Raw genomic sequence first — 60,948 nt, 5'->3', positions numbered from 1 at the left:
GCATTTTAATGTGAAACGTCTCGTTGGAAAGAGCATAGGGACAGCTAGAAGGAGAGATCTTTGGTTTGGCGCTAAGCGAAAGGGGACTTTTCCAAGACAGTTTTATGAGTATAAGGCTCTCATAATCATGGTTGCAATCTTCTTGTAAATGATTGAGACAGGCCAATATTATAAACACAATGTTAGTATGTAAATTGGACATATTTAATAAAGCAAATAGGAAATATTAAGTAGAAAGTTAAGGCGGGCAAGATTCATTGTCAATACCATTGAAAAGTTTCAGAGAGAGACGCATACTATGTAAATTCAGAATCAGTTCACACACTCTTAAAATAGAAACTGGTAGATACACCAACACGGCACGTAAAAACTTCGTGCTACATGTAACGAAATTGAAAAGGATGTTCATTTTATTTATAGCTGCATGACATTCGGGAAATTTTTGTTATCAAATATTTAAAAGCTTTGTACCATTATACACGCATGAATTGTTTTTCATTGGATTATGACACAAGAAAATGTTTACATTTCAGGAGATCTTTAGGAAAACTCTACATCAATACTTGTTCGTATTTCTAGCAAATCAGTTTCTTACAATCACAAGGGCCTTTTCAAGTATTAACAACGGACTGCTCTTTTATGATTATTATTTTTGTTATTATAATTAACTTTGACATACAGTAGCATAGCAAAATTTAGTTTTCACTCATACAAAACCCGAGTAACGTATGCCGTGAAGGTTCTCAATATATCCTTTACAAATGCTTCCATTTCCAACTCTAAGAGTGACATGTTTTAGACTACATCTGAAATGAAGTTATTCCAAGTGAGAGTAAAATTAAGAACATCGTATACATTTTTTTTTTTGGGGGGGGGGGGTTATTCAGATGATTCCGCACAGAAATTGACAAGTATAAACTTAGTAATCTTGATTTTGAGTTGTCCTTTGTTTTATTGCTATACGAGCGTAGCCATATATATGGTATATGGAAAGTCTACGTAACGTCATTTAGCATTTCAGTCTATGGAGAAAAAAAATAAAAATGAAATTATTTCTTTCAAACAAACTTTATTGAACAAAGGAACAAAGGTCTAGAGATATTGATGTATGGAATATAGAAAAGCTTTGTTTTTGTAATAGATGGGACAGACTTTATTTCGTGGGTAACAGGAAATTTTCCAAGCATCTGTTAAAGCTGAACAACTTTAGTCCAACGTTTCGTCTTTTAATGATGGCAGTTAGTGACACGTAGCTTTTAAATGATTGGTTACTGTTATCAGAAATCAGTTTTGCATCAGTTGCAGCCGAAAAAATCCAGATCCGCACTTTATATTCCAAACATGACAACTCCCTTACTATAGTAAAATGGCAGTGAGCAGAGAATCAATTTCTGATTTCTGGGTCGTTCATGTCGATACATAACAAATTCTCTACGTACTATACGGAACCAAAGAGCTAAACCGCAATTTTCTAGTTTGCAAATAGTTAGAAAATACTGAAAATACATTTCTTAAAAAGGGGGACAGTTGAATCGGTCTATCAATATAAACATCAAAATTTCAATTGACGCAAAAATATAATTTTATTCATTTTACGTGTACTATCAAAACCCGTTTTTTTTAAAAAGTCACAAAAAATCACATGAAAGATGCGTTTTTAGAAAATAGATATATAAAATTTATAGGAAAAGGGGATGTAGATTTTGATTTTTTACTTGGAAAGTTTTAAATTTCACACACATATTTAATGATTTTGTTTTTGTTGTCATTTTCTTCCTCATAACGTTCTTCGTTGTTTGTAAACTTTTTAAAGATGGATTGAAATCGTAAAATGAGTAAATCTTTATTAATGGCATAATTTGATATTTTTGGAATTGTGAAAACTTTTTACAACATTTTGTTCTAAGCGTAAACTAAATTTCAAAAATTTACTTTCAGTAATTTGTTAATTACTGGCAAAGAACTAATCGCGGATTAGCTGTTTTGTTCAGTATAGTATAGATACAACAGTTTCAGAAAAACATTAAGGGACACAAAATATGTGATTTTGATGTCCCATTTCTGTCAGTTTAGGTGTGTTCATTCAAATGTTTTTAGGGCTTTGTCATCAAGGAACCGACTCCATAGTCTAGTGGTAGAGCACCCGCTTCGAGTCCTGGAGGTCATGTGTTTGCTCACTTGCCATGTTATACCAAAGGCGTGAAAAATGGTACTGGTAGCTTCCTCGTTTTGCTTTAATTGTATAAAAATGGTACTGGGACTGGTCAGCCCGGCGTCAGTATAATGTGACTGGATGGGGTATCATGTCACATGTCTATTGCGTGATATTACAGTAAGGCAGCACTTTAAAGTTTTGCTTTGCGCTCACTGCAAGAATTATACACCGTCGTTCAAAATGCTCAACAGGAACACAATGCATGCATGCATACATGCATAAATACATACATACTGTCGTTAGGTACCATATAGATCAGTAGCAGCCGAACGATCCAGATTAAAAATTCCTCCTTAAAATATTTATATAGCAATTCATCTTGTACCCGTAGATAAAATACGCTTTTTAAGGCTCCGTTCTGCCATTCTATGTTATAATATCACATTGGTCATATGTGATATTTTAGTTTAAGTTTTATACAAAACATGTGGCTCATAATTCCAGTTTGAAAATGGCTACTCACATACCCCCTCGTAATGAGAAATTAAATCTATTATACTTTCAGTTCCATGCAATTTCGCCGGTAATAATGCAGTCGTTGCAGATAAAACCGGGTCTAAATTTTCCTTCTTACGTGTAATTCACCAAGAGTAATTTCCTTTTGGATGTTCTGTGTGGTTGTATCATCTACTTTTAAATTTTGTTTGATAATGGCTTTTACTATTTTTAGCAGACCAAACTTTACATTTTAGGTAGCAAATTCTATTAATGCAGTTATAAGCAATCATCTTAAGTATCAGTTTCGGATATAATTCCGGGTCCAAAAAGTCGTCAGATAAGGTTCATTCATCACGTAAAAACTCAAAGTGACACTTTTTAGAAATCCCCCTCCAGACCTTTTAGCGATTTAAAGTGACTAGTCGACGTTCTGTCTTCCGCGTTCACTAGTTCAGACTTTCTTTTCATATTACAATAGAACGTCCCTTGCTATAGCCTGGTTGATTGTTCCAAAAGTAGAGAAATAAATAACGTGTTAATTGTCCAGAGGTAATGAAACTTACTTTGTTAGTAAATGTGATCATTTTTTTATTTGCAACTGTGTTTCTGCTACTCATCTTCATTAAAGTTTTCTGGATTGCGTACCAGTACTGACTTGCTCTTCACAACTTGACAAACTTGTGTTAGGGGACTAATAACTTCAGAAACAAAACTTACCTCAGATACAGAAGTCGAGACCTCTCCTTCCAGAGTCATTTGATCTATCTTATGAGTTACCTGGTTAGCTGTTAATTGTTTGAGAACCAGGACTTATTTTCCCAGTGAAATATTGAAACCATAAGAAATCCGATTTTATGGAAGGAAAGGCTACATTTTTTCCACATACAATATACAAGTATATCGTAACATTATAATGAAATGAAATGTTGGTGTATATGATAAATTTTATAAGGCAGTGATGCTGTGTTTTAGTGGCGAAATGTACTAACATGATTTCTGAGTGGACATTTGCTTGCATATCTGGACAAACTCCCCGTCAAATTATTTAGTTTAGACTCTTTTCTTAAATTTTCATTTTATTGTCGTTTAAAGTAACTATCAATGCGATCTTAAAACAGGTAAGCCATTGCTTGTCTTAGATAAGAATACTGACCCTTTTGTGAATGACGGCAGGAATTTCTATGTGTACTTATGTTCTACTATGTATACTTGGCCCTCGAAGCTGTACAAATGTGCTTTGCCAACCTTTATTTATCTGAACTACCATCATATGCGCAAACTGGTGGAAAGAACAAAAGCAACCCCTATCATTTTCTGCTCGTGTATATCTAAAATGTAAGCAAAAGTTAGTAAAGCCTTAAACAAATGTAGGAAATTTTCGTCCGAACTTCTACTAAGAATTATAATATCTAAATTAAAGTTAACAAAATATGGATGGTTTATGGTCATTTGTATAATTTTACTATAATATCAGAAGAAATGGACACTCATAATAATCATATAATGCAAAGTTTTTAGATTTATCAAGGATGGTATTTTTTATTTTTAAAAAATCAATAGTTTGAATTAAACAACTAGGGAAGAGTTTCTGTCAAGGAGAGCAAGGAGAGAGTTTCAAATAAGCTTAGCTTTCTACTTAATTTTTCATGCATTAATAATCTAACGTTTCATGTTGTAAATGTATATATATATATATATATATATGAACAAAATATTGCTTAAATCAATTAAATAACTACAAACGAATAAAAAGCATAAAAGGTATATGTTCTTTTTAAGATCTAATTTTACAGTGACTTTCATTATAATAACTTAAAGATAAAAAGAAATCATTTTAAATTTATGTAGGTATTCATGCAACTATTATCACCCGTGATATTTCCAATATTTGTTTACAAATGGCTTGAATTGCATGTCGAATGCATTCATGAACTGTACTGATGGAAACAGCTAATTCGTATTTTATCACTTTTCCATTACCATAAAAAGTGCAAACATTTTGGATACTTGTAGTCAGTATGTTGATAATAGCTTGTCAAAAGTTCAGAAATATCGAACACGCAATGAAATTGTTGCATCCATTTTATTTCCTCACATCACTTTATAAAAAATGTCGCAAATATACTGTACACATAAAAGTTATATTATCATCGAAAGCGTGAATAGCATTTATAATGATGGTCTTTTAGATAGTGCCTCGCAAAAACGTTATTTTGATTTTGTTATCATTTTCTTTTCTAGTAACTTTTTTTTGTATGTTTGTATACATATCTAGATATTTATCGAGTATTTTGTCACATTACAGAGTAAGTTACTTGTGGCACGGTTACATTTTGTTAAAAGTGTGATATGTCATTAACTTTATATTGTTTATATCGTATTTAGTTTATTTTTAAAAATATTTTTTATTGTAAGGTATTAGCAAACTAACAAAATGCGATTAAGCTGTTTTGATCAGTATAGTATATAAATAGCATCAATGGTCATCTTAGTGCAGTCTATACAAAAAGGCAATCTTCAATTTGTATCTCACATACAAGATAGTAGTCAAAAGCAAATTCAATGGGAACAGCCTTATCTGTCACCAGGAGGTACGATGTCCTTAACAGAATCCTGCAGTACCATGTCCTTTGTTTCCTTCAGTCTTAAGATACCTCCGGTTGAAAGGATCATTAACACTCCGCATATAAAATACATTGACCCAGGGTAAAGTCCATCCTAGGAAAATAGAAATGACATGCAATTTTCTGCAACATAAATGTATTCATAGAAACATACAAAGTTAGAGTACAATGAAAAGGCGGAGGCAACCAACCGCTTTCCATAAAAATATTGAAAATCTAAAGGAAATCGCATATTTGATAGGTATAGCAGATAATTTACTTGGAAAAGACATAGATAAGACATTAACCACGGACTTACAAGATGAATTAACAATGGAGAGGCAATCGCACCAAGTCTTCCAACTGCTGCCTGAAATCCGTAACCTGTTGTCCTGAAATATATAGATTTATGTTGCGGAAGTAAAGCAAAGCCATGTCATAAATTCGGTAAACACTTGTGTCATGAAAGTTTGACGTTGCCGTCGTTTCTAGTATAGAAGATGTTCGATGAATTGACTTGGTCTTGTAATATGGTTAAGTAAGGAAGAATTTGGATGTTTCAGCAGAAAAAAAATGCGATAAAAATGGCTTTCGAATACCAGTTTTATTAAGCGCATTGTATAATATAATAAAATGTAAGATTCATGTAATATCCTGTATTTATCAATAACGTTTGGTATTTTTAAACAACTTTTGTTATTGACAAAGTTTAAACAAAGATAAAATGTGCTCCATGCTTGTCATTTAAATCTGGTAAATGTTTAGTTACGTTTTAGTCCATCTTGCCTGTAGCAATTCACAAACTCTTGTGTTTTGTTCAGGGTTTCATATATTGAAGTAGTTCTTACTTGCTGAAAAAGTTCTTCAAATATTTTAAACTAGCTCTATATAACTAAAATCTTTAACCAAATAGTCATTGTGTCCAAAAGATAGTTCATGAAAAAAAGCGTGCTGTTATTTGTTATATCTTGTCACACGAGAATCATGAGTTAACTCAACTGTATTACTGAATATTTGATATGCTCATCTCGTAACTTTCGAAGCAAGCAAATGAGCGTTGATGTGTACTAAACTAATCGCCCAGTATTGGCGTGTAAAAGTAAGGAATAGCATGACCCATTTCGTATAAACTTTTATGGAGTTTTGATAGGAAAACAGTTTGATACAAATTACTTAAAACTCGATATGATACTTGATTTTTACCTCTATTAACTGACCTTTGGCTGTATTTATTAAGGAAGTGTTTCATCTCATAGTTATTAGAAAATCAGGTATAGATTTTTTCTTTTTAAATATTTTTACAGTAAACACATTGCCGGCCTTTTAAGTATTAACCCTTTGACATACCTTATTTCTGTAGGATACAATTCCGTTGTATAAACAATTACAGCAGTGAATGCCGTTGAACAAGTCATTTTTGCTAGCAATGAAGTAACCAATGCTTCCATTGTGAGAGACGCAGAATTATGTGAAATTCTATCTGTAATAGCAACACAAAAACAATTTTTAAAATGTTTTGGTAACTGATAAAATACGGTGCATTGAATCGAAGCTGGCTATATGTTTGTAAATAGGATTTAGCCGTGGATAAGTTGTGTATATCTCATACCATTAAAACGGAACGTATTCGAGTGCTTAAACAGACTGTCTGGGTAGTTCGATTCTCCGTAACTGTTTAATTACACTTATTTATGTTGTGTTGTCCATAACGCGTATGCTCTTTTTCTTTTAATATGAGGTCTTTACTGACAGGCTATGATATGATAAGATATGATATGTTATCCCGAAATAACAGCCTGTGGAAACCCGATTTAAAGAAATTGTAAAAGTAAATCTAGGGATCTAAGTTCAATATTTCTATATACTTTAATAATATCTTATTTTCAATGAGTATCTAATATCCTTGTAATATACGTGCCGTATAAAATCTCATATAAATAAATTTAGAACGGCAACTAAACAAAGCAAGTTGTTAGATTATATTCCATCAAATAACATTTAAACATATAATTTTAACATGAGCTGACTTCTAATCTTCTAAACAAAAATAAACAAATTGAAGTTTATGTTTGGACCACTCCAAATCCCATTTTTAAGAATGTCGAGCCTTTTACTGCCATTAACCTTAAACAGTATTATAATCTTGAGAAAAAAAGCATTTTCACTATTTATAGGAGTACAGACAGACTCACAACCTGAACGAACTACAGACAGACTCACCAACTGATTTACTGATGACATGTTAAATGTTGTATATTCTGATTTATCGTATGACTTTTCTTTGCTAGATTGTTTGATTTCTAATATTTGACAATTTACTATAACGTAGTTAGATATGTCTAAATGACACCGGCTCTAGAGTTTTTCTTTATTTAATAACTTTTGTTAACATTCATTTCCTAAAATGTCATTCGGACCTTCATTTTCAACATGGGTATGCTGACCCTGTAGTGTGATAACTATAATATCTAAGTGAACTGTACTGACTCTCTTTTGATAAGATTGGTAAGATAATAAGTATTTTAATACGCGTAAAAAAAACATACCATTTTAGATGCGCGTTTTTGAAAATATTATTTTCCTAGAAAAATCACATTTCATTGCAAGAACTATTTAGATGAATACGTCGAACAAAAACGTTTGCTCTCTGAGAAATAAGGATCAAGCTGGGTTAACCTATGTTTCATATCAAAATGTTGTAATATGCCAGAAAAACAACTAAGTATACCGGTCAAACCAAAGACGACAAAACAAATCTTCCTTCTTCCAAATCTGAAAAGAAGAAACACTTGATAATTATTTAGATGGGCAGAATAACAGCCCCGTCTTAGACGATACCAGTATATATGAAGTGTTTTCGGCTGTATAATGATGATAACCATGAGTTACTGTAAACAATAAGGGTCGCTGTTGAATGAATTCATCTGACATCAAAAATATTCATAATTTCAATAGCAGAAAGTGGAAAGTAGAAATTTGACAAAAACAAGCTAAGGTGTTCACAATAAATTAAAGTTAGTTGAAATAAAAGCTGTTCTGAAAGTACTTAGCATCTAAAGTCATGTGCCAAAAACAACAAACATACAAGAAACAGAAGAAACGGTCTAGATATTAAATCTGGTTTTAAAGGGAGACCTCCTAGTAACGTTTAGCTACCTTGGTAAATGTGGGATTGAAGTGCAAACCAATATTACTCTTACAAGAGGCTGCCCGGGCAGTGCAAAGAAAAAAAATCCTCTTAAATTAGTTACGGGTTACACTGCTGATAAAATGAATAGTACAAATACGATTTATCTGATGTTAAAGTACACTGAAGTAAGAACATCGATAGTCTTACTTTAATGTTAAAACTGGACATAATGTAACCATTCCATCTGTTATGTGTGGGACTTATTTGCATACCATTCCGGAGTCGTATATACTCAAGAAGTTATCTCATCATCTTATAGAAAAATAGGCTTATGACTAACTAAGCATATCTCTTGAAAATAATTTGAGCCGCGCCATGGGAAAACCAACATAGTGGCTTTGCGACCAGCATGGATCCAGACCAGCCTGCGAATCCGCACAGTCTGGTCAGGATCCATGCTGTTCGCTAACGGTTTCTCTAATTGCAATAGGCATTGATAGCGAACAGCATGGATCCTGACCAGACTGCGCGGATGCGCAGGCTGGTCTGGATCCATGCTGGTCGCAAAGCCACTATGTTGGTTTTCTCATGGCGCGGCTCATTTCTTATTTTTACTTGTTCACTAATGGGCCAGTCGCAGAATATGCAGGAACATCCACTACGTTGATGAGGAATATGGTCATGTAAATGTCAACAGAAATGCTCTCCATTCCAAGGGCCATACAATACCAAGTTGTAGCTACAGCAAACCTGGAAAAGGAAGTTACCAGTGTGTGTCTTAGTATAAATATATTCTGCTTAATTATAGTACATATGTATCGACTTTTTGTTTTATTTTTTGTTGAAGACAACAGTGGAAACGAATGTTTAACGAAGCAAATACTCCTTTACATACCTGGATGACTTTGTTGCTTAATTTTGTTTTTTTCTGACGTTGATTAGGTTAGAATGTTACCTAAAATTCCTTCGCAGACCTGTCTATATTGTTACCAAAAACAAGCCAAGGAAAGTAGATAAAAATGCTCAATCTTATATTACTTGATTTGCCACACGTTTCAATGAAGTAATATTTAAGCAGTATAATGAATGTAACTGCAATTTTTTGTTCGACTTTAATTATTAATATGGCTGGCATCTCTTGTATTAACAGTCCTTTAAATAAAGTTTAAATAAAGTCTATAGTTTTAACAACAGTATCAGTGTATTGTTTTACTAACCACAGCATAAGGTTTAATGACATTTTTCATTGAACAATTGAAATGTGACAGTAAAATTAACTATTTTTGACTTCATGACCAAACAGATTAAAATTTGATGAAAACCATTGAGAAACATGAAATGTAGAAAATATTTTGGTTTTACATGTAACATCAAAATATTTATACTTGCAAATCCTATAGATCTGAAATTTTCACTCGGAAAATATCACCGTAAAAATATCGAGTTTTGTATTTCAGCGAACGGCATTTCAATTGTAAGTTGAAAAATATCAAATATTCTCTAAAATACTACTTACCAAAGTAAAAGCAATGACAAGGTTATATTTCGCAACTCTTTCGATAAACATAATAAGGCGATAGTATTAGAAGTAGGGGAGTTTGATATTTTATTTGTTTCTTTCACTGCTGTGTTGAATATTTTATTCAGATCCGGTTTATGTACTCTGTTAATTTTGGTTACAAAGTGGATTGACTTCTCCGCACGTTCATACTTCCGCTTCGAAACTAACCACCTAAAACTTTCTGGAACAAAACTGCAATGCATATTCAGTAAAAGTTACATTATAAAGAAACCAAGCATCTAAAACTATGTACTGAAACTTCAGTTTTGCAACCAACAATCTAAAACTGGCAAGACACATAAAGAAGATATGTTCATTATGTAAATTATTAAAAGAAATAACGATTTAATATGGAATAATTACAAAATACATGACATTGATCTACGTTAATAAATTGAATGTAGTAAATAAACTGGTGCTGAGTTACCAACGGATCGTTTACAAGAATATAACGATTGATAACGTTAAAAGAAGGAATTTCTTAAGTAAACTGAAGTTAACGTACCAAAGTATGATAAGAAAGAATAAACCAATGAATGATTTAAACAAATGTATTCTTTTCCAGTCATGTAACCACCAGGACAGTAGCGCATAAAGCATAGAAATGAGAGGTTCCGAAGGGAAACACACCGCTAACGGTCGCCATTGCGAAGGTACAAACTCTATCATTAGAGTAAATTGTACTGTATAGGCAAGTCCAAATCCTATACCAATGATGAAACGAATAACCGAATAGGCCTTCCATGACTGTGCAAAGAATCCAGCGAAATTAAAAAGAACCGTTGTTGTTACACCTGCTATCATAGTTGGTTTGCGGCCAGTCGAGTCGGAGATCTGACCCGAAATGATTGATCCTATAACAACACCTACCATCTGAATGGATGTAATGAACGCCACAATCCATCGTTTTTCGCATACAAGGTTCCACTGTAAATTAAAAAAGAAAAAAAAGCGAGTATCTAAATTAGTTAGAAAAGGATTAAGTAATACACTGCTGAAGTTTCTAATGGAAGTGCATAACTTGTTATTCGTAAATGTTTACTCTTATATGTACTTTACATCTGTTATCGTTAATCTATAAAACTCAAAATTAACAGTAGAAGAGTAGTCTCACCTGCCAAAAACTCTGAACGTTTGCCAAAAGCCACCATTTTGTGACGGGGGCAAACTTAATGAGGATATGAATTCATTCAGAAGTAAGTAAAGACTTATAAAAAGTAGATCCCTCAGAAGCACCGAGAACAATGCAAACAGTGAAAATTGCAGAGTCTGTTCATATGCAGTAATGGAAAATGCAACACCGCCCACGCCCCGTTGCACTGGCTTAAGCAGTGTTCAAGCTTCAAATCTAAATGAGTTAAAATCAATGTTCCCGAAGGACCAGAAAATATAACAACACTGACAGCACTTTACACCCGCTGTTGCGAAGTATTTAAAAAGTAGATCCCTCGGAAAAATTGAGAACAAGGCAAACAGTGAAAATTACAGACTCGATTTGATTGAGTCTGTTCATGAGTAGCAATGGAAATGCAACACTGTCGATGCCCCCTAGCACCGGCTTAAGCAGTATTCAAGTTTAAAATCTAATTGAGGTAAAATCTAAGACATCGAATGACCAGAAAATATAACAACACTGAAATAAAGTCGGGGCGACTTTTTAGGGCCGCCACACAGCACTTAACACCCGCTGTTTGAATTAAATACAATCTTGAAAGTATATCCTTCGGAAGCCACGAGAACAAGGCAAACAGTGAAAATTGCAGACTTGGTTTGATTCAGTCTGTTCATGAGCAGCAATGGAAAATGCAATACTGCCCACGCCCCTAGCACCGCGGCTTAAGCATCTTAAATCTTAAAATCTAAATGAGTTGAATTGAAATCAATGATCCCGAAGGACTAAAAAGTATAACGTAAGTCTCAGTTTTATAAACCGGAACCCCTTATGATAGTATAAATGCTGATATCTCTTAGTTTGTGACAGTTATTGGTCAAACGTATGAGCTGCCGTGGCAGTTTGGAAGTGCTCTAAAGCTTGAATTGTTGATATTTGGAATTATAAAGGTTTTTTATGTGTCTGGGCTGGAGTCTTCCTATGTATCTGTGAGGCTACTGAGGTGAGGAATATATGTGTTTCTATTTCAGACTGACAAATGTCCTGCTATCATAGACTGGGTCAGGCTTCTGGCATTGGAACTGTAGTCTACAGACTTATCCGGTACTGTATTGTTTTGAGGTTTTAATAAGTTTGCCCCTGTCACTAGATGGTGGCTGAAGAAAGTCGTTCAGATCTTTAGACAGAAGTGACCATTTGTTTATTATCAATGGTTTGTTTAATGGTTTTACAACAATGTTAGTAAATAAAGGATCGGCGTACATAATCATAACTTTTCAAAATATCTTTTACGGAACAGCATCCATTATCTACAGCATGAAAAAACACTATACTTATATCACTAGATGAAAATAAAAATACCTCTGATACGACAGTATTCAAACTATTCCGAAATATGTACGAACTGCATGTTGCTGTAGATCCAACAGAGCATAGGCGATCAGTGGAAAGGTAACTTATATTTAATGTTGAAAGTGAGGACAATTTAACATCCAGCGTGTGACAGGTGAAACCTGGGTCGTAGCCGATGAACGCCATTGCGAGTATGCTCCAGAATGTAATAATACACGAGCAGTGTATAGTAATACAGAGAAGTTTTTGCATGAGTCCGCATCCTCCAAGTTCTTCTATCAGATCCTCAAGTTGAGAACTGTAAGACATCATTTCTGAAATAATGTAAGAAGCTCGTGAGCAAGACATGTACGTAGATAATGACGAAAATGTAGTATAACTGTTTTGCGAATGGATCAAATCCAATGTATGGAGGCGGTAACACAAATACTACCATACATATCCATCCAACGTTGTGTATGCATGCAATCTGAACTATTATCCATGAAATCTAAAATGATAAAAATGTAGCGACATAAAGAATTTTATAGTTAAGTTGTTGCAGACATTACCCAAACGTAACGTCAAAACTTCTAAAATAAGGCTCCTGTGTACGTATGTAAACAGCCATTACATATTTTATTGAAAATAGTGATAAAAAAGTAAAAGAGGCATGTTATGTATTGCTCTTAGATCAAACTGTTGTTATGAGTAATATGTAAATTGTAAATTCGTCATTCAAACGTCAACGGGACGATAACGTCATGATAACGTCATGATAACGTCATGACCATTGCCGTACTAAGACGATACATACAAGAACTAGCTGCTGCAACTTGAAAACACACCGTGCAGTTTTAAAAATCGTTTTCAATTATTTTAATAAAATTACATTCACAGTATATCAGATGTGTTTGAACTTCCTTGCATCATTCGTATCATTGGACTCTCACAAACTAGCTTATGGTATTTTTAGAACAAAAAAAATCAATGAAGATTTTGCCCATAAACCATGAAGATAAACGTTAAATCAGGATATCAACTAATTAAATAATCCACCTTTATTTGTCACAATAATAGGATTATCTTTCTCTTGCTATGAACAATTCTTCGCTAGCGTTGTAGAAAAGTCTTATTGTATGATTACGGTGCTGTTAGGTACAAAAATGTACAAAAAACAAAGACAAATATCAAACAGGGAATGCCACGTACCAAAATCGCAGCCTCCCCAAAACGAAACCTACAGCACGCAGACGTGCACACCACAAACACACACACATACACGCGCACACACACAAAGTCAACATACGAGGACAAAACGAACAAACAAAGGAACACAGTGGGGCACCGCCTTGGAACGGTCAGTGGCAAAAACACCACTGGGGAGCTTAAACCGGTTTATGGTGCGCACCCAACCTCACTCTTACCCCCATCATGTTCCAAAGACACGGGACAGTGTAAATAAAAGTAATTCCTTCCAGGTGAATCTCTAACACACGTAATGGAAACAAAAAGGCATGGCATGTAAAACACAAAAATGCTCGTGTATAAATATATAAGAAGCAAACCTTTACAACCAAAAACGTATGTACTCAATGCCTTTTCAGAAGACAGAGCAACAAGATAATATGGCAAGGAAATTTTTCAGATCTTTTTAAGAAAAAAAATATAAACCCATTAAAATACCCATATGTCCTAAAAAATATAAGCACCTTTTACTCATTTAAGTATCTGCTAGATTCACCCAGCTCTTAAAATTTGTGGATAAGAATATATTATATTCTGTTACTATGCTTACGGTGGTAGAATGTATTATTTCAATGTCACGATCTAACAAATATATTGCACGTTTCCTATTTTTCTAAATTATAATTTCTTTAAATTTACTTTACTAAATCCCGGACTTTGAAACATCTATAAAGTTTAAAGGGACGGGTTTCACACACGTGTTTAGATTGTTTCTTTTCTATAGTTACAATTTAATCCACTCTTTGACTCATCAGTGATGATCAATTATGTTGAATAAAACATAACAACGGTAACACTTAGAGTCGAAACAGTCGCAATAAAGTAAGTTATAAAATAAATTCAACTTAGTGCTGACTTCTATGTGTAATGTAATGCCAAATGCGAGGGCCAACAATACTCCCAGCAAGGACTTGAAGACACCTATATCTGGACATTGGATTCTGCTCTATAAATTTGCTTTTGTAGATCATCAGATCTTTATCACGAAATATGCAGGAGTTGTATTGGGGAGAGTTTGCGTGGCTTTAGTGGTGTACTATTAATCCGCGAAAATATACGACATCCAGTGATGTGATTTCATTAGTGACGTCACATACCTGATATGAAATTTACACAATGATTCTGAAAATACTGATGAATGTTCTTAGTAGAGATAAATAATAAGAAGATCTGTATCACAATTTGAATTCCGTCAATTCAAGTATATTGCAATCTTTTCGGAATTAATGATTTTGTGACTTTTGATTTTAGGTTAACTTTACTGTTAGAAACAAATGAATTGACGTCCGCTTGTCATGGCTAAAGTAGTGTATTCGAATACATTGTAATCGTCGTCGGGTCTTATTTCAGGTTCATATTATTATATTTGCTATTTCCCAGGCTGAAGTTACAAGATGGTTACAGGATGGCAGGGTTATTTGGTATAGAGATGGTACGATAGTGATTTTTAAATAGGCCGAATACGGAACTAACTAAATTCACATAAAGACTGATGTCTATTTCTGTACTTTTAATATTGTATTAGATTCTAACTAAGTAGAATACAACAATGCTTTAATTTAATGAGACTTATTATATAATGTCACCTTTGGTATGAGCTTCCATAATGTTCCACAATGTTACTATGTTTAATCTAGGGGGAATACGTACGTCTATTAAGGAAATGTGAGCTTTTAGCGGATTTCGAGTTTTTAGCGGCGATCTCGTTTTGGCTGATTTAATAACCAGAGTTTAAACATACGTAATGTAAATAAATTTGCTGGCGGAATCACTGTATGTACAAATATGAAGAGCCTTTGGCGGATGACGGACTTTTAACCTACAACACGTGACCTAGTGTCCGTGTCTGGCCGATGGAAAGCTGATGACTGACGTCCGCGCTCGTATTTATAAGCATTTGTAATATATTTATCGAAATTGTCCCGCTGTCAAACTTTCAAATGCACCCTCATCAAATCAGCAACGATAGCGGAAACGATTGAACAATAAAAACTTTATGTTAAACTTAGAACTCTTATGGCTCTTACGCCGCCAGAAAAGATAGACTGGCTAAGGATTCCGCTAAAATAGGTTTGTTCTGCATTTATACAATTAATGCAAAAATGAATTACAGTCTGATATTGAGCAGACGTACAGTATCTGAACATACTTTAATAGGGTAATTTTGTTGCATTACGGTAGTTTTTAGTCGTTTGCCTGAAAATGGCACTTGTTTCCGCTAAATTTTATCCGATAAATGTAAACATTAGTGAATTATGTATTTTCTATTAGTTGTGATAAAAGTATTGATATAGATTTACATCCTGTCTGTTTATTATAGTAAATGTTTCATCCATTTATTATTTATTCGTAATTGTACTGCAATGTCGCGACCCGAATGGGTTTGACAGTTGTACTGCACAAAGGTCTAAACAATCTAGATGTACTGCTATCTGAAATCATGGAGAGCTAGTACCTTTTGTAAATGAATTAAAATGTGTATTATCTCTATGATGCAGATTTCATGTCACGAAAGTTTCGTGTATCACGAAAGTTTAGTGTACACAAGCTTGGAAGCCCAGTGATTCTATAAGAATATCAATAATTTCACATTGTTCCAAATTTTCAATTAAATCTGTCATTAAAAAGACTAAGATTACTACATTATTAACAACAATATTAAACAAAAATAAAGTTCACATAAAATCTTAAAAGAAAAGAAAATAACCAAAACATTCATACCTGTGTGGTTTTGTTTCTTCATGCAAGGAATTATCTGCACTGAGTGGAATCGAACAAGTTATACATAACAAGAGCTCTATCTCATATTTTATACATAACTGGATATTGTAAAAGTCATTATAATGTTTATCTATGTACTGTACACACTAATTAGATATTTTATTAGTGGCAGTTTGCATGTTTTATGCATTAATGGCACAGATCCATGTGCTAATTTAAGAGCTGAAACGGAGCTGGGTGTAACCTTGCATTTTTTACTGTCCAGTCACAAAGTGCATAGATAAGTTATGTTATACCTGCATAGATATGAACGGAAGGAAATGTATGATTGAGAAATAATAAATCCTAAACAGTGAGTTTCTTCGTTGAATCAAATTACTGTTTACAGTTCAGATACAAAGGAATGATATAACGAGGGCAGCCCTCGTAACATATTTATACACATGTGAACGACAAACAATGATTTTATTCAACAGAAAATCAATGTTTCAGATATAATATTTCGATTCTAACTCTATATCAAGGATAGTTATCTGTATGCTTGACGACATTCTCTAAATTTTACCTGTTTTGTGTTGGGTTTTTTTAATCGCACGCCATTATGACGTCATAATTGTGACGAACATACAATGATTTAATTGCATAATATCACATATGTGTTTTCAGTCTTCTTGTTTTAAATAAATCGGATCGTGTTACAAAATGTAGAATGTGTTGTTTCATACCAAATTATGACGGACAGATACTAAACGTTGTTTAATTTTATGTGAAAATCAAAAGTAAAGCTTCCTACAGTTTCTTAGCGAAAGGTAAAGAAACTTGGTACGTATATTTGAGCCGCGCCATGAGAAAACCAACATAGTGGATTTGCGACCAGCATGGATCCAGACCAGCCTGCGCATCCGCGCAGTCTGGTCAGGATCCATGCTGTTCGCTAACAGTTTCTCCAATTCCAATAGGCTTTAAAAGTGAACAGCATGGATCCTGACCAGACTGCGCGGATGCGCAGGCTTGTCTTGATCCATGCTGGTCGCAAACCCACTATGTTGGTTTTCACATGGCACGGCTCATTTACTTGTTTCATCTTTTGTTGTTTCCGTACAGTCTGTTATAGTTATATTCAATATAATGAGAACGTTACGTATTATCGACTTTTATTAATGAACAAAATAAAAGTTGCTACAGTAAACTAATAGTCGAAGTCATGTGAGAATAATGTCGGCAGTATTTCGCTTCATCTGAGCCAGCATTTTCTGGGCCAGTATCAGATTCCTTTTATATGATTATACCGACGAAGATAGTATAAACTGTGACTGCTTAAACAAACTCAGTCACTAATAGGCTATGTCCTTTGCAGAAAATCGAACGGTGCATCAGGTTCATAGTAAGCTTAATGATATAATTTGATTGCGCATATAGATCTAGATAATAAATCATGTGTTATATTGTAACATTGTTATCACCACAACATTTGAGCCGTGTCATGAGAAAACCAACATAGTGGCTTTGCGACCAGCATGGGTCGAAACCAGCCTGCGCATCCGCGCAGTCTGGTCAGGAACCATGCTGTTCGCTAAAGGTGTCTCTCTCTATAGGATTTAAAAGCGAACAGCATGGATCCTGACCAGACTGCGCGGATGCGCAGGCTGGTCTGGTTCCATGCTGGTCGCAAAGCCCCAATGTTGTTTTTTTCATGGCACGGCTCATTTTATTTACGGAAGACGGGGGTGTACAATTTAGCGCTGTTCGAAAGATTGCATCAAGTAATTTCATTTCATTGAAAGAGTTGGATTTAGAAAGAATTATCAATGAGTCTATAATCGTCTTGGATTTATGAAGGGTATCTACGGAGTCAAATGCCGCTTGACCCAGTAAAAATGAACCATACTTTGCATTTACCTGGTTGTGTACGAGTGCCAGATTTGCAGCTTGACTTTACCTGCGTTGCATTCGATGTTTGTCATAACACAGAAGAACGGTTTAACATTTAGATTAGTCTTGTCGAGTTTGTTTTCCTTCTTTTAAAGTTATCTTGATCACACCCGTTAACCGGTTCCGAGCAAAACAGTTCGTGGCGGACAAAACAGTTCACCGATATTTTTGCCGGTATCTGCATTGGGGTAAGTATTCTCCATCCTAGAATTGGTTGGTGCAAAATTTATTAAAGATTTTTATTTCAGTAAAAAGTAGCATGAACGTAGTACATGCCATGTGCTTCCCGTTTAAAAGTAACTTATATTTAGTAAGTTATGACGAGTTAAAAGTGTGATTTTGTTGAAATAATGAGAAAAAGAAAGTTTATCACGGTATATTTAATTCACTTTTCAATTTAGGTCTATTGTAATAACGTCAACCTTTAAAATAATGTTTGCCCTGAATATTGTCCAATTTTTAAGCGACAAAACGCAATATTCAACGAGTTATAGACATTCAAACATGACATGTTCTAAAAAAAGTGTGGCGGCATTGCACAGCTCAAAATTATTTGTGTGGCGAGCAAGAGCAGTCCTGTGTATTTTCTTATTTTACCTAATAAATGGTCTAAATAGTGATATCAAGCTTGTTAATATGATTGTTTCATATTCTTCATTTCTTAAATCTTTCATAAGTTCTGTCGGTACATGTTATTCTTCAATCTCTTGAACACGTGCATATATATTGTACGTTAAGCAAACTCCTTATAGAATCGGGATTTTCTGTCAGTCAGTGTTAGAGCAAGCTCGAACCCCCCAGCAATCTATATCTTCCATTGTTTTGCCTTTACCCTTTGCAATTTTCTATCCATCTATGCCAATTTTGATAGGTTTTCCCCTACATAGTTTGCAAACATCTTTATAGTGTCTACAAAAACACCTTGTAGTATTGGTTCCAATGCGTCCTTGGCTGATTGGTTTAGATGGCACTGCAATGTTGAGTTTTGTGTAGAACAATCACTGAGAACTTGTTGCCCACTTACAATTTGACCTGTATTTCGGGGACCAGCCAAGAAACGCAAAAATATCCTATAGAACAGCTTGTAACCAACTTTTCAAAAATTAAACGTTGTTTCGTGCATCTGAGATAAAGAGGATTTCGAAAACCATTCTACAACATCAAGGAACAACAAATAACATATGTTTTCCATCGGGAACTGTTTACTAGCGACTAGAGATAGCCATTTTTATATAATTTTAACTGACCATGTTCCAAATGTTTCCATTACCTCCGATGTATTGTCATTAATATCACTGACAGTTAAATTTACTTCAGGTGGGTCTGTTTCTTCTGAAAAAAAAACAGGGAGAGGATTCTAATTTGAATGTTGAAGTGTTTCCAAATTCCTTGTTTTCGTTAACGTTTAGTGAAAAATTGTCCTTTGCTACTTCAGATAAAAAGAATTTTCAGTGTTGTTTTCTTCAAGTAGAGATATGTGTAACCGATTGCTTTCAACAACGGATAAGATATGTGACACAGGTTTAATACATTCAAGTATTTTTGTTCGATATCCTGTTTTTCATGTACGACAGCCAAGCTCAAGTTGTTTGTACTTTAACGTGTCAAACTTATGGCTATTACAGAGGTGCTGAATTAACTGGCTATAAACGTCAGTTGTTGCATTGCAGTAGTAGCACAGGTACATATGCATTGTGATCCTGATAGAAATATCACAAATGATATAATAAAGTAAGTGGAACGTTCCTAAATGGGAAGGCATCACATCAAACTACCGTACCACTGCAAACATAATTTGAAAATGTAGGAAGACGTGTTGATGATATATTACTTTGTTAGGCGGTTGTATGATTAATATATGCTTTGATTTCCATCTGTTTGTTAATAAAAAAAATAGTGTAAATTGCTGTTGTCTGATTAAAAACGTTAAGACTTACGAGCTTGATATCACTATTTAGACCATTTATTAAATTAAAATAAAAAAGACACAGGACTGCTCTTGCTCGCCACACAAATAATTCTGAGCTGTGCAATGCCGCCACACTTTTTTCGACCATGTCATGTTTGAATGTCTATAACTCGTTGAATATTGCGCTTAGCCACTTAAAATTTGGACAATATTCAGGGCAAACATTATTTTAAAGGTTGACGTTAAAACAATAGACCCAAATTGAAAAGTGAATTAAATATACCGTGATGAACTGTCATTTTCACATTCAACAAAATCACACTTTTAACTCGTCATAACTTACTAAATATAGGTTACTTTTAAATGGGAAACACATGACATGTACTTCGTTGGATGCTACTTTTTACTGAAATAAAAATCTTTAATATATTTTGCACCAACCGACTCTTGGATGAAAAATACTTACCCCAATGCAGATACCGGCAAAAATATCGGTGAACTGTTTTGTCCGCCACGAACTGTTTTGCTCGGAACCGGTTAACGGGTGTGTTGATATAACTCTGGAAGAAGGTTACCTTAGGAATCATCAAAAAGAGAAAAAAGGTATTTCTTTTGCCTTTGTTGTTCATAATACCATTAGATAATGAAAGACGATATTTTTTCAATAAGAATTATCAAGTTTATAAATGAAACTGTCATTAATAAGGTGATTTCATATTTGTAACAGTATTTGGCCCTAGGCCGTCGTATTAGCCTCAGCCTAATGTCCTTTGCCGATACGATAGTTCTCGACCAAAAGACATCTTCTTATAAATAACAATATTATATTAGTTTTTCATTATCTCCCTTTAAAAACAGTCTTTGTAAATCGACATTTATATCTTTTGACTCAAGAATGTTATTATTACTGATATTCTTTAAGTGATTTGGTTAGTGTATTGAAATACTTACACTGCAGTTCAAGTTATACATCAAAATTAGTTGCTTTGGCAATGCCTGTAGGGCGTGCTTGAACTCTTAATTCCCAAGAGTGTCGAATCAAGTTACAATTGAATTTAGGCTAAAACTTTATGTCCGGACAATAGTATCTAACCCGAATGCGTTGTATGATAAATATGTCTAGCGAAACAGGAAGTGCATTCAAGCACAAAAGCAATACATATAAAAGTTAGGTCACCATTTTCCCGTTAATTGTGTTCCATGTAATTTTTTTACTGTACATATACAAATCATATTATTTACATTTACTTGCTTATAATGTCAATAAAAATTTACATATATTACCAACGTTAATATGATTTTGTTTATCATAATAACTTCAAGCATTATAAAATTTATTACTTACAGTCACCCCCATTTGATACATGAACGTTTTGTGATTTCTCCCTATCACCGCTTCATCGCGTTTCGGATCTATCCTGATACAAATGAAAATATACCTTTATGTTTAATATATAGTGTATGTTTTACGTGTATTTAAATGATAAAAGGACGGCATTTTAATATTTAAACCTGAAAAGACCTGTGACAAACACAAACCTATAATAATAGAAAAAATGAATTATATTTAATAAAATTAAAACAAAAGCTAAGGTTTGATACAGCTGCTACATGTATATACAGATTAAAATTAATTAACTTAGCAATATTAATGTTGATATGACGGCAAATATCGATATAGTTAGCCTCATACTTAATTTAGTAGTATTTTACTGCATATATGCATGTATATACACTTTCTATTCACATACAGCAAGCATACATCAATGTACATGTACGAAAGGGTTGGCCGGAAGATATAACAACATTATCGGGGGCCCTCCCTTGATTAACAAAATCCAGACCACATGTAATCTAAAAATACTTTTGTTATGGAAAAAATGATATCAGAAAAAATAGTAAAAGAAAAGAAAACAATGACAAAAAAATGAGAGGAAAAACTCAATATGATTCACTCAAATCTACCAGTCATTCCAAGTTCTCTGCGTCTTCCAGTCCGAGAAATGACTGACAGTATTTTATATTAGACTTCTTTGTTCTGAGTGAACCACATCCTTCTCAGTTTCTCTGCTTCTTTGTGTGTTTGACAGGAACTTGCTTCGTTAGTCACTGCTGCTCCTTTTTATTTCCATTAGTAGGATGTGTGTTACGCATGCGTTGATGACGTATAGCTTACTGACGAGATTCTTGGTATACAGCATCAATGCCTTTACATTTGATCTGACTAGTCTGAACTTGGTCCACAGGGTTATGGTCATATTTTTTCGAATTGGTAACAAAGTGACGAGTGTGCAACATGCTTTACAGATCCGGGCTCTATATCTTCCTAATTGTCTCCTGTCTTATGAACTATGCCACCGAGGAAGGTAACCGAGACACATCCTCTATTGCATCTCCTTATGGTCTTATTCTGTACTATTTGGGTTATCGGGATCTTTGTCTTTTATACTTTTAACTAATCCAGTGCGTCTTGAGACAAGTTTGAGACGTTCTGTCCTCTTTTGAATGTGTTGACATGTATGTGACAGGAGTCAGGTGTCGATCGCGAGGTCTGTGTTCTCTAGCTGTTGTCATAGTCTATTGAATGTCTCTTGGCCGCCACTACATTCCTCAACCAGTCTATCAACATGGAAAAGATCAACTGGCAGAGAAAACAGTTTCGAAAATCTTCTCCAGATTGTCGTCTTGGTACATAATGCTCCAGATGACTACACCAAACTCAAATAAATAACGAGAAAACTACACTGAAAAATATGAAATCTTACAGTGTAACAAAAGCGCGACAAATGTAAACTAAGTCGGCAAATGTGAAATTTATTTGCCCTTATTGGTTCTGAATTCGGCTTGATATAAAATGATTACTTTAAAGGTATATTAGATCTAAATTTCATTTTAAAAATATGAAAATTACTTCGTATAGTGTCGTAAACATAGAATTAACAAGTTTATGAGTATTAAAAGTACTATGCATTATAGTTTAAAACAGTACACACTGTATACAGGTATAGATAAATACCGTTTAAATGTGTAAAACCATTAAAACCAGGTGTTTTCTAATATCAGCTATTATTGCATGGCATTTAATTATGAATATTTACATTCGCCCTATTCTTTTCCATTGAAAATTATGACGTTCATTTCGTGTGAACAGCAAACGAAAAGGCGTGAAATTTAAGTCATCGCTGCTTAGTGATAACCGACCGCTGTTTTGACGACGTCCGCGTATATTCAGGGAGAACGTTCCTCAGTTGACGTCGCAGTTGTTCCGTGTGATGAACAAAACGGCCGGGAAGCTGATTTTAATGTTAAATGCCACAAAATATGTTCAATTTATAATATTATCTTATTTACAAATGAAAAGGAAATATGATGTAAATATAAGAAATGAAATGATATTTTTAGGTGTTCATGCGAAATGAACGACATAATAGGATCGGCAAATTAAACATGAATCGCGCTAGCGGTTCATCGATTTGCCGATCCTATTCTGTTGATTATTTCGCATGAACACTTAAAAATATCATTTCATTTCTTAAATGTCCCTCTATATGCAAACTTAATTTATATGCTAGTAACGTCAAATACAATAAATGAGGAGTTTATACATTTGAAATATGCCTTTTGGCAAATATTTGCAATACATGCAATACTGCACATGATACGTCGTCTAATTATGGGAAATGTGTGCCCAGTAATATTAAAATTCCTCGACTGATGACAGAGGTATGACCGGAAACGAAATTGCGGACGGATGGAATGCATATAATTGAGGTACCAGTAGGCTCAACAACTTTGAATATGTTGTTTCTGTAACTATTGTTACGAGGTAAGATTTTTTTTCATTGCCATAATTGCAAAACGTATATTTTCCCTGAAATTACACTTATCTTTGCTTTTTAAACGGTTAATAAGTTCAAAGGAGAAAAATTCATAACTATTGGATATTGAATGAATTATCATACATTTTCAACTGACCAACAATCGATAAGAGACAAAGTTTGTTCTCTGACAATAAACTTTGAACAATTACAAAATATCTATAACATGTAAAATATTTTAAAAAAAATTTCAAAATGGAGACAAGCTCACAGAGTGCAAAACCGCAAACTTGCAACCTGACAGAAGCGATCATGAGCAAAGGCTATGAGGCTTGCATTCATCTGAACCAGATGTGCTCGGATAGCAGTATCCGATAGACCAAAGACAGTCATGATCGATGACCTTGACCGACGTTGATGATTGCAGTTGACGAACACCATCAGATAGCGGTATTAAATAAGACCCCAGACAGTCATGGTCAAATGTATACAAGCTCAGAATTGTTTGACAACCGCTAGTATGCAAAGCGTATTTGCGAGAGTGGCATCCCAGTTTGAAAAATAAACCTCAAAAGTAGAACCAATGCGACAAAAGTATCTATAATACTCAAGACGAAATAACCTTTGTATAACTTTTCCACAAAAAAATAGGGTAGATTATACATGGTGATCTATTAAGGGAAGTACATATAACAAAAGTTATAAAATGGCTGACCTTGTGGTGCACTGTGTGCTCCTACTCCAAGGATGCAGAACCTAAGACTATAGTGATAAGGTGAAGAATCATGGAAAATAACTTGGGTGCCACTAACTAGGCGTATACGTCTAATTTCTATCCAAATCAATTGCGGTTTTAAAAATTGCGCTCGATTACAATGACGAAGAGAAAAAGCAATTAAATCTAAATGAAAATTATAAAGATTTTTTACAAGCTGTTATAAGATATTTAGTTATACCCGATACACTTGCTGATAGTTCTGATACACATTCATATAACGCTATTTTGACTATTTGCCTGGTGCGTGTAAACTCTTAAGTATTTTCATTTTTGGTTTGAAGCGCTAAAAATCACAGTGTTCTCGTGTATATTTCCATATTTTCAATAAAATAAAATGTTTCAACATATTTTCAGCAAGTGCTTGTATCATATACGCTAGACTGTTACTTTCTTTTTTAAACTATGAAAATTGAATTTGATACTGTAAGAAAATAGTGCTTTAAAGGAATTTTTTAACCATAATCTTTTGTATAAGGACTTTAAGGTAGACTAGAAAAAACTCTATCACTTGCTGTAGGTGCGGATGGGAATACCCGACTCTCAGTTAACTGTAACATTGATACCACATTTACCTGATATTCCCATCGCGGCTACAACTAGTGAAAGAATCTTATATTCAATTAGTGAAAATTGATCCCTAGAGAGTTTAAGTTTAAATTTGTAGTGGCATGTATTATTACCCGGAACACGGATCTATGGGTACTGTTGGATGGGAAAATATTAGTAGGCATTGCATTTAAAAGTAAAATAAGAATGAAATCTTTTTAGAAATCTTTTTAGACATCTGAATTTACTTCGAATAGGAACTAGTTTTTGAGGTACACCAAGGGACATGTTGCTTTAATCTACATGAAACAATAGTCAATCATCAAACTTTTATTCTGAATGAAACACATATTTAATCATTCTTTCTTTAAAAAACGTTTTCAAGCCACACATGCCCTGAAACATCACCAACTATTATCGAATGGAACATTCTGATGAATCCGGACAAATGATGTCCTGCAGTACCGCGTCCTTTGTTTCTTTTAATCGTACGATACAACCGGACGATAGAAATATCAGAACTCCACAGGCAAAGTACATGGTCCCGGGAAATAGTCCATCCTGTTGAAAGACAAAACTACCTTCAAATGTGTGCGACAAAGCTGCATTCAAAGAAACGTTACTAATCATTTGACGACGTTGGAGTGAAAACAAACGCCGTTACATAATTTTGGTATTACACTAGTACCTTATTAAATTTGTTGAATAGAAATGATGAAATTCTCGTCAGTGTCACGCGTTTTATCATTTTATTCAACTCGTTTAATACGTTCAGTATAAAAAGACACTAATATAATATCCCCTACAATTGTATGACAAAGCGGGGGTGACTCTATCACCACGATCCATGAAGAAAAACATCTAAAAATCTGATTGGAATAAATTTCCTGTGACCTTAGACTGATTGTTTCTGCCGGTGTGGTAGAAATTTAGGCTTGCGTAATACGCACACTGTATTAAGTTCAATTTAGTCATTTTTATAACTCTAAGAGATAGCAGGCGTAACTTATCTTTTTCGTTCCATTACGTTTCATATTACTGACTCAAAAATGAAAAATCCATATCGAAACAAATATTGACTGTCAAAGTTTTAAAGATTCTACAATGGGACAGCTATGATTCAGAAATTAAACATGTTCATCGTTTTAAAGAAAAGCTAATCACAAGACGACAATGATCTACTAGAATAAAAATCAGAGAGGAAATATATAATACTGATCAATCACAAACTTACAAGATGTATGAGCAATGGGGACGCAACCGCACCAAGCCTTCCAAATGTTGCTTGAAAACCGTATCCTGTAGTTCTGAAAAAATGATATTAAAGATTTAATGGAGTCTTTCAATAGTACATGTGATTAATAAACCATTTACGCGATTATGACAAAGGTTTAACTGATATAAAACATGTTTGACTTTTGGGACATCGAACATACAAACATGAAATCGGTCATTTCAGACAGATACATATATATACCTACTCGGAGTAGCACTGATAGTTATTGACCTTGTTTAAGGAAGAACAAAAATAATACTAAATAGAGCAAGAAAACATGTAGAAAGCGGGAGAAGGGATAGAGTCTTTGAACAGCCAGTGGAAAAATAACCACTTGGTTGTTAAAACTAGGAAAAGGTGCACACAAACTTCCTTTTTAACACCAGCAGTGTTCCAGCGCATTACTTGAGTTATCCAAGCAGGTGTATTCCCAAAACATGCAATGGTAAAACATAAAATATGTAAAACGCAAAACTGCTCGTGCAAAACCACTTTAATGAATCATAGGTGTATATCCTCAAGGAAACGAACATTAAATGACATGAAAAAACTGGTCAGCAGACAAATATCAAAGAAGTTTACTCTCTGTGGGCTTTTAAAATTGCCTATAATCAAGTCTTCAACTTGTCAGTCACAATAAAAAAGGAATTGTTATTAGGCTTTACTCAAAACACGTATGTTTCAAAACGGCATGGCCATAACCAACTTTAATGAAATGTTTTGTTATTTTACGAAACATTCATAAAAGTCAGATAATGATATACCTTATCACAGAAGTGTTAATCCTTAGCCTGCTAAATTTCTACAATGGACTGGTCCATCATTCAATTTGAGCAATACCATTTATCTTTCGGAGGGATTTTCACTGAAAGTGTACTGACTGAATAGCGAACAATGCAGACCATGATCTTGGTCTGCACTATTCGCAAAGGAAGAGCAGGCTCAAGGTTAATCAGATTCTGATATACGAAAGTATTATTCAACAAAACATCTCCGCAGTCTAAGAAAATTCAACGACGCAGGTGATTGTCGTTCCTTTTAAAGTCAATGGCTCAAACCTTTGACATACCTTACTACTGTAGGATACATCTCCGTTGTATAGATAATTAAAGCAGTGCTTGCCGTTGTAACGGTCATTTTGGCCAGCAGTGATACTACCAAGGTGGCAACTGTGAGATGCGCAGAATTCTGTGTGAGTTTATCTGCAAATAACAAAAGAAAACATACTGATTGACAAAGTACCGCCCACTATCATAGCTGTATGTTTTTAATACAATTATGCCGTACAGTACAGTCGTTCAATTTATTAAGAATGAACGGTAAATGAACAGGTTGAACTCGAGTTCTCTAAATTACAGTGTGGGTATTTCAGGTTAGCACTTTCTTGATATTTGTTTAATTCACTAGTTTGATTTTAGACAGTGTTGCAAATAACGAATATAATAGGATTATTATAATAATAATAGCTTGATCTGGGATGTTATATTCTGCTCGGGTAGATTTTGTAAGGCCAATGACAAGAGGTGCGCATGTCTGCAAAATGCACGAGAGCCATACAAACCCCAGAATCTAGTTATTGTTAGAATGACCCTATTATTACACATTTTCCTTTTTGTTGTTTTGTTTTTGACCACCGGACATTAAACAAAATCTCCAAGGTTTATCGATGTTTAGATAGAACTGAATGGCCATTTTGTGTGCAGTATTAATAGAACAGTGTCAGATCCTGAAAATTAATCAATTTAAGATGTCCGGCAACATGCACAATACAAAATTTACAGTAAAATATGGACTTTGTTTTGTGCCTGTTTTAACTTACATGTGCGCTGTGCTTTTTACAGAACTTACACCGGTATATAAAACATGTATATATGAAGAAGCGTCTTTATTCAAATCATATCTTTATTGCAGCCTAAAATCAAAACCGGTATATTCTCGACAGCTACCCTCCATTGAATGAATAAGATATGCAGCTTTATCATCTATAACTTCCTTTCACAGATACATGTATTCAATTACGCCCAACGTTCAACTTCATCTCGCATGAACTACATATAATACTATTTCAACAAGCATTACGAACCCTATTTTGAGGGAAGGAAATAAAGTATATTCTGATATGATACTTTTATTTTAGTTCCGTTTCATAATTTTATTTTCTTTATGAGTAGTTTTCTCATACTTTTTGCATATCCCTCGATTCCTCTAAATTATGCTTACATATCTCTCGATTCTTCTAAATTATGCAAAATTGCAGCTACAAGCTGTATCGGAGTTAAGTTTTTACAATGCTTAGCAGCAGTACCATTTTATTTTGCATGAGGGTCATAATTTGAGTTAATCACAAACCTTGATCTTATTTTTCTCGAAAATAAAACACACATTGTTTCATTAGGAATAATCTGGACATAGGTAATACAGATCAATACATTTAATAAATCAATATAATATTTACCTATCTACCTTTCAGGTATGACAACAACTGTTCCTAAATGTGACATTTTGATACTAGCAAAACTGTAATATCTAGACTACAAAATACAAAATGATATTTCATTTCATCATCGGCTTGTTTAAAGTTAACTTTTTACCATATACAAGCTGACAAAACGTCTGAAGCAGTTCAGTAAAGTTTAAAGGTAAAATGAAACACATAATTGAGCCGCGCCATGAGAAAAGCAACATAGCTTTGTTTGCGACCAGCATGGATCCAGACCGGTTAGGATCCATGCTGTTCACTATCAAAGCCTATTGCAATTAGAGAAACCGTTAGCGAACAGCATGGATCCTGTATAATAAATGCCTTCACATTACTTTTATGTCATCGAAAACAACGAAATCTATGAAAAATTCCTTGGAAGCTTAGAACGCAACCAAGCAACATAATAGCGTACTCGGTTTGATTAATTCTATTAATGATGCAACACCCTGCACGTCCTCTAGCATCGGCTTAAGAGGAATTTTATTTCATTAATTTCTGTAACATTTCTGTTGATAGATACCGTCTTAGTGGACTCAGTGTTGTCACTACAATGGATCCTTTTGGATCATGGAGAGCAATGTCTTCAGCTATTTGCTAAGTTGATAAGCCTGTTCTAAGAGACGGAAGGGGCGTTGAACTTTTCATTGCAAGTCAAGCCGATTCTGTTACTTCTGTGTTCGATTGCGTTTTGTTGCTTCCAGTGAACTTACAAATTCTATAGAATAAAGTAATACCTGAAAAACTCAATGTTTCTTACCAAAATGCTGCAATATGCCAGAAACACCGCATAGTATGCTTGACACACAAACTATTACGAACCAGTATTTCCTTCTACCAAATCTGAAAGTAAAGAAGAAATGAAAATTACATAAAGAGATATACACAGCGTAGCAGTAGTACTTAGTCCTGTCAGTTAGAAACATGAAGAGATTTTGGTTGAGGTAAGAAAGCAACAGAAGCCAATGGATGAATTCATCTGACATTCCAAACCTCAAACAATCGAAATACAATTTAAAGTGTCAACAACAAAATTCGGCATAAATAGAAGGACTTTTATGAAGACTTCAAGCCCATGAAACTGCATATCATATGGCAAGTTAGTTTGTTAAATGATTAGTATTCATTATAAACAATTGTACCAAATCCACATCGTTCTACATATACGCTACACATGTAAGCTATATATAACCTGTAGTATACACCGATATACATCAGAGATTTGTCACTGTCAATAATAATATAATTATCCACCACATACAAAATTAAACAGATATATTGAATCAATGAAAGCACTGAGCGCTTCTTCAACCCCCTAAAGTCGCGCAATATTTCCGCTCCAGAACTCGTGCATATTTCTCGATACAAAGGCTAATAACCTATGAATATTTGGGCAGTAATCGCACCATCAGATTGAAAAACGTAGCGGTTACCTAAAACACATATTGTTTGAAAGGGTCTTATTTTACCTATTTACTAAAGGTCCGGTAAGCGCATCTGCAGGTACATCCACTAAATTAATGAGGAACATGTTCAAGTAAATGTTTACAGAAATGCTCTCCATCCCGAGAGTCATGCCATACCAAGCAGCAGATGTAACAAACCTTGAAAAAAAAGAGAGAGAGAAAAAGATTAGCGACAATAAATAGTTTTGCACGTGAGTCCTTTTGAAATTAGTTTGTTGAATTTAAATAGCATCGATCTATTGTTTGCCTTTCTAGTATAGATTTCTATTGACAGCGGACGAAGATCCTCGGGACTGTCACAAATCCTCAATTCTATTTTAATACCGTTTTAACATACACAATTTTAAAACGTTTTCCTCGATTTAACGTCCAGATAGAACAATCCAAATATCCCTAAAATGTATCTTCGCAGAAAGGGAAATTGTACACTATTTTTGTTATAGTATAAGGGCGTAACTACTTGCCACAGAAAACACAAGGATATGGTCACATTTCGCAGCTCTTTTGACGTCCATAATGTTGCAATAGTAAAAGTTTTATTTTTGTTTGATGTTGTATTTATTTCTTTTACCGCCGTCTCGAATATATTCTTCAGATCAGGTTTATGCACTCTGTTTACATTTGCCACAAACTCGATTGTCCTCTCAGCACGTTCAAGCTTCAGCTTGGAGACCAACCATCTAACACTTTCGGGAATAAAACTGCAAACCAAATGAATAAGAAGTATGTACACTGACTATGAATAACAGCAAACTGAATTTGAAATCGACTGTTGAAAGTTAGAGAGAAGAAACCTATTAAACAAATATGGTGGAAACAATTTTGATTATAATGAATGTTCTGTAATGTTATGACAACACATAGTCACTTTCCATATTGCATTAGTATCATATTTCACATATTATGTAACGATTATAAGATATACATGCTTCAAAAGATATGCACAGAAAAGGTACAGTAAGTGTTAGTACTTGCTCGTAACACTATCTTTTTATGTCGCATTTGGTGTTTTAATTGGATGATACGCAAACAATTAAGAACATTGTGGCATTCTTCCTGTGTCGCCGAAATTGTGATCGCGTTCATCCACTATTATTAGTTCTTGTAAAAGAAAAATGATTTTCCTAATAGTGCAGTATACCTTGCCACTAGGGTGACACCAGGGTGACTTAAGTGAACTGTAGTAGATCTTTTAAGTTGGTATAAACATATGTTTTAGATGCTAAAACCTCATGCTTGCTTGTCTCTGACCGTTCCAGTAATGTTTTTATCTAATTATGCTGTTCTGCGTAGAAGTATGCATTGTTGATAATTTTATTAGTTTATGCATTAGTTTTTTAATGTAAGCTTCAAAAATACATGTCGCGGGACTCGTGTTTCAATGGCAACGCATTTTTTCTTATGTTTAAGTTTCTTTAGATAATAATAGTTTTCGACGGCTGCAGTACCGTTTTCATTATGACGTAAATGGATATCGGGATAAGTTACAGGTATATGTAGAATATCAAATTATTTATTCATTTGTATTTTGGCCATATTACAGTAGTTACTTTATTTAACGAAGATGGCATATCTTGCTATAGCCAGTCTAATATATGGTCCTCTAACATATTGCCCTTAATATGTAACATAGAACATGAATTAAAATAACGTATTATGAAAGTATGATTAACAAACTAATCCATAGTGGCATAAACAGTATGTAGTAGTATAACAGGAATTTAATTTCTAGGCAACACAAGTAGATAAACGTATGTCCCAGTGGTTCTAGACAACATCAGACGTTAAAAGTATGTACAAGTGGTTTAAGAATGTATGTGATTTGTAACCAGGATTCAGCTAAAACTGTTGAATTGTATTTTGCAATCAAAACACGTTAGAATAAGCTTATCATTCGTATGGTCGCGTTCTTTTACTTCGTATAGATTTAGATCAACTGCTTATACAGAAATTAGTTAATGCTTTATACTTTTATTATTCCAATGCACTTAATTATGATGAATTCAGCTTTTGAGAAAAAAAGCAATATCTCATATTTTTATCATAACACTTTTTATATAAGATCGTTTAATTATGTATGTTTTAGATAGCATACCATAGAATCATAAGAAACAATATGCCTAGGAGTGTCACCAACAGATGTATTTTTTTCCAGTCATGTAACCACCAAGAGATGAGTGCAAAAAGCATAGAAACGATAGGTTCTGCAGGGAAGCACACTACTATCGGCCGCCATAGCGATGGTACGAATTCTGTCATCAGCGGAAACTGCACTGTACAAAAAAGTCCAGCTCCAATGCCAATGAAGAAACGAATAGCGGAATAAGCCTTCCACGACTGGGCAAAGAAACCGGCAAAATTAAAGATCACTAGTGAAGAACATCCGGCTAGCATAGCTGTTTTGCGACCGGTTGAGTCCGCCAGTTGACCAGCGATGCTAGATCCAACAAGAAAACCTAACATCTGCATTGATGTAATGAATGCAACAATCCATCGTCTGTCACATACAAGGTTCCACTGTAAATGTAACAGACAAAGAAACAGTCAGTATTCAAATAATTACGTTTAAAATATTTCAAATAAGTAACTATTTAAACGTTTTTGATGGTAGAACAGAAAAAAGTCAGCCCTTTTGTCCTTTTTCATGTTATTTTTATCATATAATCACAAATGTGGTACGGAAACCAGCTGTTATGATAATAAAGTGATGATAAGATACTGGCACAACATTTTGTGTGAAATAGAACTAAGTTGAAAGCAAACGAGCAGACTAAAATATTTTGGTATTATAAGAATATATTACAAAAAAAACATTTCAAATGAGAATGTTATACTCTGTTTAATCTTAATTCCATTTATGTTATATAAATATTGCATTCCTGAGAGAGTGATATGAACAAATATGAATATCGGCCGAGGCATCAGCCAAGGGTGATATGCATACTTCAAGGAGTCAACATTTTATAACACCCTCTCAAGAATGCAATATTTGCCGTAAAGATACAAGGTTTCTGTAAATTTACTGGAAAACTTAACGTATTTGGTAAATACGTTTATTAAAATAATCATAAGAATAACAACACAAATAAAATATAGAGATATCTCACGTGGAGTTGTTTGTCTTCCTGTTTGTTTTTGTCTGTCACTAGACAAACGCTTTACAAGATGATATCAATAAGAGCCTTATCAATTTTGATCATTGCAGTGTCAGTGCAAAATTAGTGGAAAATTTTAATAATAACATAAGCAAAAAAAATGAAATACAGTGTACTCGGGTATTCCGAATCAGTTTTCAAAAAAGATAAATAGACGAATGCTTTAAATATCGTTTATACATATCCACGGATATATCATTGCCAATAAAAAGACATTTCATTTTCTGAATTATTAATATCCCTTACTTTGCATAATATGTCGATTTTCCCAACCTCCATGACCTCGGCTATTTCGAGTCATTTCAGGGTATTCCGAATGACTGCTGTCGTTTATAATTTATACCTGTAATGGTTTACCGAGTGATACTAGTTTAGTAAAATAGGCTTCAGAATGCTACGACAACTACGACAACTTCATATTCGTTCAGCTAACGCAAATTAAAAAGTTTAAATTAAAGGATAAGACCACAATGAACGCTGTACATATATATTCATTGTTACAATTTCAACATTGAAAAATACGCCGTTAAGTATAACACAATGTTGCATGTAAACTGGTCCAAACTTACATTTGACATGAGTTCAAGACATTTTCAAATGAATGGGGTGACACTGGTAAATATTTAAGCGTTATGAAAGAGAAATGAGGCACATAAGTCATAAATAAACACACTTTGGAAACAGAATAGATCAGTTTAAAGTGTGGTGATTCGTAATACCCCATATTTAATGACTTTTGTTTAAGAAAAACAATTTTTTATAACAAAGTGGGGGTCCCAGTGAGGTGTCTGCGCAAAATGTTTTTTGATTTTCTTTATATACCCACATTTATTAAGTTTCATTAACAAGTGTTACTTACTTTAATACATTTTCACATTTAAATTGGGTGGGGTAATCTGGTAATCTCATAATTTCCGTTATTTTTTTAAAAAATGGTTCAGTTTTTTTACCTGAAACTTTTATGATAAAATAATTATGCAAAAAACAACGGAAATTGTATTCCTGTCCGGTCACATGTCAAATTACCCTACCCATTTTAAATGTGAATATCTATAAAAGTAAGTCAAAACGGGTACAGTAACACTTGTTAATGAAACTTAATACATGTAAGTATATTGTCATAAAATATAAAGAAAATCAAAAAACATTTTGCGCACACACCTAACTGGGAACCCACCCGCTAAACTTTATATATCTATAGTGTGATAGGTATATAATATACATCATGTACATGTACTATTTATCTGTGTACATTAAAGGACAATAAATGTAAGCGTTCTTTACAAAGAACAGCTCCGTATTTTCTCTGAAAAAATGGCACTTTGAGTCAACATGCAATATACTTATACCGTATAAATCGCTTGAAAAAAAAATAAGTAAATGTTATAACATACGATTGATTAATATGCAAAGACGTTTAAACTTTACAACGTAACCTTTTTCTAATTTTTGCTCGAGTATTTGTAAAACGTTTAGAGTAACCCGCATTTAAGACTGATCCGGAATACCCGAGTAGACAGTAGTGATTTTGCGTACGAAATATTAAATGTTTCAAAATATCATAATATCATATGCGTAGAAAACAAAATTTGCCCTTTTACTCATAAGATATTCAACTCATGAGATTTATGATATAATATCAAAGTTAAACCACTGGGGAATTTCCATTGAGCATTAACATGAGGTATATTCACTACTGTAGCAGTGTGTTTTTATAAGCAGGGACTTTTTACCCGCATTTGCGGAAGTTAAAAACAATTACTATTATATATTTGAAAGGATTAATTATTTATCCGTTGATATACAAAATATGAAAAAAAAAATTCTAATAGATTTATACCCGAGGTTTTCGTATTATTAATATTTTCCAAATGTTTGAAATTCGGCATACATTTAGCAAAATATGCTAATGTTAACATGTCAAACTTTCTAAATAAAGGAACTGGGAATCGTATCATTTTTATCACTTTCTGATCTCCCTCCTTTTTCAAAAGTAGATATACATTTATCGTATTTGTTTAACAAGCAAATTCCATAGCATGAACTTAATTTCACAACACAAACAGAAAATGCATCGTTGTTCTGCAAAAATCAAGACTATTAATTACAAATTTTCGTGGTTAATGAGTACATTTTACAAGATGAATAAAATACCTCCGAAACGACAGTATTCAAACTATGTGGAAATATGTAGGAACTGCATGTCGCATTTGGTCCAACAGAGCACAGTCGGTTAGTAGATACGTTATCAAGCTTTAACGTAGAAAGTGAGGTAAACTTCACGGTCAGTGTTTCACAGGAGAAGCCAGGATCGTAGCCGATAAACGCCATTGCAAGTAAACTCCAGTACATTATACTGCTCGAACTGTGTATGATTATACAGAGGAGTTTTTGCATGAGTCCACATCCTCCAAGATCTTTGATAAGGTGCTCAAATTGTAAACTGTAAGATGCCATATTCTGAAAAACATTTAATGTAAGAAGGAATTCAGGAATTCTATCATAAATCTATATTGAAACGAAATAATTATGAAACTGTTTTACGAGTGGATTTAATGCATCCAAATAGAAAATATTCAATATATAATATCCCTTTGATGTTTCTGCTCTCCATGTTCATTAAGAGTTACATTTCCTTGATCACAAAATTTTCTTTTAATATATGAAATTTATTAAATGCTTATAACTCTACGCTTCTGGTTAAGATATTGTCTATTTTTCTATTTTTGATAAATATATGGACATTTGCCTTCATTTCAAAGCTGTTTAATCATCAAAAAGACATAATATATTGAATATTTTCTATTTGGGTGCATTTGATTTAACATTCAGTTGTGAACAGGATTGCTAAATAATGATCCATGCTACTGTTCGCTGAAAATATAGAACATCTGAAACAGTCCGATAACAGCAAAAACATGCTCTAACAGAATGCAAATATTTAAACCCTGACCGGGACTCGAACCCAGGACATCCCACACCTAAGGCAGACACTTTACCACTTCCCTATAACAGCAGTAGCTATAGCTAGGCAGATTTAGTACACCCTATTCTCTTCCCCACTGGAACAATTTTGCGACAATAACATGTTCGGTGTTCTCCGGATTATTGACGTATTCGCTTTGTAACCTAACGGCAATTTTCATGAAAAGAGAAAAACATCTAATTTTGCCAACATTTTAATCGGTCAAAACTGCCCAAATTTCTCTGACGTGTTCCTTAGTATGAATTTAGTAACAAGTAGTACCAGTGAAATATAACTTACACTGAAGCTTTTATATTTGCCCTTTTAGCAGCTGGCAAACGGCAAAGTCTGCGAGCTTCGTCCAAATTTAAACAATTATTTTACAAGTTTCGAGAGGATTTTAATTGATAGGAAATTAAAGTTACAAACTAAATACCTTTCTGCAACACACGAAGTCATTACATTCACTGTCAAAGAAATCGTTGAAATCATTTAGATATAATGAAAACAAAAGAGGTGAGAGGTTCTCTCCTTATCGAACGTCGACATTGCAGATAAAAATGAGAACATTCAGAATTAACTCTAACGCACGATTTTATATTTTGGTATATATTTTGAATTAATGTCAAACATTTGCCGCTAATATTAAAATTCAAAAGGTTTTGCCAAAGTCCATTTCGTCATATTGTATCAAACGCTTGTTTAAGGTCAATAAAGGCACAGAACAATTTTCCCTGTTAGTACTTTGGTACTGAATCAAATGATAGAGTATGAACATATTATCAGACGTTGAAAATTGTTTCCTAAAACCGACTTGACAGTTGTGCAAAAAGATTATTTTCTTCTATATATTTAGACAGTCTATTCTTAATTACACACGTAAAAAATTTGACCTAGCAGCTAAGAAGTGTAATAGGTCGATAATTTCTGATTTTAAAATATCACCTTGGTTTTTGTTAATGGGGTTTATGACACCAACTTTCCACGATTCTGGAATAACTCCACTATTAAAAACAATATAAAAAAGATTCAAATGTATACCTTTCACTTACTTCGTTTACAATTTTATCGTAAAGCACTTGCTTTATTGCTATTTAATAATTTTATCGCTAAGTCTGTTTCATTTTCCTTAATGGGATTATTGATGCTAAAATTTTTGCACTTCAATGCTACCAATGTTTTGAACAAAATTATCTAATTTTGCATTATCCCAAAGTTTTACAGTTGGAAAATTTTGCGTGATATTATTTTCAACATGAAAACGTTCAATATCAAACGAGATACATAAAGGATTATGTGCATCAGAATACATAGGACAAAAATCTAACATTTGTAATGAACATAAATTCTTAAACAGACTTGATGTACATAAAATATAATCTACAGTACTAACATTCTTGCATGTAACTTTTCCTGGTATATCACCCTAGTTCTTCTGTGTCAAATATACAAATTACTCAGCTGTAAGAAATCTATTAATCTGTAACCATAATTATTTACTGAGCTATCGCTATTTATACGAAATATGTACTAAACTAAAATAGTTAGTCACGCTTTTTGAAATTTGATATATAAGACCGTTAGTTGTATTTTGTGCAATATACGCTTTAATACCCACTTAAAGAATACTAGTTTACATTTGTTTATATCTTACTTCAATTTCTCTCTATTTTGATATTTTTCGAATTCTTATGTTGATCATGGTTTCTATTTAACAATTACACTTTTGGTGATGCATTTTGGTATATCATCGAGCATGAAATATGCGAAATTAGATTGCCTTTAAAAACGTTACTCTACTAGTGTTGGTCAAAGCAAACTAATTGGAGGAATAGGGATTCTCCGCTGCCGAAAGGTGAAGGTCACTTCGACTTCGAATCAATTGCCCTTAACTGATGTGGGTTCGAAATCTCTTTTTGGGTGAAGAAATCTTTCATGTGAGTACTGACTGAAGGTCGGTTGTTCTACCCTAGTGTCTCAAATAATGCTCATAGGGGCATCTTGAGTTTTCTTCCTCCTTGAAAATCTATAATTGCGTCAGTGTGAAATAAACACCCTCCACCCCAACCCCCACCCCCGCCACACACACACACACACACACACACACAAACTGTCCCACCACAACCATCACCACAAACACCTAAAAGGGAATATTTGGATTGAAAAATTGTTGGAATTTAAAAGTAATATATTACTTACAAAATTAATCTTTATCAAAATAGAAAACAAAAGACTAGAAAACAATCATACCTTGGTTTCTTCCATACAAGCCAAGCATTTATTCCCTGAATATAAAATATTGTATTTCGCAACGAGTTCTAGCAAAATGTCTTATTCAAAACATCTAAATTTAAAGTTTAATTATGATATTGTCAAAGTAATTGTAACTTTTAATTACAGTCTGTTCAATTAAGAGATACATAGTGCATATGTTTTGTACTGTAAATAACAATCAATGGCACATATTTACATAGACAAGTTTAAGGACTGGGCAGTTAAACTAAATGTTTATATGCCACTTTGTATATAATGCGTTGCTAAAGGCAAATTCGTCTGTACGTCAAGTAAGTACTATATCTGGGATTTTGACAAATGTAAATGCCATAGATTGTTTTTCAGAGGAATTTAAAAGTAAGTGGTGAAACTAAATACAGAAAAGATGGTAACAGTATGCAAAAGAGGTAAATGAGATATATATTTTTTCCATGTATATACATGCAACGCTTAACATCGTTAATTAAATTCTTAATATAGAAAATGAATACTGTATGAAAATAAATAATGTCACATTAAACACTGCTGCGTGACTTTATTGGAGATGGCAAAACTTTCTCAGTGTCATTGGGGATAATAATCAACAAGGTGCAATAAATATAGAATAGTTTAATCAAGTTTTGTTTGTTTGTGTTGGGTTTAACGCCGTTTTACAACAGTATTTCAGCCATGTAACGGCGGACAGTTAACCTAACCAGTGTTCCTGGATTCTGTACCAGTACAAACCTGTTCTCCGCAAGTAACTGCCAACTTCCCCACATGAATCAGAGGTTGATGGCGAATGATTTCAGACACGACACCATGTCTTTTATCAAATCGTCACGGAGAACATACGCCCCGCCCGGGAACCGAACTCACAACCCTCGCGATCCGTAGACCAATGCTCTACCTACTGAGCTAAGCGGGCGGGTGCTTAATCAAGCAAGAACATGTTGCCTTTGTTTATTTTCAAAAACATAACACTGTTGAATCTTACTCTGGTTAAAAGCAACTTGATACGCAAAAACTAAGAAACGTCCCCCCAAAAACCGACGTAGAAATCGTAATAAAATAATTGAAATTGAAATCATTTGTGCTATATGACCGATCTATACTATTTCAACATTACATTTTGCTAGGCTTTCAATCAAAATTGAAGGAAAACATTTTGATTTTTTTCTCTGATGTCATGTAATTATTGCTAACCAGTCAATAAATGTATGACTACCCTGCAGCCACTCGTATTTTTCAAAGTATTTTTATGCTGTGGCATGTACCTATAGTATCGATATATGTTCCGTCGTAGGAGCTCGAATCAGATCGAAAACCTTTAAGATATTATCAAACCGAATACTATCTGGTCTTATTCTATGATCTCCCCTCACTACTTCAGGATTCCTACATGTATCTTGGTCTGATACGATGGCTGAACCTACAATTATCAGATCAGTTGTTTTAGTAAAGGTAAATGTATAGAAAATGTAACGGCGATAAACATTACACTACTGGTGATCGCATTTTTTTTAAGTTTTATTTGAAATCACGGCGCCAATGTGCAATTATGACATTGCTTTAGAACTGCTTATTGTCTGACATTTATAATTCAAGAAATCGAACTCAACATGTTTCAATCTATCATATTTTCAAATTTCAGAATAGCAACGGTTTTAGGATATATTTACGGGTATTTTGAGCACTACAAATCAGGATGCGCCCTGAAAATGATGTGATTTAACTGTATTTCAGCATTTACTGAATTAGCAATTTACAGTTGTAAATCGCATCGTTTCCGCTTTATGCAAAAAGTCAACAAAAATAAGAAAACGGTCTTATGTATAAACTGAAGAAATCAGGAACCTTTTGAAGAATTTTAAATGAAATCCGGCAGTAAAACATTCTTTGATTCTTGGAATAACCCTACAGGAAATATACAGTAACAACAAAACATTTTATGACGTCTTGGTGCACACAACTACGTGCCGACATGAACTTTCGTGAAAGGTGCGTGTACCAATTAATATTATATACCCTTCTCAAATATGATCATTAGATTGGTCGAAAGGGGTGCACGCGCGGGTCCGCAAAAAGTGATATTGACCCACAAAAGTGATAATGACTCTTGTGATATCACTCACTTTTTCTTATATGTATGATATATGGGCCAGTCAAATTAGTGCATTTGAGAAAGGCATATAATATAACAATTATAGACTTATGTTTCGGTCAATATGTGTTTTACGGACCTGTAAAGATGATATTGACCTCGGACTGCGTCCTCTGTCAATATCATTTTTACAGGCCCGTAAAAACACGTATTGACCTCAACATAAGTCAATAACTGTATAATATTAAAAACTGTTAATTACTCTTTCGTTCCATGTTCCTTTGTAGCGTGTTGATAGTTTTGTTTTGTTGCAATGGCGCACGTGCGAACACGAGTGAAACAAATTTCATAATTTCGTGTTACGTGCTGGCTTATATATTGGCTTTCGAGCCGGAACACATCATGTTTCAAGTTTTATTTACAGCAAATCGGAAAAATTTTTGCCTTTGGCCATTAACAATATAATATAATGTGAAAAATGGCAAGTACATATGTTATATAAACATACGTAATAGTGAACATACATTATTTATACAAATATCAAAATTAGAAAAAAGTTATAGTAAAAAGAGTACGAATACGGAACTTCTTGGCATCTTTCAAATATTTTGCAGTTCTAAACAACATATTCTTATTATTTGTTGGCATAATTGTTGAGAATTTGTTTAACGACGGCCATGAAATTGGCCCAAGATATCTGTTGCGTATATCAGTGTATCTTTTACAACACAAAAGAAAATGATATTCTAATTCTACAGATCTAGTTAACATAAACGATTTTCTCTATGTGTACCAATGTATCTCCCTAATTCAACTTCAAGAGAACGTAAACAAAGTTTAAAACAAGTAAGTTCTTTACGTAATTTATCATTTGTTATAAGGTCTAGGTATTTTTCATAGCAAACTGACGTTTTAAATTTTCTATAGTATTCAAGTTTTGGCATATCAAAAATAGAAGCATACCGGTTTTGATAAACTGGTCTCTTAATTGCCTTTTAAATAAAGATATGTAGTTTGCCCTGGGACTGATGTCTGTTAAGACATAAGAAAATTCTATAGTATCAATAATTGCTTTTTTATACATCTACTCCAAGACATGGGATTGGGGCTATTATAATTATCAACATATAGTGAGTGTATAGGAGAGCTTGTATTCTTATTGATTTTCAACCAAAATTTAAGTGTTCTTTCTTTACATAAAACTGACAAAGGAAACCAAGTTCTCCATATACCGCATAGTTTGGTGTCTGTTTTCTTGCTCCTAAAATGTATTTACAAAATCTCATATGTAGCTTATCAATTTCTTTAATGTTATATACACCCCATATTTCTGCTCCATATGATAAAATTGGAACTACATTGGAATCAGAGAAATGCAATTTTGTTTTAATATCAAGTTTAACCGTATCTAATAAAGATAATAGATTGTGATAAGAACCTAAAGTTTGTTCAGACAGAGCTTTAACAGCAACATTCATATTCCCTGTTTAAGTAAATTTAATACCTAGATAAGTAAAATTGTCCACTTGCTCTGTCTTAATACCATTAATAAAAATTGCTATGTGAAGATGTTGTTTTGTTTGTTTAAAAACACATAATTTAGTTTTAGAAACATTTATCTTCAAACCCCATTTTACAGAATAATGATATAAGCAGCAACCTGGGATTGTAAGCTAACAGGATCAGAAGTAAAAAGTACAATATCATCTGCGAATGATATTAAGTACATAGATAACATATTCAAGGCATTTTCAGTCATATTATTAAAATCAACAGTTGCATTTACATATAACAAGGGAGATAATGGATCGCCTTGTTTAACACCGATGGTGGTTACATAAAAAAATTCTGATATAGCCATCCATATTTGGTCTAAATCTGACACATACTTTAACATTACTGTAGTTTTAATAATGGCGATCATTTTACAACTAATGCCAGATTCTACTTATTTTGAAAATAATGCGTCATGAATAACGGTATCGAAAGCTTTCTCATAGTCAATAAACAAGCACCACAGTTTACAATTAGCAGACAAGACCTTTTGAATAATAGAATGAAGGATGAATATGGCATCAGATGTAGATCGACTATCACGAAAACCGAATTGGGCGTTGTTATAAACATTATCATTTTACACCATTTGTTAATTCTATTTCGTAGTAGCAGTGGAAATATATTGGCTAATACATTTTAATAGTAATATCTCTGTTATTTGATGTGTCATTCATGTCACCCTTTTTATATATGGAAATAATGATTTATTTATTTATTTATTTGGGTTTTACGGCACACCAACACAGTATAGGTTATATGGCGCCAAACAGGACTACAAATTTTGGTTCCACATCTCATTTACATCGAAATAAAAGCATGAGGTATGGAATGGAAATAATGAATCTTTTACACCAGTCTTCAGGGTAAATCCCTGTATCATATATAGTGTTATAAATTATACATAAATATGGTGCAATAAAAGTTTTTGCGTCAATGAAAAAATCTGCAACAATTTTGTTAAGATCCGAGGACTTATTTCTCTTAAGCTTAACATGAAATGAAAACTGCACGAACTTATTCAACATTCAAAATGTCCTAAATATGCCTCAGCAAAATAAAGATAGGGCTTTTGTCAAAAGGAAAAGGCTTTCCTTAAAATGTCAATGAATGTGTGTATGCCATATTTAAACTTACTTGATCGGTTCGTTTTGCGAAATTCCCATTCTCCACTGTCCCGGGTTTTTTACGTTTCTACCATCAGTGAACAAGGGGAATTCCAGTCGTGTGTCTTCATCAGTTCCGACCATTTAATAAAAATATATGATGTGAATGAAATAGGTGAGTACAGTACCAAAACTGTGTCATCCGTGTCTAATCTTACTAGTAATGTTAAAAATAGCGGATTTAATTATTTCCTGTTAGAATACTAATATCTGTTATTATATACCTATAACATATAAAGTCTGTAAACAATCTGCTTGTATTCCATAAGTAAAAATGAACAGGCAAAAAAAAATTCCGTATTGTATCTTTTGTAATTGCATTACCTGACACAGTTCTATAGGTTTTGAAAGTTTATTTTATAGATGAAAAGGGCGCTATAAAAATCTGGTAAATAATAAATAGCGCAAACAAAAACTTCACTAAGTTCCATTTAAAATCGATCAACATTAAAAATTTCGTTCAATAACAAAACACCAAATAAAAAGGTGGAGGTGCCTTGTGAGATCCGATCTCGAGCCAAATACAGCATCCCAGATCGAGCTTCTATTATAATAACCCTATTTCATTGTATAAAATTATTGTCAAGGATGGCATAATTATAGCGCAAGATGTGTGCTAATCTTGCAGACTAATGGTTAAGCTTTTGGCCTATAAATCTGAGCGCTTAATTCCGCTAAAGCAAGCTATTATCACCTCATGAATATCACTAAAACGTCTATGTCATAACTGATGAATTTTTGTTCATGAACGACCAAAAAAGCACAAAAGTAAACTTCTTTCCATATATCCAGTCACACATGTAGTATTTGACATGCTGAAATAATATTGCAAAAGGTTATCAATAGATATGAGGGGCAAAACTGCAAGACATGCCCAATTTGTAATTTGCTTAGCTGGTTGGTAACTCTAATGAATTTTGGCTACAAAGACGTGTACCAGTACTGGCACGCGAGTAGTCCCCGGACAGAATTCGCATATATTTCGTCCTCAAAAGCTTAAACAATATCAAGAATAAAAACGATTAACATATATACATACCTTAGCTCCAGTATTACCAGTTTAGGGGAATTAGCGAGACCCGAAAAGGGGTCTGTAGAACGTCAAATTTTAACATGCTCGATAGTAATGACCGGACGCCATTTTTTCATGAATATATTTATCGGGAACTGCCCATATAAGCTGGATTTATGAATAAGACAAAATTATGATATTTTATGCAACTGTAAAAAGATCACAAGTTTGTGTCAAATTTATTTGTCCCAGCCATACGGAAAATTGCGGCATCAGAAAATAGAATAATCATGCTCAAGTAACGGACAGTAACTGCCTTATCGAACAAATTATGAAACATTTTGGCATATTAGTATTGTTGTCACAAAGAAAATAAGTTTTCTTGTTGAAAGTATATGTATCGTCTGCTAGTCGTGAAGTAAAGACATGTAGCCTTAATCTTAAACCCCACAGACGGGCTTTTCTTGCGCATGCGCAATAAAAACGGAATCCCCGCCAGTGAAAATGTAAACATGTAACCATGCGGTAGGATTTCCACGATTATTATACTTATATGATAACCTGTGAAAAAATAAACTTGATAAACTTCTCCTAAACAAACGTCTGTATGATTAGGCACAAAAATGTGCAGACGAATCGCGAAAAGAGAGCGTTGCGGGAAGGTGTCCGGGGACTACTCGCGTGCCAGTATATATCTATTTGTTAATTTTTCTTCCATTGAAGGATAACTATTAAGTTGTCACGATGTGAGAGACGTTTTGGAACTTTTGTATTTCTAATTATTACATATACGATAATACAAGTTTTAAAATAACAGTGCCTGTGAATACTGACGTCACGCGGTTTAGTTATGACTTACTTTTGAATTTCATATAGTCTGTTTTGTATATTCACAACTTTATATCTTCAGACTTTTTCAGATTTTCTTTAGATAGCTTATATTTGAACAATAAAGACATAATTATATATGTAACGATCTACGTTTCAGTACAACAAATGTTCGATTTGAAATTTGTGTCAGTAACAAATCATTTTGCAATTGTAGATGAGCTGGATTCGAACACGAGACCTCTCAAACAAAATGAGAAAGCACTACATCGTCGCTATACAAGCTAGAGTATATATGTGCACAGTTACTCTCTACCATATTACATGCATTCCTCCATATTGAAATTCGTCCTCAAATACGATGCATTTGTAGGGCGTTCATATCTACTCGTTGATAATTTACGTTGAGCACAAATGTAATTGACCGGGACTCCAAGTCGGGCCCTATCATTTCTAATATGGACACTACTACGTCGCTACAAAAGCTCTGTAGCATGGATGTTAAATGTATCCTTACATTATACCACTTAAGAACACAACCCTCAGACCAACCCTTATTCATAGTTAACTGCTCGAATTTATTTCAAGAGTACTTAAAATTAATTTTAAGCATACACATTTGTCGTCGCCTCTTCTTGAATCCATTATATTCCTCTGCAAATAATACACCATACGATACAGCTTGCACCATCAATAATTTATCAATGTTTCTCATTGCAGTTCAGTTGGAGCGCACGGAAAAAATACGCAAATATTAGCATGTCCGCACGCATTTAGTGTATAATATTATAATATCCTAACTAAAAGTTAGTGTTAATATCTCCATGGTTACGAAATATATATATTTAAGATACTTTTCGTTCAAATTGCTTGAATCCGGTTTATACCTGAGTCTGTAATATATCACAGGCGCATCAGATCTGTTTTTACTCAGTCATAATTAATATATTATATTGTGCGCTAATAAGTGGTAAATGGGACAGAAATCGTCCAATATGAAAATTGTCAGCCAAAGTCTCTTGATATGAGAATAACTGATTTCCAGACAGCCAGTTTATTTGGATAATTCACATTATTAAACAGTCAGCAAACAGTCGTAGGTGTGGAAGGGAATATCCGGCTCTCTGGTGACTATTTACAAAGTTGCTTGCAGCGCCTTGTTACCTGCTAAACAGTTGTCGCGAGCCAGATATTCCCAGACGGGTTTTTCTGTGTTTTCAACGATGTTTATAAATCAGACATGTAAGATGACTCTCATGCTGTAACTAATATTTAAGGAACTACATTTTTGTAGTAGATTCGCGCAGTATTTTTTTTTTTTATTTTATGTAAAATGAAATAAAAATCAGTAAGTTTTATATCTTGATTCATACAATGTTATTATTTATATTGAATATTGTGTGCAAGAAAAAATTATATCATTGATTGTAGGTGCGGATGGGAATATCCGCCTCACGGGTAACTGTAGCCTCGTTACCGCCAAAACTGAGACTCTCGAATCGGATATTCCCATTGTCTACAGCCTGAAAAAGAATCTTATATTTAATTAGTGAAATCCGATTCCTATAATTTTAAATTTCCGATTGGTAGTATTCGTGAATGTTCGCCAATCGGAATATTAATTTTGTGGTATTATTTGATGGAAATGGTCATATTCGTAGACATTGCATGTAAATTTTGCTTTGACAAGTAAATATACTTCGCCAAAACAGAGGACCTAGTTTATGAAGTATTTCAGGGGTCACGAAGTAAAAAATCAATATTCAATATTTCTATTCTGAATGAAACGCATATTTTGACAAAAACGCATTCATTCTTTGCTCCAGAACGTCACCAAGTATTACCGGATGTGTCATTCTGATGAATTCGGGCAAATGATGTCCTGTAGAACCAAATTCTTTGTTTCTTTAAATCGTATGATACAACTGGACGATATAAACAGCAAAACTCCACAGATAAAATACATGGTCCCGGGAAAAAGTCCATCCTGTTGAAAGATGAAACAACCTTCAAACATGTGCTACATAATTATTTAAGCACACTGGAAAAGAGGATGCGATTCTATCACTATGATCAATACGATATAATTTTAATATCTAATGAGAATAAATTTCCTATGATCTGACTGAAAGTTTCCGCCAATGGCTTGGATAGCACGCGAACTGTATTAAAATCAATTAATCATGTTTTTATTACAACTGTAAGAGATAGCAGGACTGACGTCGACGTATATATTTCAGATAAAATATGTTGCCAGTCGTGTCATGTAACTGAACAAGAGTGTCATAGTGCTCCTGTTTGGCTCACCTAAGTATATGAACTATTTTTATGATGACTCAAACATGAAGATTCATTTTTTTCTAAATATCGCCTGTCACAGTTGTAACGATTTTACTTTGAGTCAGCTGCGAGTCAGACTTTAAACACGTTCATCGCTTCGAAGAAAAGCTAATATGATTATGTGACGGCTCTAAATACTCGTATTTGTTAGAGACCTTGACCGCCCTTGTGGTCGAATGGTACAGCGTCCGCTTCGAATACGGGAGGTCGGAGGTTCGCTCCCTGGCCGTGTCATACCAAAGACTTAGAAATGGTACTAAATACTTCCTCGCTTGGCGGTCAGCATTAAGAGGATAGTACCAGGACTGGTCAACCTGGTGTCAGTATAATGTGACAGGGCGGGGAATCATGTCACGTGTCTGTATACAGCGTGGTGTTCTAGTTAGGCAGCACCGCGTAGTTGGGCTTTATGCTCACTGCTACAAAAAGTCACCTCAAAAAATCTTGAAAAAGACGCTAACCCCCAACCCCTACCCCTCACACACGCACACGCGCACGCATGTACACACGCACGCATACACATACTACTAAGTGAAATACCTACATATAGTTGGTCAGAGGCTTGTAGAAGTAAACTATAAAGAAATCTACATTTCCATAAGACGTTTTATAGAATAGAGCCAAATCATACATATCAGATTATTTAACTAATACTGTGAATTTGCAAAAAAAAGGTTGTTGAAAAGAAGATCGAAAAGAAATCTTCCTCTTAAAGGTAAGAATAGAACTGCAGTGAGCCTTTGACAGACATAACACGGGCAGACGTTCAAAAAAAATATCGAATTTTAATTCATTTTCTTAACCGTATTGCGGGTCAAGCACTTGAAAAAAATATACCCACTAGATCAACGCACTGGAAAAAAGATGCTTGAATAGAAATCAAAAAGAAAAACATTTATCACTTTCTTAAGCACGAACGTACCAGATGGGTGAGGAACGGGGCCGCAATCGCACCAAGTCTTCCAACTGTAGCTTGAAAACTGTAACATGTAGTCCTAAAATACGTTTTTTTAAATTTAAAAGAGTTTATCATAGTGTCTTTAAAAGCTGACTCTTATTTTATGACACATATTTAAAATCTGCTTGAATTTTAGGATATCGTACGTATGTAAAAATGCAAAAGTTTTCTTGAGATAGATATATTTATTTAAGTAGAGTAAGCACACACAGAGTGGAACTGTTATTGTAATTGAACTTGTTAATGTTAAAACTGGAAAAATAGAAAACTAACGAATCATAGATGAATTTCCTCAAAACTTTCGCAGAAGACGTAGCAACAAGGAAATAACCTACCAAATTCAACTGGAAAACTGCTATCACCTAAAATCTAACAAGTTTGTAAATACTTAAATACTGTTTCCATAAAAGTCAGATTAAGATATTCGTTGTCGCAGATAAACGTCTATGCAGTCTTCGACAGCAAAAATGAGTTTATGCCCCTCCCCTCTCCCACCAGATGCCCCTCCCCTCTCCCACCAGATGCCGCTCCCCTTTCCAACCAGTTTATAACCAATAAACCCTACCAATTGTGAAAGGTTAAATTCGAAGGTTTCACATGATCAAGTAGTTCTAAAAGACTGAAAGACGAATGATCGGCCTTCACTTCAAGTTACCGACACTAACTACTGACATACCTTACTACTGTAGGATACAATTCCGTTGTATAAACAATTAATACAGTGTCTGCTGCTGTAACTGTCATTTTTGCCAGCAATGACACCACCAATGTAGCCATCGTGAGATACTCACAATTCTGTGAGAGTTTATCTGTAAAGATAAGACAGAAATGTACTGTAAAGATGTCATCAAATAACAAAATACAGTCCATTTATCATAGCTGCATGTTTTACAAAATATTATATCGTGTACTTCATTTACTCATTTATAAAATAAAATGTTACGTAAATGGGCCTGCTGGACTCGAGTTCTCTTACTAATAATATAGGTACTCCGCAGTACAGTTGGTAAGTGTAATCAATATTACACTCTGTTGTTAATAACGAATATTTACAGCATGGAAAAAATAACAATTTTTTTCGTATGAACAATACTTATGCAAGAAAATCAAGGTTAGGCCTTTCCGCACGATTGTACGGTGCCCCTAAAGTGACATGTTACACACTTTTTTTCCAATTAGGTAATGTGAGACTTTTTTTATTTCGTTTAAACGAAATGATTTCGTTTAAACGAAATGATTTCGTTTAAACGAAATAACTTATTTCGTTTAAACGAAATCATTTCGTTTAAACGAAATAAGTTATTTCGTTTAAACGAAATCATTTCGTTTAAACGAAATAGTTATTTCGTTTAAACGAAATCATTTCGTTTAAACGAAATCATTTCGTTTAAACGAAATAACTTATTTCGTTTAAACGAAATCATTTCGTTTAAACGAAATAATCATTTCGTTTAAACGAAATAACTTATTTCGTTTAAACGAAATAACTTATTTCGTTTAAACGAAATCATTTCGTTTAAACGAAATCATTTCGTTTAAACGAAATAAGTTATTTCGTTTAAACGAAATAGTTTATTTCGTTTAAACGAAATGATTATTTCGTTTAAACGAAATGATTTCGTTTAAACGAAATAAGTTATTTCGTTTAAACGAAATGATTTCGTTTAAACGAAATGATTTCGTTTAAACGAAATAACTATTTCGTTTAAACGAAATGATTTCGTTTAAACGAAATAACTTATTTCGTTTAAACGAAATGATTTCGTTTAAACGAAATGATTTCGTTTAAACGAAATAAAAAAAAGTCTCACATTACCTAATTGGAAAAAATGTGTGTAACATGTCACTTTAGGGGCACCGTACGATTGCACGCACAATTTGGCATTATTCTCAAAATAATGTTTGCAACCAAAGTACAGTTCATAAAATATACAAACGTGTTTGTAAACATGGACGGATCAAAACGGAAGGGGAAGAAGCATTTTGTAGAAATATTTCGACTGCAAAAGAAAACAATACATATCGTAGCCCTGAATAACCTATAAACCAGGCCTGTCTTTTGTATAAGTACAAAAGTACAACAACACGGTTGATCCATTTAAATGAGTTCTACATCTTTTTATAGCTAAAACTCATTTTTCTGACGGTAAATATCAAAAGTGACTCAACATGACTGTGTGATTTATCATTGGATAAAAAACAGACCTGATAGAGATAGTGTATTTGTTTTGGTGTAAGATTAATCCAATATCGCATCTCGTAAATGATACTTTTTGCCAGTTATAATTCAATGGAAACATGTTAAAATACTATATACACCAGTTGGCGACCTGTAAGCTAAGAAAAGAATGGTCATGGGCTATCTTCCTGTCTGATTCATTGTATTAAAAACAGGATACGAAAGGCATATGTATACAAGGCAATGGCGTCTCAAAACACAAAACGACTTGCCCTTTGAAAAGGATGATTCTAGAATCTAACAAATAGCTTACCTATATTTCACATTATTTTATCATCAAGAAGCTTTAGGTGGCCTTATTATCAGGTTACTTCTTCAGTTTAAAAGGATGATTTACTTTAGACTATGTTCATTTTCTGAAGATATCACTATGGACATCATGTACAACACGATATGATGTGATTTCTTATATTTAGTTATTTTAGAAAACACTACATGATAACATTTCTGCTGATAAATACCCTCCGACTGAGTGGGGTCAGTTTTTTTTCTGATCCTTTTTGCGTTCCCCTTGTTAATTTGCATAGTAGCGTTCTGTTTTCTATGCTTTAAATTATCTACTTCTATATTCTGTTGAAAAAAATTGAACCTGAAAAACTTTACGTTTCTTACCAAAATGTTGTAAAATACCGGAAACACAACTTAGTATACTGGACATACCAACTGTGACGTAACAATACTTCCTTCTACCAAATCTGAAATTAAAAATACATAAATATGAGGAAAAACTGCAATCCAGTTGATATTTCTTTACAATGTCAATGTACATGAAGTTATATACACAGCTCAACATTAATACGTAGTCCAGCCAGTAATACACATGTATGTAACATTGACCATGGTTTACTGTAGGGAAAATAAGGAGGAATTTAGTTCCCATCGATATTGGAATTAACCTGGCCCTCTAAACGTCAAATCACCAAAATACAAAGTGTCAAGAAAGATATTTGGTGTGTCAAAATAGGTTAGATGTGCATCAAGAATTAGAATTAATGATACTGCTAGTTATACCGGACGTTGGTTTATCAAATGAAATGAGTTCTCCTTCCAGACAGCCTGACATCTTCCTACATAGGCGCCATGCATGCAGTTTATACTAGTATATAACTTGTGATATACAGCGACATGTACATGAAGCAAGATGTCACGGTACGGACTTGGTCACGTAATAGAAGAATATGTGTCAAGCTGCCGGTTAGCTCAGTCGGTAGAGCACTGGCCCTGTAAGCGAGGGGTCCCGGGTTCTAGCCCCGGACTGACTGCACATTTTTCTTACCCTGTGATACATTTGTCAACCCCAGTGTTTATCATAAGCCACAATAACATGAAATAGAAATACTGAATCATTTTTCAAGATATTGAGCATTTAAAAAGCAGCCAGAACCGTATTCCTCATATCGAAGCACCATTTGAATTATGCTGCAATCGAAAGAAAAAAAGACAAAGGGCATTATATAACCAATACCATTTATTTTAAAAACGAAAGTGGTTTTGTAAAATAATGTCAATAATAATGTCAATATAAGAATTATGTGTATGATATAATTCCAAGTACAGCGCCATAGAGTCTTGTCCTCAGTAATTATCACAGAAAATGTATGTGACCTTTACTACCTGGAATTCTAACGTCCCCTTAATATCTTTAGCAATATCTTTCATATTTTAAAAAGTACATTTATTTGATGTTCCATGTTTTAAGACAAATATATTCTTAATCATCAGCAAATTCGAGTCATGCAATGATATTATATTAATCATTTTACGATTTTTGTCGAATATAAAACGTTACAAATAGGCAAATAGTATTAAACGTGCACAATCTATCAATAAAAATGATTTCTAGGCATAAATGTTGAGGTCAAATATCAAACTAACTTGTTTTCTTTCTAAGATGTGACAGGATAAATAAGTCAATTTGCTTTTTTTCACGATTTTCTAGCAGTATAATAACTCGTTCGTTTGTTCTATACATTTATGCGCATTTATCCGTATTTCTGTGACTTAAAAGGGGGTTGATATCACAACATTGTAATTCTACTATGATATTGACAAAAGTTCTTAACATGTGAGTTATTTCATGAATGTACCATATGTAGTATGAAAGTAATTTCCCAAGATATTGAGGGGATGTTACAAGTTTCAATTAGCTTAAAACATTAATGCTTGAAAAACTCATTTTACCTGTTTATTAACGGCCCGGTAAATGATCTAGCAGGTAAGTCCACTAAGTTTATGAGGAATATGGTCAAGTAAATGTCCGCAGAAATGCTCTCCATCCCGAGGGTCATAGCGTACCAAGCAGTGCTAACTGAAAACCTTGAAAAAAAAGGGAAAATAGCGACTATTGATATGAATCTCATTATATTGAATCACCTTCTACTGTGTATTTGAGCGTTAGAGTGTCTGGGCTGAACAGTTGAGCTTTGTGGGCAATAACGAAAAAGAGACCAGTGAACAGAATAGCACAGTTGAATGTATTATGGGGGTTAATCAGCCTAGATGGAATGATAAAAAGATATACCGGTGTGGAATTAGTATGTCATATTGTTTTAACTATTTATAACCATGCAACATGTAAATTTCGGTTATGAATATTTTACATAAATCTACATAAATTCTCTCAAACCGTTGAAAGATAATATACTACATTTTCTTCGTACCATCTCATTCCTTCTTTTACTATCATAAAAGAAAGATACTGATACTTTATTGCTCAGTCCTTAAAGACGCGTCACAAAAGAACTGTATTCTTTTGACAGTGTGTTTAACGTGTAAACATTTTATTCATTGAATATAGCAGTGTACACATTATTTGATTATTAAGCCGAGTTTATCCCACATTTTGTTTCTATAGGGTAAGATAGTTCTTAATCTATGTTTTTAAAACTATTATACTGAAAAGAGACTGACTGATTATGTTTGCAAATGAAGTTGTGAAAACACATAAATTTAGGGAGGGTCTTTATTGTCCACCTGTCATCTGGTAGTATAGCTGTATTATACATTTTTGTATCAGCATTATCAGAATGATTTTTACGAATTTCCTGTAGGTGGGAAAAGTAGGTCACTAGGTTGTGGAGGGTCTTAAATAACACAATTATTATACATTTTCACGATATGAACATTGTGGCATGATTAATGTCTTGCACATACTTCCTAAATGACACGATTATTATTATTATTATTATTATTATTATTATTATGATTATTATTATTATTATTATTATTATTATTATTATTATTATTATTATTATTATTACAGGTATAGCAGATATTTCATTAGCAGATATTTCATTTATAAAAACAAATAGTGTACGATATAAGAGCGTAATACTACTTTACCACAGTAAACACAAGGATATGGTTACATTTCGCAGCTCTTTTGACGTCCAAAGTGTAGCAACAGTGTACACAGTATTTTTGTTTGATGTTGTATTTATTTCTTTTACCGCCGTCTTGAATATATTCTTTAGATCAGGTTTATGCACTCCGTTTACAATTGCCACAAACTCGATTGTCCTCTCAGCACGTTCAAGTTTGAGCTTCGAGACCAACCATCTAAAACTTTCAGGAACAAAGCTGCAAACCAAATGAATAAGAAGTCCAGATACTGACAATAGAGAATAGCAAATTAAATTTGAAATCAATTGTTAAAAACTATTTAGAGGAAACACATAAGAGCTATTAAGTTGATGTTTTTGTATATTGTAAAAACATAATGTGTTGCTTATAAAAAGGTGTGATCACATTAAAATACTTACATTATTTTTGCCAAAGAAAAATCAAAGATTATTTGAATTTCATATAATTACTTTAAAACTGTCTAAATTATGACATGAAATAACTATCCTTCATCTTATGTCAGAATCGAACACAAATAAAACCAGGCAGCATAATATAACAAATTGTGTTTGTGACCGTTCCAGTCCTGGTCAAAAGCAAGTGAATTGGTCAGTGAGTTATATTATTTTATGTAGTAAACATTTGCTCTGATCGTTGAGAAAAGGGGTATTTACCTTAATGTATGACAGAAGTAATATTATAATCTACATTTCTGCTAAACAAAGGAAAAAATACAAAAGTTTATACATGTAATTATTATTTTGCATAATGTTTGAGACTAAGTATACTTAAAGATATCAAATGAATTTCATTCAATAACAGCTGATTGTTAAATACAAAAACAGCCAGCAGTACACATTTATACTGTGTTTATCTATACATGTTAACAGTGACCTAATGCATAGTTCTTTTGAAATCACATAAACTTGTTAATTTTGTGTTTACATAAACTATATATGAAGTAATTGTTCATGTCTTTTAATGTGAATTTTGGATCTAATATTCCATTAATAAGGAGGGCAATGATAGCCCTATATCGCTCGCTACAGTTTCACAGCTCAAACTGCCAAATTACTGTAGAAACTAGACTTCAGGTTTATGTAGTGCTCAACTTGAGCACGCATATTTACCGTTCCGATCCAAAATTCAAGTTTTGGCTGAACACTGTAATACCTATGTGTTGATAAATGAAAGTTACCCTCATTAATTTTGATATAGGCATCTATGAAATTTTTAACGCATCATATAAGATTGCAATATGTTGAAGCTATCACCTATTAAGATAAGTAAAATTAGGCATGCAAAACTGATTTAAAGTTTCTTTAATGATACGAGTTTCAGTTAAAAACTGTGTGACACCCTATATGGCTCCTTTCAGATATAGTTCCTCGCGGAGCTATATTCCGAGCACGTTTTCGTATATAGCTCCTGGCTATACATAATTATATCTGATAATTTTGCAGAGTGTTATTTGGGCCTATGATTCCCCTCCCCCCGCCTTGGGTAAGCAGGGAGGTATACATATTTGCTCTTCTCTGTCAGTGCGTACGAGTACACAAGAGAGACGTACGTCCCAAAGATGGGTACCATTTCATTGACAATCACCAAACTTTACGAAAATGAAAACTTGCAAACGAAGTTAGGCAACTGGGCTTTAGTTTCTGTATCTGGCCTGGCAGTTGTGGCCCTGAATTTACTCCCAATACATATTGTGACAATCATTCATCCTCTGAACTATGTGAAAGAGTCACAAAATGGACAGAAATATTGATTGACTAACAATGGTTAAGTTACGACACTTACATTAGACTTTAGACATCATATGTGAAATATTGTGACACAAACTGGTCGTTAAAATCTATACAATGATCAGATTTAACACAAATTTCATGTAGTCTCAAAGGAGAATAAGTATCAATGCTTAAAATGTTCTGTGAAAAAAGCGGCAAAGTGCGGACATCCGTATCCTATCGACGAGGTTTTAGTTTAGTATGTGTGGAAGCCCCTACGGAAATACCCTGTGTGTTTGTACAGAAATGACGCGGTTATCTTCTTAGGATAAATTTACAATGACGCGGTATTTCAACGATAACGATTACTTATTCGGTCTGTCATTCTCTGTAAATGCGAAAAAATATGTCTAAGAGACAATGTCGTGACACATCGAGCATAAGCCCAAGTTTTAGACAATCTATGTTAGTAGCCGAACTCTGCATTCAAGCTCAGAATTTATTTATTACTATGAAAGATTAAATGTCGGTTGCTGAGCTCGATATTGAAGCTCTATATTCTTTAACAAGACAAACCCATGTCCATATTTGTCGTTAATATATTGTGCATATTACTTAAACTAACGTTGACGTACCATAGAATCATTAAAAAGAATAAGCCAAGGATTGTCTTCAGCAGGTGTATTCTTTTCCAGTCGCGTAACCACCATGACACGAGTGCAAAAAGCATAGAAATGACAGGTTCTGAAGGGATACACACCACTAACGGCCGCCATAACGGTGGTACAAATTCTATCATATGCGTAAATTGTACTGTATAAAAAAGTCCATCTCCAATACCAATAAAGAAACGAACAGCTGAATATGCCTCCCAAGACTTCGCAAAAACACCCGCAAAGTTAAAGAGAACCACTGTGGAAAACCCTGCAATCATAGTTGTCTTGCGGCCAGTGGAGTCCGCCAGTTGACCAGCGATGAGGGATCCTACAAGAAAACCTACCATCTGCATTGATGTAATGAATGCAACAATCCATCGTCTGTCACATACAAGGTTCCACTGTAAATGTAACAAAGAAACTGCTAGCGTTCAAATATATATCCATGTATAACATAACATGTAAAATTATTTCAGTTTCTGGGGAAGAACAGTAGGCAGTCTGTGGTTAGGGTGGCTTCAAATTACTTGCCCCATTCCGCTTTGTGTTTGTAACCTGTTTTCGGGTGTATGGTATTTGTATGTGAAGAAACAATCCAATGGACTCAAATATAGTCGGTGCCTATGTACCAGCTAGAGCATGAACTAATCCTAGGTGGACAACCTGAGGTTTTCCACAGCCATCAAAAGCTTGAAAGTCACCAAATGATCTATCATTGTGTCGGTGAGATGTTATTCCAAACAAAACAAAAACAAACGGAACATAGACAGGGTTGCAGATTGACGATTCGTATAACTGCAATGTAGAGTTCTTCACCTTGTACAATGCATGTCAGATCATCACAGAAGTTTCAATCCATTCCTATTAGTGGATATTGAGATACCTGCTTACATACAAAAAACTTTACCAAACACTGCGGAGAAAAATAAGGGGCATAACGTTTTAAAAAGGCAAAGTAGAGTTATGGAACCTTTGCACTGCATGTCAGATCATCACACAGTGAACAAGTGTGTGAAGTTTCAATCCATTCTCATCACTGGGTACTGAGATGAGATATCAGTTTACAAATGTAGTTACAAAAAATAACGAAAAAATGATAAGGAAAATAATCTTGTAAGTGTGTGTGAGTAAGTACGTGTGTGAAGTTTCAATTGTGCAATCCATTCCCACAAGTGTTTAGTGAGATACCAATATACATACAAAAATAAACCAAATCGGTACACCGACGCCGACGCCCACGCACGGGTGAGTCCAATAGCTCTACCTATTCTTCGAATAGTCGAGCTAAAAATGAAACAATACCTCCGATACGGCTGTATTCAAGCGCTGTGGAAATATGTAGGAACTACACATTGCATTTGGTCCAATAGAGCACAGTCGGTTAGCGGATAGGTCACTAAGGTTTAATGTAGAAAGAGTGGAAAACTGCACGTTCAGAGTGTGACAGGTGAAGCCAGGATCGTAGCCGATAAACGCCATTGCAATTGTGCTCCAGAATATAACGGTGCTCGAACTATGTATGATTATACAAAGAAGTTTTTGCAGGAGTCCGCATCCTCCAAGGTCTTCAATAAGATATTCAAGTTGTGAACTGTAAGATGCCATTCTGAAATACTTCAGAAGTAAATAGCAATTTTATCCAAACATTTACGTAGATAAAGAACAAACTGTAATAGTACTGTTCTTTGAGTGTATTAAGAGGTGTTCCCGTTTTTGAGGTCGGATTATGTTTACTATTATACGTACCAAATCCAACGTAATGTATAGCCGTTGACAAGTGGTTAAGTTTCGAAGCACTTGACAGTTACCGATGTGGGTGGGACGTTCTTTCTAAATAAGAGGAAGCCATCCGGCTGGTTTTGTTGAAAGTCATTGATTCAGCCAAGGTGCCCGCTCATGCCTGAGGTGCAATTCGGGTCTTCTTCTAGCATCAAAAGCTGAAAAACTAACTAAATTATCTAATTTGTGTCAGTGTGACTCTAAACACATCAAATAATCAAATAAATATAGCTTTATGTTTACACATGCGTGTCTTTTTGTCATCGAACATCAGAAAAAAGCCTTTAAAATATCTCCCTTACAGCAGTCATCTTATCTCTGATTTTTATATCGATTAGAAACTAAATCATTTATGTTCACTACAAAGAATGACTCTTTAAACTTTATCAATTTGATAATCTTTTCACTAAAATACACGGTTTGCTCTGTTCTTTTTTAAAAATAGTTTCGACAAATACAAGTATCTACGATACATTATTAGTATATTTTGTATACGATGACCATTCTAAACATCATGACAATCGCACGCTTCCATAGAAGTGTGACATATATTTTATATTTTATAATCCTACAAAGTTTTATTGAAAACTATCGTACCGTTTCGGAGATATTTAGTTTTGTATCAGTGTAGTCATTTACAACTGTTTATATGTGGACACTTAATCTCAGGCAGTCCTTAAAAGACAGGGCTCGTCCTAGCAGGCCAAAAACAGCAGTGACGTCAAAGAGCATTGCAGCTGTAAGACATCTGATTGATGAAGACGCCAGGTACACAGTGTCCGAGATAGTGTCTTTTCCTGGCACGTCAACGGGGAGAACTAATGAGATTCTCGCCAAGCAAGCACTCGGGTTTAAGACAGGTTTGTGCCCGATGTATGCCTTACATCTTAACCGAGGAGCAAAAGGCCAATAGGGTCAAATGTGCTAAAGAAAGGCTGAAAAAGTTGCCCAATTTAGATGACCTAAATATACTTTTATTAGCCACAGCTTCGCGTTGACAACAAACAGTAGCTGCGAAAAGGTAACCGTGGAACAGTAATTACAAAAAGAACTAAAAGTTCCAAAAAGGTTTTGTATTTCTTCTTTTTTAACTCGAGTGATACCGTTGTACAAATTCCTACACCGTCAGTCAGTCACTGGAATATCATAGTTCGTACATTTTATGCAATTTCGAAATTGTGGTAGTTTGAAGAAATAATCCATTTAGAATGACATGCTTCTAAATATTTTTTTGTAAATTTTTCATGTCTTTTAAAACGCTTGTGTTGTTTTAGCTTTTCTGGTGCACCAGGAAGAAGTCTTCAATAGATATCTGCATTTATTAAATACATTAAGGTAACTGCTAATAAATTTATATTTACAAATTTACTTAAACGAATCTGTACAAACACATGTTTTTTGTTATGCACATAATCAAAAGATATCTTAAAACTATAATATTTAGTTTGCAAGTAACAGATATTTTTATTTTATGCTAACTGATAAAATACTGTGTGTCATCAGTGAGATATAATCCATATCACTCACTGCATATCACCCACTGTAAATGATATAGCTTCGCCGATCTTATAAGATTCTTTCACTGGTTATAGGTGCAGATGGGAATTTCCGGCCTCGAGGGTAACTGTTTAGGCGGTAACGAGGTTCCTACCGAGTTACCGCCTAAACAGTTACCCGAGAGCCGGATATTCCCAGCTGCACCTATATTCAGTGACAGAATCTTTTTCTTGCATACCGATATCAAGATATAATAATAAAAATAAAATCAGTCGAACGGCTTTCTTTTTAGAACTATTTCTTATAGTAGTGTATGTAAACAAAGCGCGGGAAAGCAACGTACGTAAACAGGAAAGACGTCATGACGTTTCAAAGACAAATAACAATGTTTAGTTCCGTTTTGTTTAATCAGTTGCAGCGTAAACGTTATGAATTTTTGATAAAATAACGTGTTTTGAATCGAGAAATATACTATCAGGAACAAAGAGGAACTGTCAAGGTACTGGATTTTTATTCCGTTTTTCGAAATAAAATATAAATAACTACATAAATCTTCTACATATATGTAGTTCGTAATACGTCATTTAAAGCACGAGAGTCATCTTACACCCCGGGGTGTAAGATGGATTTTTCCAGCACCGGTAAAATTACCGGAAATCCCCGTCTGGTATGCAAGAAACTTGTATATTGTGTATAAATTTCAAATTATCTGCTTAAAACAGGATGAAAATCGTAGCCGCACTTTGTTCTTTATAATGTATTTCTCGATTCAAATTATTTTACTTAATGAGAATTTCATAACGTTAT

At 33.9% G+C, this 60,948-nt stretch overlaps 2 protein-coding genes across 2 annotated transcripts; both read right to left on the bottom strand.

The window, feature by feature from the left end:
• Nucleotides 1-5,227: 5,227 nt before the first annotated feature.
• On the bottom strand, nt 5,228-12,720 carry LOC123565594 (organic cation transporter protein-like). The gene is made up of 7 exons (XM_053553349.1): nt 12,421-12,720; nt 10,453-10,874; nt 9,002-9,136; nt 7,985-8,028; nt 6,604-6,736; nt 5,576-5,648; nt 5,228-5,371 (listed from the first exon to the last, which is right to left on the bottom strand). Exons 1-7 carry the CDS (start codon nt 12,718-12,720, stop codon nt 5,228-5,230), a joined length of 1,251 nt encoding a protein of 416 aa, XP_053409324.1.
• A 6,424-nt stretch (nt 12,721-19,144) lies between these two features.
• Nucleotides 19,145-52,484, bottom strand: LOC123565562 (solute carrier family 22 member 21-like). Its single transcript, XM_053553271.1, has 9 exons — nt 52,414-52,484; nt 51,750-51,832; nt 49,575-49,707; nt 31,028-31,264; nt 30,567-30,701; nt 29,858-29,940; nt 27,688-27,820; nt 26,577-26,649; nt 19,145-19,261 (listed from the first exon to the last, which is right to left on the bottom strand). The coding sequence occupies exons 1-9, from the start codon at nt 52,482-52,484 to the stop codon at nt 19,145-19,147; spliced, it is 1,065 nt and encodes a 354-aa protein (XP_053409246.1).
• Between the last annotated feature and the right edge of the window lie 8,464 nt (nt 52,485-60,948).

This window comes from Mercenaria mercenaria, chromosome 1 (assembly GCF_021730395.1).
Source record: "Mercenaria mercenaria strain notata chromosome 1, MADL_Memer_1, whole genome shotgun sequence".
Taxonomy (NCBI): Eukaryota; Metazoa; Mollusca; class Bivalvia; order Venerida; family Veneridae; genus Mercenaria; species Mercenaria mercenaria.
Note: the sequence above shows the minus strand (reverse complement) of the source record. Positions and strands in the feature narration are given on the sequence as shown.

What these genes read in the sequence shown, in the direction of transcription:
- LOC123565594 (XM_053553349.1), bottom strand. Translation starts at nt 12,720, where the DNA reads ATGTCTTACAGTTCTCAACTTGAGGATCTGATAGAAGAACTTGGAGGA. An exon ending in TTGTATCCTACAGAAATAAG is followed by an intron (nt 5,649 to 6,603) that starts GTATGTCAAAGG and finishes TATATATTTCAG; the next exon opens with GACAACAGGTTACGGATTTC. An exon ending in CTCCATTGTTAATTCATCTT is followed by an intron (nt 5,372 to 5,575) that starts GTAAGTCCGTGG and finishes CTATTTTCCTAG; the next exon opens with GATGGACTTTACCCTGGGTC.
- LOC123565562 (XM_053553271.1), bottom strand. Translation starts at nt 52,484, where the DNA reads ATGATTCAGTATTTCTATTTCATGTTATTGTGGCTTATGATAAACACT. An exon ending in ATATCCTTGTGTTTTCTGTG is followed by an intron (nt 30,702 to 31,027) that starts GCAAGTAGTTAC and finishes TTTTTTTTCAAG; the next exon opens with GTTTGTTACATCTGCTGCTT. An exon ending in ACCGGACCTTTAGTAAATAG is followed by an intron (nt 29,941 to 30,566) that starts GTAAAATAAGAC and finishes CTTTACTTTCAG; the next exon opens with ATTTGGTAGAAGGAAATACT.